The following is a 60,000-nucleotide window of genomic DNA, read 5'->3' on the forward strand; positions in this document are numbered from 1 at the left end:
CTAATTATCCATGGCCATGTAGCTTGACAGCTTGTCATTTTTGCCTCCCTTGAAATAGCATGGGTGAGGAAGGAAACTGAACACAATGGCCGGCCAATGGGAGGCTTATCAGACACATTCAAGGACCAATGGGAAATTTCCCCTGCTACTTCAAAACTATGGAAGCGAATCTGTACCATAATTCAAATTGAAATGGACTTACAGAAATGCTTTTTTCATTTTCAGAATATAGCTGCATGTTTTACTCATAAATAAAATGAGTGATAAATCATCCAAATTGCATTTTCATTTTCTTCTTCAAGACTGCTCATTTTGTGAAACGAGATTAAATTTCAAAAGATGCCCCAGCAAATAGGGACCAAAATTTGTCATATTTGAAAATTAAAATGCATTAGCAGAAATGCTTTTTCATTTCAAGGTCATAGCTGGATTATTTGACTCATATGTAACATTAGTAATAAATCATCCAAACTGCGTTTTCATTTTCTTCTTCAAGACTGCTCATTTTGTGAAACAACTAAAAAGGAAACAAGAGGACATTGCTTTTTCATTTTCATAAACAGCGGGGTAATCACCGCCATGTCAAGTTCTGTGGAAAGGGAAAAATCTGTATTATAGTCAAAATCTGATAACTCTACTTTGGACAGAGAAGCCACAGCGCATAGTGGAGTGCACAAGGTGATGATGAATCACCTCCTGTCTGAGATGCATTTTCAGGCTGCTGTGGCCTCAGGTCTTCTATCTCCTCCAGGGCCATTTCTGTCTTTTTGAGGGCCCTATGCAAAATGCTGTTTGGGGGCGCCTATTTTGTCAAACTACGATGGATAGATTCCTAACCCTTTTAGGTGATCCACAAAGATGCAGCAATCTATTTCATTTTAAGATGAAAACAGGCTAGAGTAGTGAAAACCTCTGTCAAATTAAAATCAAACATCTTTTGTAAAACATCCTGGTCCAGTGGTGGTGAAGATGGCTGTGCTGCTTCCTGGTCCAAAATATCTCAGAATTGCTCCTGCAAAGACAAAACTCCTCAGGTTACCAAGCAAAATAGATCCCAAAGCTGATATTCTTATTATGTAATTGAGTTATGTTACACTTATGCAGATATTCATAATCTTTTTCTATGAAACATTGCCACATACAGTACAGTGTCCCTTTAAGGCATGCACTCAATTTCAAAGTTGTCACTTTTAAGCAGTTTTCGACACCTTGTACTTTTTAGAGTTATAAAACAAACATAAACAACTGATGAGCACTATGTGATATATATTGAAGGAATATTTTTGTATATATTTCACAGGGTATTACAAAGTGGACTACTTGTGACTGATGATATGGTCTTAACCTATATTCTGTGGGCAGAACTAATGGTCATATATAGTATAGTTTACTTTAATTTGTGTTATTATGACTTGTTTGAATAAAACAACCCTTGAATCATTATATTGTCACAATAACTATCTTAATAAATGTAGTAAAGAAAGACGCAACTAACTTAGTAGAGTTAACAATAATCCACTCAGAGCAATAATCCACTGCCACGAACAACACACCCTCCCTCCCAAATGTAATGCCAATGCTAGATCTGTTGTAATTCACCAAAACGGGTGTTACTTCAGTCAGCCAGTCTCATGGCATTCACATGTGACATATACATTTTATTTTAGCCCTTTCCTAAAGCAAACACTTAAGCAAGATCCAAATTCGGCATTAAAGCTCCCCTTCCACCCACATCATGAAAACAAACCTTACCTTATCCTGTGAGTCCTTCATCTGGATTTTTCTTTTTCTTTTTTAGGTTTGTTTTAATGCCATGCCGTGAATGACCCGTACCAGTGGCTCAGCACAACTCACCTCGCCTCTCCTCTCTTAGTAGTACTGGTCATTATTGCAGCGCTGCGCGGTAGAGACCAGATCTCACCAATCAGCAGGCATACGTATCGCCTTGGCTCGCTTGAAACCTCAGCAGAGGTACAATGAAAGAAGTGCCAGGTACATTTCACATCTTTTCCAAAAGGTCACTCGATATCGAGGCCGGACTTGTATTTTGAGGGGGGCCCCTAGTGGTGCGGGGGCCCTATGCACCCCATAGCCCGTATATAGCAAGAAATGGCTCTGATCCCCTCACAGAGAGCCCGATCTCTCACCTTGCCCAGGACATGGCCCTCTCCTCAGCCTGGCTCTCTGGGAGGTTTTCCTGTTGAAGCTGGACAGCCTGTAGGAGCGCTGGTGACCCCAGTGCTTTTTTTCTGGGTGCTAGCAATTTGGAGGTAGCGAGGAGTTTTAGTGTCATCTCGAAGAGCATCCTCCTGTGTAGTCAAACATTTGACTACACAATTTCCTATACCAAGTACATGTATTAGATCCTGTATGGACTGAGATGATAAGTAATATAAACATTAAGCATTTTTTCTTTTTCTTTTTCTTTTTTCTTCCAGCTCTGAGTGCATGGCAGTCTTTGTTACTTCACTTCACTTCACCTCACTGCTAGTTCTTTTAAACTGCCAGTTCGTTATTGGTGGTCTTAACCCTGTCTCATGTAGCCTGCTTCTAGATTTCTAAATCGCTGCTCACATCTCCACATATTTCAGTGATTCATCAATCACTCAACCAAACAGAGCTTAGCAGGCGGGGTTAAGAATGTGGACACCGAATTCCTGTGACTAACTAGGAGCCTAAATATGTTCATAAAAAAGGCAGCAAGAAAAGACCAGTAAAAAAGCATGAATGTGATTGATGTATCTTTACAAGTTGTAGGTTAACTTGTAACAATTCCGATGAAATTTTCTGCTCCTTGGTGACCGGATGTGAGATTCCCCTTCAATGCAAAGGAAGAGGCAATGAAGCAAGTGGCGTGCACGTTGGCCTCCACCACATGTAGTCAGTTTCCTATAGTTATGATTGTTCTGAACACTAGGGCGCTGTTTGCCAACCCACCATAACTGTTAAAGATGGCCCATGTCATGCTCAAAGATGCAGAGTTCCTGAGTCGCTGTGGAACACTAGTGTCCAGGAAATGGTAAGCGTCTATGTAGGTGGCTGAATAAGAGCAGTCTACCCCCCTGCCCAACTCATAGGCACATGACCAGTGCCTAAGCTGCCATTAAGGAACTTGGTGAGCATGATATGTGGGGTAACGGAGCCGTAGACCGACATGGCCTCTTGAACCTTTAGCTAAACACGAAAACTTACATCAAAAACTCTCGTGTGGGCTCAGGCTCAGGCCGAAGGCAAAGCTCCAGTCAAGATAAACATGATTGTTGTCTACACTGCCTGTACATAAATCTGCTTGGGTCAACTGGGTTTCTGCTTGGGTTCGAGTGACGCACAATTTGGCATTGGTTTATAGACGACTTTGTTCACAGTTCCTGCTCTGTATTGCTTCTTCAATTCTGTTATACTGTCAAAGTATTGGCCATTATGAAGCACACTGATCATCTGCCAGGACAGAGGATTGGCGCTTACTAAGTGGATGAAGAAGCCCTCCTCATTTGTACTCAGTGCAATCCAGGTCTGCCTGTCTCCTGACATGACTCCTCTGGGTATGCTGTCATAGTAAGCAGGGTATGTGGATGCCTCGATACCAAAAGTTTCATGTAGCAACATACCGACTGGTTTAAGTACATGTTGCTAAAGCATTGTTATAGGACTGTGTTCGCCAAAATATACTGGAGGCACTGTCAGAGGGATGTCTCTTTTATATCTCTTAAAGGTGACATCCCGGTGGTAGGTTGGGTTGGTGAGAGGGCCCACAACATACTCCTTTATGATGTTCTGACTGCCATGAAAAACCACCGCAGTTGCCTCTCTTGCTGGTTTTGTTGTGTTGGCATCCAGATGAGCCAAAATGTGTTGTTTTTGGTGATTTTCCTGTTTTTTTTTTTTTTTGGCAGGGAGAGGTCAATCAGATACAGATAGTCTGCTGAAAGAGGTGCAGCTGGTTCAGATGAGATGCTCATCCCTGGTGTATTAGACATGTATTCACACACCTGTAGAGACTCTTCCATCGACAGGGTAAGCAAAGACATTACTGCATTGATAGTGCACCACAGGTTGGAGTGGCTTTTCCTGTTGAGCAAAGCACTGTGGAGTGCGTCTGGTGTTGAGCCTTATCAGGCCAAATTACCTATTAACGAGGCAACACGTGTGAGAAGCAGGAGGCATTTGAGGATCGTGCGAATAATCTGAGAGACCATTTCTCTGAAGATGGTCAACAGTTATTGTTGAAGATAAGACATTGTAGCTCTTTAAGTAGGCTGCCTAATGGGGTGAGGCCACCAACTGCAAAGACTGCTTTTACAACCTGAGAAGTGTTGCCTTGGATAAGGTCAATAATAAGAGTTGGCAGGGATGAAGTTGCCTCAAGTGAGTTCTTGTGTATTACAAGTCCTCTCATATTTTCTTAATGTTAAACCCATTAAATACCCAGGAACCTTAAAACCTAAAACACTGTTCTAAAACCTCCTAAAATCTTTTTGGTTTTCTGAAAAACTTAACAGAATTGTCATTGTTCACAGACACTTTATTTATGGGTGCTTTTCCATTAACAACTCGACAAAAAACTTCCTTAGAGCCTAGATGCTACTTTGTGTCAGTTCCAGTCATTCGGCTGCTCTGTTGTTATTTTCCCTGCCTAAACTCTTCGTGTCAATGTGTATATGCACAAAGCTGATCAAAAACCAGTTTACATTCTCAAAGGAATAAGGTTCCTCTAATCAATATACCGCATTTGCAGAAAACAGGGTTTTCATTTAAATATCAGAAATCAGATCACAAAACATAAAGTAAATTATCAGCATGACTTTTTCTGCAAAGATAAACAAGAGGACAAATACCACTAGTAGATTCTTTAAAAATAATGTTTTTATTATGTAAAATCTTAAAAAGAAAGCGACAACAGACACAAGTTAGAAGAATGACAGTTGGCAACTGCTGTATACCCTCCAATTCTCAAGGGTTCACTCCAATTTAAGGGTTCACTCTGTGCTCTCTGTGTTCATGGTCATTTGATAAGATGCACCTAAAGGCACAATATAAACTGAATTAGCAAGCACCTTAAAGTGGCTCTTGCCATTTTACCAATTCTAATATCTTGTGTGTTAGAATGTGGTTTTAATACATTTTAAGATTTTCAGTTGATGCAGTGCTGACACTGTGCATATTCCCACACAAATAGAGTGAAGTAGAGTAATAGTGTATTCTCACAAGCTTGTTTGGGGATGTTTGTGGGGTGAAGGGAGCTGAATATATCTATAATACAGACAGGAAAGATCTGCTACTGTGTGGCTGCTACTACTACTGTGTGACAGAAGGCCAGAAGCCCTGCAGACTTCTGGCCCTCTGTCAGAACTTCACAACATCCTGCTGATTAAAAGTAGCCTGGAATGTACAACACTGATTCCTCCACAAACAAACATGCTAGTAGCACAGCCAATGGGAAGCCTGCCCAAATAAATCAATGTCCTGCCAATTACACAATGGTGTTGGATTTTTTTTTCAGATGCTGTGATGCGTGCATCTGGCTGGCTCTGCTGACAGCGTTAGCAGCAATCAGGAATAGCTACTAAATGTTGCCATGTGAAAAAACATGCTAGGATAACCACGTGGATCACAGTTCACCAGAGCTCCAACACGTGAAGTGTGTGCTTTTGTGTCAACACGCTCAGTTGCGCTCAGTGTTGTTTTGTTAATCGGATAAGTTATAAATGATAGTCTAATAGGACTGAATTATACTAGACATGCATTAGAGACTCAGGGTGTAAGAATAATCTGCTGTTTGTACCTGTTCACAAGTACAGATTGGGTGGGGCTTACACAGGAAGTCTGTTTGTCTTAATTACACAAAAATAATGTATGAATAACATATCTAAGACATACACTGCAATTGTATCACCCATCAACCATATTTGCCTGACCACTAGTTTCCTCTGACATCAGGCCCATGTGGGAGGCTTAAATGTGGTACTGCTGTGTTCCAGTTTGGAAGTCGTATAAAATGTAGGGAGTCTGACTGCTTCTCGATTGATTGGCAACGGAAGAGACAACTGATCTAGAAAATCCAGAGGGCCACTGGTCCATATTTCAAGGTAAAAACAACCTTTAAATTTGCCTGGGTGTCCTTCTAGAATGTTACCCATCGTCTGTTCAGTTGCTAATCAATCAGAAAGAGATACAATGATAACTATTTCAAAGACACAGAGTCCATTGTCTCATATCAGCTAACATATAGACATGTGAGAGTTACTTTAAACTGGTTTCACACAGCTATGAGATTTTTCCTGGAAAAACGAGGAGGGCATCTGCTATAACACAACCAAAATAGGAAGAGACATTCAGATAACGGTGGAACAACTGGAATAACTGAGGGAAACTGCAGAAGAAAAATGAACCTGCTGATGGAGAAGGCAAAGAAGGTGAAGATGGAGAGAGATAAAAACTGAGGTAAAACAAGAGTGAACGGATGGGCATTCACTGGATTGAGAGCACTCCGGTGTTGTGTCAAAGTCTGGTTCCTGTTTGATGTGTGTTTCTTGTCACCGTGACTTGAGACGGTTCAAAACCGTTTTTTTTCACATCTAGATTAGTAAGTATCAAAACCTGGCTTCTTATCAACAAAACCGGCTGTTTATCTGCCCTTTCACAGCACTGACATCAAGGTTCCAATGTCAAATTGGAAATTCTTACAGCTGTTTCGTTGCTTTGGACAGTTGTCTGGATGCTAACAGTAATCATGTTGCTACAACACTTATCTACCACATGGAAACATTGGGAGGGAGGAGAGGTGAAAAGTTTACTATTTCCTCTTGAAGACAAAAGAATATGTGAGCTTATAAATCACAACCTGTGACTTGTACGTTGTACTTTAGAGGTTCCTTTAATGCTCTCCCTGTCTGTATGCAGTCTTTGCTGACTGAATGCTGCAGTCTTGTTATGTTAGCTTGTAACATAGGTAATGCAGTGGAGTGGCTGATCTTGTCTGTTCAAATGTGCTCATCGTGAGGCAAAAAGCAGGAGGGGCAGAAAAAAAAAAGTGGGAGGTTTCTAAGTGTTATAAACTACTAGTGTTGGCAAGACTAGCCTGCTAATAAACACAGCTTCATGAATATTACACATGATATTATAAAACACTGTTGTTATTCACCTCAACTGATGACCTGGCCCTTTGGCTGCTCCTTGAAGCAAAGACACAGTTCATACAATCAGTCTTACTGGAAAGAGGGGCCAATCACACCGTTTCTGGCTTGACACTGGAGAATGCTTGTATGTGTTGCATTCCAATCTATATGCAAGATTAAATGAATGCATTAGTTTACATTTGCTAGAACTAGATTTTGTGAAAAAGTGACAGACCTGACCTTCATGCATGCACTGAGGTCTGTTGAAATTAAAATTCAAACCTGTATTAAACCACCTTAAAGTCATTCCCTAACTGCCATTATTTCCCGCAGTACTGCCATGTTACAAACGCACCAGGCTTCAATGTCTGATTATGATGTGAACAAAATACAAAGATCATCACGTTTTGCTTGTAAGAGTTCATTCTGATTGAAAGCCAGACAGGTCAATTCCTGACCAGCAGTAAATCTGTCTTGCTTGAAGAAATTATGGCCTGTTCTTTTAGAAACTTGATGGGCCACCACAAACAGGTGTTTTCACTTATTCTGTTTTTATTAACTAATCAGACCTCTGCTCAGGCTGAGGTTGAAGTTATGCTGCAATCCAATGCAAGTCGGAAGTCGATGTTTCCGAGTCATTATTCCAGATTTCCAATCTAAATGCGTCCCAGTGCATCTGCTGACATGGATGCCTGTGGCAAACGGATGTTTTTATGGGAGGTTTGATAACTTCACAAGGGAGTAGAGCAGCTGATTTATCTGATTAGGGCACTTAATAGAGACAGGAGGAGTAGGCTTCTGCTACATGCTCACAAAGACCTTTATCAAGCACATTTCAACTATATTGAAATGAAAATTGCAACTACAAAGCTGTTACAGTACGTTTCACAACACAAACACTACATAAAGTAAAAGGTGATACATAATTGGTAATTGTTCACTGTGTGTGCAGCCATACTGCTCTGACGTCATTTGTGTTTTGGCCAGGAAGTCAGGCTTGGTGTCACATATGTGAACGTTTCATTGCACTTTTCAGTGTCGGAGATTGTTTTTATTCTGAGTTCCAACTACAATAGAATGCAGCATTGGGCTGAGTCAATCTGATGAGTATCCCCAGGTGTCAGTAATACAACAAGCACAGGACTTTCAATAAAAGGCTGGGGGAGAAACAATGAACTCTCATGTGAAGAGCAAGAATCCTCCGTTAGATATGGAGTAAGTCTAGATACATCAAATCCTCTGTATATCAGGCTAACAGCAACACTTCAGCTGAAGAACTACAGCTGTGGTCTGGGGGAGGGGGATAGCTGTCTGTATAATATCTGTGAAGTAGGTCCCTCGACAGTTTAAGACCAACTAGGGGAGAACTGAGTGGAGTTTTAAATTCCATATTCTTTTCCTGGAAAGCAGTGTGCTCAGAGAGCCTCAGAGGCAGGGGCAAAATGGGACAAAGGGAACTGTCCCTGGGTGGTTCAAGCAACACAGGCCAAAAAAAGAAAACCTTGAAAAACAAAACTCGAAAAAAAAAAAACCACATTCAAAACAGATGATAAATACTGGGAGAGTACAGCATCCACAAGACCACACCAGCAGATAACCGAGACAGGAAGAGAAACCAGCGGGAACCTTGGAGCTACAGTCCCAATGGAGCAGCAGATTAGAGCCAGGCCATATAGGTGCTCTTTGTAACAGCATGCAGTCGGGATACTTATGGGAAAAGGTCAGAGATCAGGTCCCAAAGAGCCGAAACTGAAGGTTACGTGCCAGAAACCATGTCAGTGACTCTAGATTAAGGCTGAAACCAGACAGAGGAGGATCCCACAACTCTGCACATCTGAGAGGGGAGTAACATAAATGTGTGTGTGTGTGTATGTGTGTGTGTGCGTGTGTGTGTGTTTGTTGGAGCTGTCAGTATAGAGCTTCAGAGTTGCTGCTTCTGGGTATCTTGATCTTCTCAATGTTTTTCAGGATCATGTCATGAAGAATCACCTGAAAGCAAAAAGCAGAAAGGTGAAGATCAGCATTGTGAACTACACTCATATCTGACTGAGGCACCGATCGGTTTTATTTACACTAAAGAGACATTAGACTGACAGAAGGGTTTTTTTGTGCATAGAGAGATTTATCATATTATAGTATATTCTATTTAATTGAATTCTTAAAAATAAAATATGCTCTAACAGGATGATTTTCTTCATTATAAAAATTAAACTCTTAAAATACATTCATTGTAAAAAGAGTCTGTATGCGCCAGTGAAAGGCACGGCACCACCTCTGCCTCATTTGAGGTGGTAAAAACCCACAACAGTGCAGATCAAATGTTTCAGTGTCATTTTACGCTGTCTGTATCCTCTCCAATCTATGTGTCGGTGTTTGAACTAGAGCATGGAAACTTCAACTTCAACTTCAGCAGGCACTAATTATTACAGAACATGATGCTGTTTGATTCAAAACAACGCTGGAAATAAACTGCACACACCTTATATTTCTGTAATTATTGTAAACAGAGCTGATGGACGTATTTATGGAAATGTATGAACTGTAGCAGAGAGTACAATAGGAATTGAATAGTTACCTTTTTTTCAGAAGATCTTTAGTTTCCAAGTTCTGACTTAGTTTGGATGAAATGTAATATTTTTGTGGGAACTAATTCTAAGCTCTATAATATTTTTTACATTGTTCTTGAAGTTTATCTCACAGTTTACATTCTTCTACAGCACAAGTACAAGCTAGCAAGGTAACCAAATACCAGCTTTCTCATGCCCTCAGCAGTCACTTTAAGTCTTGTTTAATATTTGCATGTTGCAAATGAGGCAGAGGTGGCACCGTTTAACATTTGCATGTTAAATAAATGTAAACTTGCCAAAAAAAATGACTTTAGGCATAGCATGCTTGAAAGGGGAATAGGTGATAGTAGTGACCAAAGAAAAAATGAGAGCAGGCTTTGAATTCAGGTTTGAGTAGCTTGACATAGCCTATAAACATTGGCATTTGACAAATAAGACTGCACTTATTTAGTTCAGAGGTTATGCCTTACTGAAACCAGTTGTTTCCTCAACATTTTGAGACATACACATTATTCTGGAACAGCCTTCTTGTAGAGGGCTTTGTACAGAGGAGTTCCAATAACGCCCTCTGAATCTCAACATCATGCTCTTAATCCTCTTGCAACTTTTACCATGTTCCACTGCAGCTTGTGTGGATGAGGGTTAAAAAGAATCAAATCAATACTCACATATTGATTCCTGAGCTCTGAAACTATGATCTTCAGACTGATGTACTCCTTCTCATCAATCTCTGACACGGTTCTTCTGTAGTCCTCCTGCATATTAGATTCAGCACATTGGCACACAAGAACACAACCAGAGTTGTTCTCTCAGAGAAGAGCTTGAAACACTACTCACCACATGAGGGTACTTGGCAATTTTAGAGACAAGCTTGGCTCTGGTGATATAATATCTGGAGATCTGGTCCAGGTAAGATGCTGCCTCTGACTCCACTGTCCTCAGCTCTGTTACAGTCTCTTCCTGTGGTGAAATGAAACGGATAACTGAATTACTGTTACACATGGACCACGGTATGTCTGGCACACATGTTCATTACCTGATCAATGTCAAGTAGGAAAAACACAGTATTTAAACACAAGCTTCTTGTTCTGTGGGTTTCATTTTACACATCGACTTTCTTAATCATTAATGTCTTCCCATAAACTCAACATTAAATCAGAACTTGAAGTTGTTCGTTGCCTTGTAAAAAGTGACAGTTTGTACCAGCCTGCCTGTTTCTGTGTCTAAAGTCTTACCCGTCTGCCACTATTTACACCGATTTCTTCACACTCCATTTATGATAAGGGACTACTACTATGACAGTAAACAATTTTCCAAGTACGTTAAACAGTAACCAATACACAGTATAGTCTACTCTGTAACATGTGGATAAAGTCCACAAACTCCCTCAATTTAGTATGTTAGGATGAAACTTTATAATCTTTGTGAAATGCTGCCGATGAAGAAGTCTTATCTGTTGGGTACATCGAGATCCATCCTTGTCTGAGTTAAAGACATTGTGTTTGTTTGTCCCAGTGATGTACATGTAGATTCGGATATAGGACAGGGAAGTGAGGTCTGATCAGTCAGTAGCATCTAAAAAGCATGAGAGTTTTGTTTCTAAGTATTACAAGTTGCAAATCCTGGATCTGAATCCTCATCATGTAATCAGGTAATAGTAGGATGTGGAACAATCATAATTAATTAACCAATTGTTAAACCTCAGCCTCTGGTGAATATTATGGGTGTGATTAAATCCATCAGTGTAACCTGGGAAACCTTCTGGACAACAATGAGATTTGAAAAACAAAAAAAAAACATTTACTCCACTGTTACCAGAGCCAGTGATGTGGAGCGTATCAGTGCTGCCCCCCAGTGTCAAACATAGTGACAACACAGAATTTATATATTTACTAAAATGTTTCAATATAGAGCAGGAGCAAATACTTCTGAGCGGAGCAGATGACAACAGAGTCTTGCGCTGACTTGAACTGCTCTCAAATAATCTGATAAAAATGGATCAATGCTGCAAATTTAATTGAGTTTGTTTGGACTGTTTAAATTACTATACTTAAAATTAGAAAGACTCAATTAGAATTCTTATAGGAGAACCATTTCATACAGTTCAGTTGATTTGAGTATTGAGGTATCTGGATGGCAACACATTCTGATTTGTGAGTTTACTTAGTTTAGATTGAATGATGACTAATTGTTTCTCCTCAAGTGAGTTAAGGAGTGCAAACAGAGTGAGGCTCACAGCTCCAGGGATCCTAGAGTACTTTTTCAACTGTGTGAGTGCTAAAGGTTAGCAGGCGGCAGGCCATCATAAAGTACTAAACCTGAGATTGGCCCACACGCCAAATGGTGGGAGATGTCTAAACGTTTATGTTCCCGTAGAAGGACAGAGGTGTCAGTTTGGGGACAAGAGAGATGACTAGTAGACTACTAGAGTTGACTGCAGCCAAGTTAGTTAGAGTGATGGGGGAGACAGGTCAACTCCTCTTTTAGTCTATTGGATAATGTACCAAAGTGACCAATTAGAAGAAGTGGGTGTGTACTGGAAAAGGGACTCTAAAACTTTTGCATAGGAAGGGGGGTTAGGGGTGGCACTTGGTAGAGCTCCTAAGATCGAAGACTGATAGGAGTTCTGATAGGGCAGAGGGCAAAGCATTTTGGCCTTGCTTTTGCCATAGATTTGAGAACATCAGAATGTGGCCGATTCTGATTCGGACGCTGGCATCTGTTTCAATAAAGATTGCTCTATCATTCCACCCAGCCTTGCCTCCGCAGAATTCTTTTATCAACATACTACACGCCGACACCTTTGATGAAGAAAGCCCAGAAACCACAGTATATTTTTTATAACAAGTACAACTTTCCTTATGAACATGGTTCTATGAATATTGAATGACATCCAAAGGACTTTATGAAATACCTACATTACTTCAAGTGCAAGTACAAACAACACTGCTGGTTGAATGTGATAACATGGATTAAAATTAAGGTTTGATATTAAGTAAAATCAAATGTGAGAAGCATCATTATGTGTACAACAATGCCTTTCACATTCCATTTGTACAATCTTCTATTGACCACCTCAACATTACTCTGAAATGTATGAACAGTGCCTTGCCAAATTATTCACCCCCTTGGCATTCATTCTATTTTGTTGCCTTACAACCCAATTTAAATGGAATTTGATTTCATGTAATGGACTTACACAAAATACTCGAAACTGTTTATGTTAATAAACAATAAACAACGTATTTTCAATCATTTTAAACAATAAAAAATTGAAAAGTGTTGCATGCATATGTATATGTATCTACCTCCATCTAGCATTGAAGCCCCATCCATTACTTTCAGAAGCCACATAATTAGTTTAATACAATAAACTTGTGGGCAATCTAAGTTTCACATGATCTCAGTATATACCCCTGTTCTGATCAGCCTCAGAGTCAACACCGGTGCAACACCACTTAGCAAGGGCCACCACCAAGATAGTGAAGACCAAGGAGCACTCCAAACAGGTTAGACACAAAGTTGTGGAGAAGTTAAGATCAGGGTTGGGTCATAAAAAAATATCCCAAACTTTGAACATCCTATGTAGTACCATTAAATCCATTATTAGAAAATGGAAAGATTATGCCACTTCAACAAACCTGCCAAGAGAGGACCGTCCACCAAAACTCATGGACCGGGCAAGGAGGGCATTAATCAGAGAAGCAACCAAGAGGCCAAAGATGACCCTGAAGGAGCTGGGCAGCTCTACTGCAGGGATTGGAGTATCTGGCCATAGGACCACTTTAAGCCGTACACTCCACAGAGCTGGGATTTATGGAAATGTGGTTAGAAAAAAAGCCATTTCTTAAAGAAAAAAGTAAGGCAGCATGTTTGGAGTTCACCAAAAGGTATTGTAGACTTCTCAAACACATGGAAGAAGGTACTCTGGTCAGATGAGATTAAAATTGAACTTTGAACCATCCCCACAGTAAAGCGTGGTGGTGGCAGCATCACACTGCGGGATGTTTTTCCTCAGCAGGGACTGGGAAACTGGTGAGAATTGAAGGAAAGATGGATGGTGCTAAATATAGACACACTCTTGAGGGAAACCTGTTTGAGTCTGCAATGGATTATTCAAACACTTCCTCTCTTCCTCTCTTGTAGTGCCATGGGTCATGACGGTATCCAAGTCTGCAGACAATGATGATGACAGTATTTCTGCCATGGGGAGTATGTGTTTCAGCAATAAAAACAAAACATCTCAAATGTGACATCATTTGGAGGAGTTACTGGCCACTACATCTTCATACATTGCTGTTGCTATAGCTGAAACTGTGAAGGCCAGTCAGGGTGCACAAGATGCTGATTTCTACAAAATGTTGCTTTAAGCACTAACCATTTACTCTAGACAATTGAAGCGACACACTACTTAGTAGAGTTTTAAGAGTTCAATTTATAATACCTAGACAAAAAAATATGCTTTAATAATTAGTGGGGTAAACTGCGTTTGCTGTGCTGACTACAGGACACTCTCTTTTAATGCACCATGTTTGCAGTGAGCTATTTTAGCCTCTCATCTATTTTTTGAACCTGTCAATGAAGTAAATAAAGACTGACCTGTATAGAGACTCCAAAGTTGTTTCCATCCTCTATTCTGGGGATCAGCAGCTGGACCCACATCTTTACCTGACAAAGTGTAGAGACAAATGGTGTGTGAGTGTGTGAGTACAGTTATTTTACCTGTTCAAATGTGAAAAGGAGTTAAAAAAGAGGTGTGTTGTGTGGACAACTGATGAATTAGCTTGCATGTGTCTATGCTTACCTGATTTCTTGTTCTCATTTGAATTACATTTCAGCCTTTTAACTGACTGGTTTAGCTGTATCACAGCTGTATTAACTGTATTAGCTGATGCAAACCCAACATTTCCCAATCTTGCTTCACAGTAAAAGCTTAGAACCACTGGTTCACACAGGAAGTGCAATGTGTCTATTTATCTTAATCCTTTCTTTAAGAAGTGTTTTAAGCCACAATTATGTTGTCTAGCTTTTGTTGCCTTTCCAGTTTTGTGTTGTGTATGCACACTGTTCATAAGATATAAATAAAGCACTGTTGATGAAGCTAGTAGAGCTTTATTAGCAGTGCTGTTTTTCAGTGAAAGCAAGACTAATCAATTGGATATGGACACATTCTACTCTATATGAAGGAATTCTTTAGACACAAATATATAGTGTGCTGTCAGATGAAGAGCAGGCAACAGACTCTTACTGTGGTTTCTGAGCAGCACTTCCAGGTCAAAATGAAGTGGACTACAGGTGTGAGAGACATCAGTGACTGTAGACTTATGTTATGTACACTCACCGGCCACTTTATTAGGCACACCTGTCCAACTGCTCGTTAAACGCAAATTCCTAATCAGCCAATCACATGGCAGCAACGCAATGCATTTAGGCATGTAGACATGGTCAAGACGATCTGCTGCAGTTCAAACTGAGCATCAGAATGGGGAAGAAAGGTGATTTAAGTGACTTTGAACGTGGCATGGTTGTTGGTACCAGACGGGCTGTTCTGAGTATTTCAGGAAGTGCTGATCTCCTGGGATTTTCACGCACAACCATCTCTAGGGTTTACAGAGAATGGTCCGTAAAAGAGAAAATATCCAGTGAGCGGTAGTTCTGTGGGCGAAAATGCCTTGTTGATGCCAGAGGTCAGAGGAAAATGGCCAGACTGGTTCGAGCTGATAGAAAGGCAACAGTAACTCAAATAACCACTCGTTACAACCAAGGTATGCAGAAGAGCATCTCTGAACGCACAACACATCGAAGGCAGATGGGCTACAGCAGCAGAAGACCACACCGGGTGCCACTCCTGTCAGCTAAGAACAGGAAAATGAGGCTACAATTCGCACAAGGCACACCGAAATTGGACAATAGAAGATTGGAAAAACGTTGCCTGGTCTGATGAGTCTCGATTTCTGCTGCGACATTCGGATGGTAGGGTCAGAATTTGGCATCAACAACATGAAAGCATGGATCCATCCTGCCTTGTGTCAACGGTTCAGGCTGGTGGTGGTGGTGTAATGGTGTGGGGGATATTTTCTTGGCACTCTTTGGGCCCCTTAGTACCAATTGAGCATCGTTGCAACGCCACAGCCTACCTGAGTATTGTTGCTGACCATGTCCATCCCTTTATGACCACAGTGTACCCATCTTCTGTTGGCTACTTCCAGCAGGATAACGTGCCATGTCATAAAGCTCGAATCATCTCAGACTGGTTTCTTGAACATGACAATGAGTTCACTGTACTCAAATGGCCTCCACAGTCACCAGATCTCAATCCAATAGAGCACCTTTGGGATGTGGTGGAACGGGAGATTCGCATCATGGATGTGCAGCCAACAAATCTGCAGCAACTGCGTGATGCTATCATGTCAATATGGACCAAACTCTCTGAGGAATGTTTCCAGTACCTTGTTGAATCTATGCCACGAAGGATTAAGGCAGTTCTGAAGGCAAAAGGGGGTCCAACCCGGTACTAGCAAAGTGTGCCTAATAAAGTGGCCGGTGAGTGTATAGTCTGAATTTACTTCTTCTCTTATTCCTCATGGTGAAGAAAAACGTTCAGATACAGGGGATTTCTACTTGGTATATTGTCAGTATACTATGAATTGATTAATAATGTCTGTGTGTGTCTGTGTGTGTGTGTGAGTGTGTGACACCTACTGTATTACACTTCTCAATCAGTGTCCTGATCTCTGGTTTGACTCGTTCAATCAGGTCCACCAGCTTGGCGTTACATTTCATCATCTCCCCTGGAACCAAACACAGGATTACAGTTACAAACACTTCCTCTGGTGCTGGTTTGAGTTCTGACACCGTGCTCCATGATTTGGAGCAAGATCCCCATCCAGCTCACTATTTGGTTTGGTTACACTGTCATTCAATCAAATTTGATTTTCTATACTAATGGAACAGTTTTAGCACGTCTTATGATACACAGTATACATAAATCTCAAAAATTATGCAATTAAGCTTAGTGGGCCAGACTTAAAAAATGAATGACTGAAATGTATTTGGAGTACAACTGTAGGATCTATTCTTTTTTTTTTTTAAAAAAAGCCAATGACATAAAAAGTTCTGAATTTATGGAAATGACCCAAATACAGAATTCAGTGTGTTCTCATTGGCCTGGAGTTGGACCATATGATTATATATACACAATGAAAAGGAAGGGCAATAGAGATTTACAGAACAAAGTTTATTAATTATCATCAAACTGTATATGTTTTGATATCTGACATTTTGTTTCTACCTTGCCAGTTCCCACCAGGGACATCATCTTCTAATTTCCTCTTCCTGTAGTTCTGCAGCACAAACAGAAGAAGAGTTATTTCATTTTTAGGCTCTATGCTAACATCACGGCTCTATGTTGGTCTGTCGATCAGTCAACCCACCAGTTTGGACTACACAAGTATTGAATATGTTATCATGAACTTTTGTTCATACATTCCTGTTGCCTAGAGGATAAATCCTAATAACTTAATGTTCACATTCACAGAACCACAGAAAACTGTCAGTGACTGTCTGTTCTGAAACCAGCGTTATCACCAACAATTGGACTGGTGTGCAGCAGCAGACTGTGGTGAACTGTGTGTCACACTTAGCTCAGAAGACTGTCCTGTAGCGATATTAGCACAAGTGTACATTCTGTGTGAGTTAAGTGAACTGCATGTTGGCACTCTTCAGGCAAAGGAAACCCTTTTTCTACGACTTAGAGGCATGCGAAGGAGGAAGAAGAAGAAGAAGAAGAAGAAGAAGAAGAAGAAGACGATAACAACAGGACTATCTCCATCAACTGAGCAACTCCATCCCCCTCATTGTGGCTGAAATAACTTAGTGTTAACACATTTCAATGTCAAGCCAATCCTTTATTCAGTTTGTGTCTCATTTCATTGTGACGAACATGCTGTCAACTGAACATCTCCTTTATATTCTGCTTTGAGGAAATCAGCTCCCCAATTTGGAGGCCCCCGTCCAAAAGCAACCAATTGGATCTTTTGTTTTACATAATCACTTACCTGCGCTGATAGAAGATACTTTAGACTTACTATATCAATGCCATCATGGCTGTTAGTGAAGAGAATCGGTTCTGGGACTTTGCACTTGATCTCTGAATGGATTTCTTTCAGGTCAGCCACGTTGAAAATGGGCTCCTGGATGTGGACCACATGAAAAAGGTTGAAAACTGACTTGTGTACAAACAATGATAGAGCCCTGAAAAAAAGTCATACATAATGGACACATTTCAAGTCCTTTCTGGGCATTGTTGTGCTTTTCTCACAGTCAGTAGAGGCATAACAGGTAGTGAGGGATAGACTGGGATTCATGGGCCATTGTTTGTGTCAATTATAAAAGACACAGCCACTAATCTACTTGGGCACCTCTACATATCTGAGACATATCTACTAGTAGGTGTTTCGCAGAGTAACTCACAAGTAGTCTATCAAAACTACTGCATGGTTGGGACTAGGTGCAATGCATCACAGTAAGATATGAAAGCTTTTGAGATGGCCTTCAACAGAAGGCTGACATAACTTTAGTTTCTGTTGAACATATATTTGTTTACAATATCGTTGCCACATCATTTTGCCATGTCAAATAAACAAAATGTAAAGGCATTTGGAGAAGGAAGGACACCCGCTATCCTTGCAAAATGGAAGTTGCAGTTAACGGTAGGGGTGCATGCAGGTTAAACTGAAAGAGGCGCTGAAGGGCCTTTTTAAGGTGCGTAAACTCTACCTAATCTGGGTAACACAGGCTTACCCCGGATGGGTAATACTGTGGGCCCACTAGCTCCAGCAGTATTAAACTGCACTTGTCATTACAGACAGTAATCACAGCTGCCGCCAATTCAACTAGGATATATTTGCTGGATCATAACATGCTTCAGTATGGGTCACTTACCTTAAGGAAGTAATCCAACTCCAGGAGTTTTTTAGGAAAAAAGCTGGCCACCAGGTGCTCTGCCTGCAGTAGCAAACAGGAGAGAACATTTTGTAGTAAAAGAGGCTGTGAACCTATGCTGACAATGCTAACATGAAGCATTAATTTAATCAGAGAGGAGAGAAAATTCAAGAGACAATGAGAGCAAGGAGAGAATGAGAGAGAGGAAATGTTGACAGTATCATGGCACACAAAACACTCACCTCACTGGTGATCTGCTCCCTAAATGTTTCCACCTGTCAACAGATTGTCGGACAGTTAGAACCCCTCTGATCTTCAGAAATATTTCACAAAGACTGGGTGTATTTTACAGACAAACTTAATTTCTCTCATTATAGTGGACACATTACAGAATGTTGATGCTGTTGCAAAACATATCTTTATGTAGACTTTTTTTTGCAATTTATTGGCTGAGATGTTTGCAGATGCTATTATATCTGTAATGAGCCAATACTGATTTATTAGGGCTGGGGAATACATCTATACACTATATTTGGAAACAGATTTTTGGATATTGTTGTAGGGGAATGTCGATCCTCCTGTCTGTTAGGCCGCACTCGGGGATCGACAATTTTTGTCTGCCATGACGGCGACGCGGCGGAGATCCAGCTCCTACGGTGAGTAGTTCAAAAACCTTCTTTTTAGTAAACTCTGTGTACACAAACAATGTTCTCAATGCACATGTTCATGTGTAGAGACCCTGGTGATACTACAAGCAAAGTTTCATGTTGTGTTGAGCCTTATTACTGTTTTAAAAATAACGATTTTGATGCTAGTGTGCCAGTGCCCCAGGCACTCCACTGAAAATTAGCTTGCCCGAAAACGAAACTATGGTAAATCTTAAAAGTGCCTCTTTAGTCGTAATTATGCATTTACACAAAGGTTTGACTCATATTCAATCACAAGTAAAGCCCTGGTTGCTTTCTGGCAAGAGTTTCACTTTAAGTATTGGCAAGAAAGGGTATATGGATTCTCATGACTTCATGCAAGAAAAAGCATGAATTCATTCATGTACTGCTTCATAAACTATCAATAATGTACATGTATTGTCAAAATAGTTGAGATCCATTTACTCCTGGCTAATATAAATACCAGTATGTACACACACACACACACACACACACACACACACACACACACACACACACACACACACACACACACACACACAGGCAGTGTCAGGAAAGTTGGGATACATTCACTCCTGCCAGACACAAATAGGGATCTAACCCTTTAAATGGAGAGCTGGTCGAGTACCTCCTGGACAGGGGTAAAGCTCAGAATCTAACAGTATTAACAGTATATCATGTCATGGGCAGCTGTTGCACAGGAGGTAGAGTTGCTGGTTTGATTCTCAGATCCCAGGCTGCAAGTCAAAGTATCCTTGAGCAAGACACTTAACTCCAAATTGCTCCTGACGATAAAGGTTGACATCTTGCATGGCAGCCTCTGCCATCACTGTAATAATATGTCTGTAAATAGGTGAATGAGACAAGTATTGTAAAGTGCTCTGAGCCGTCAGTAGACAAAGTCCATCTGTCTTTTCCCATGTCTGACATAGCGACAGGAGCAATACGTTAACTAAACACTAAAGATACCAATCCTATCAATGTCAAAGACAGACCAGGGCACCTCTTTATTTGAGGGGCCACAAATGTGATGTTGTCATGGAAAAGTAATCTTTTAGTTACCATGATTACATAGACACTAAGTTCTCAGCAGAATATCTGTGCACTGTTGTGACTGGTCAGTTTTATGGCTTGTCCCTTTAAGTGCAGACTTCTCTATGAAAAATAAGTGAACATGAGTAATAAGTCAGTGATGACAACTGAAACACCTTAGTTGTTGCTTTACTTTTGAATTGTTCCTGGGCACAAGTTACCATTAATACATGTACAGTACTGATACGTTCATAATGTACTCAATGAATTATCTCCTGCATGAGATTTAAATACCTCTACAGTATATTGTGTATCGTGATATAGCCTACAAAATATTGTGCTATTATTTTATGACCACATCGTTCAGCTCCAATATGTATCATTGGGCTCTAGTCTGAACGTCTCACAGTCATCAGATTAATTTAAGAATGACAATGAAAACAATGGTTAAAAAACTTTGCTGAAACTGAGAGAGTGAAGCACAGAGGAGAAAACTGCTGCACCTGAGACCACTTCAAAGACCAGGTCAAACAGGGGAAAAAACATTCTAGAGCAAAAATATATGAGTTAACCCTAAAGGCTGGAGTTGAAAATGTACAGGCGCGGAGTGATGGAAATGAACGACTGACAACATCTAACAGAGACCTCAGCAAGTCACATTAGTCACAGAACCCAGTGGAAAGTGTGCATGGAGAGCTGAGTGCCCTTACAGAGCAGCCCGCTGTGCCAGGCAGCTCTCACACACGTACCTTGGCCTTTAGCTCGCTGTTCACCTTCAGAAGAGATGACATGGCGTAGAAAAACTGTCAAAAACCACACAGGCGACGCTAAAGCTTTTTCACCGTTGTCCGATTCACAGCCTCGCAGCGAACGCACGTTTACAGCCGTTTCCTCAAACAGTGATGTAATCAGAAAGCGACGCCCAAGTACAATGCGTAGATCTTTTGACGTTTTTGTATAAACAAACAAACGAAACATTTCTTAGCAAAAATGTGATCACAAATCGTAGATATTCACACTTCGGTTGGATCAGATGCACATACTAGTCATTTCAGCACGACAGAGTGAATGTTTGCGAGGGGAAGAGCAGTGGTGTATGACCATAGACACATGTTTCTACACGGATGCATTTACGTGAAGTACAGTAACGCCCAGAAGTCTCGTTTTGGGTCTCGGTTTGTTTCGGCAGAGTTTTACTTTCGTGTTTGTTTCTCCGACTTTACGTTTTGTTATATGTATATAGTGGAGGAGTGCTCATATTGAAGTAACGCTGAAACTGACTGATAGTCGGTCTTTTAGTCCATGGCGTGTGAAGGAAACGGCATGTCAGGTGAGCTTGAAAACCACTTTTTCTACATTTAAATTCAAGTCAGATTGTTTTACTCCTGCATTTTTATTTCGCCGGCAGCTGCATCAACCGGGCAACATGGGGGAATCACTGAAAGCATTAAAGATAGCCAGAAGTACAATGTACGCTAATTTTGCTTTGATTCATCCACAGATGAGAGGATAGGAGAAGCCCTGATAAAACAGTAAGTTTCCATTTCACTTTACTGCTCTTTACGGGGATGTTTTCTCAATCGTTGAAAAACAAACCAGGAAGTTGCCTGGGATTATTATTTCAAAATTAAGACAGTTGTGTAACATAATCATCATCTACTGTTTTGCCAAAGATATGTTAAATAAATAAATAAATAAATAAAACAGTTACATAGTATTCTTGTAGAGGCCTAGGTGACATCCTCAAAATCTTGTGTTCAATCAACAGGTGAAATAAACTGAAATAAAAAAAAAAAAAAACAACATATTCAGTTTAAAATCTGTAAAGACATCTGACACATATATCTAAACAAGATGTGAATAATTGCTCCTTTTCTTTTGTCCTCTATAATAGTGTGTTTTAGACTGTTACTCTGACAAACCGGCCTTATTTGCCCCTAAATCCTGGGCACTTCACCTACTGGGTAGTCGCTATATAAAAGTTGGTGTTGCAGTTTTGTAATAACACATGTAACATTTTCAAACCAAACTCTGCATCGCTAAGTTTCTTATTTAGAGCAAGTTTCAGTTTCGTTTCACAATAACTGTTGCCACCCTTTTACAGTAAATTGCACCCTTGCTAAAGTACATGTTGTACCTGTGTTGTGCAGTGACTCATGCACAGCAAGGAAGGCAATACATAGAAAAGGTAGATATGGGTGTGTCATCTTTTAGTTTTTATCCAGTGTTCTATCCACACACCTTTTTCCGCTCATTTGCACAGGAGCAAGGTGAAGCAGAACATACTTGCCTCCTGTGCGGGTTTCACGATCAGTTGATTAAAAACGATGCAGGTGTGGTTTTTCTTCAAATGGAGTTTCTGGCCACAGTGAAGAGTTAGCGAGTGAGGGTCAGTTTGGGAAAGGGCCTGTCTTTAATGTCCTGTTCTCATCCAGGGTCATACAGGAGGAACTGAGGGACGTGACCTCAGAAGATGTACCACCCCTCACGCCGCTGGCTGTGGAGTTAAAGACCGTGCAGGAGCAGAATATGGTGACTCAGCTGGGCAACATGATCCGTATCATCGGTGACAGGGTCAAAGATGACAAGGAGTTCCAAGAGTGAGTCTCTCAGCCACTTCAGAGCCTCAGAGCTCTTGTAAGAGTGCTGAACTTTCTGTGGTTGTATGCTGTATAAGCCCCTGAGATTCCTAACTTTTTTTTTCAAAACATAAACTGTCTCTGTTGCAGTGCAATTGATGGGGTGGCTTGTTGCCCTGGTTCCAAATGGGACAGATTTAAGGCTGTGGCAGACAAAGTATTTCACCATGGGATCACCTGGGAGAGGATCGCTGTGCTCTTCTATGTTGCCGGCAAGCTGGCTGTCAGGGTGGGTTGGCTGCTTTTTCTACCGATAACAAGGTTCAGAGGTGGCGTAAGACTTTCTTGTTGTCTGTTATTTTGACCGACAGTGTCGTAAGAATTCAGTCATAAACCATTATTACCGCTCATTTTAGTTTAAATTTAGTTTAAATTTTGTTAATGATAATTAGATATGGCCTATTTGATAGCATTTAATTATCAAAAACAACTCAATCACAAAACATGTCATATATAAAACAAACATACAGATAATGCATTTATATAAGCTTAAAGAGACACTTACTGTGCACTCAGCACAGCTATGGTTGTGTCTGTCTTCCAGGGCCACAACACTTCGACTCGCCATATTGAAAATAGCAATTTAATTGGTTCTACAAACTGTATGTTTCCTCTGATCATTACAATATATTCAGGAATGGCAGAAAAGACAGAAATTATGGTTTGCCTTAAAACAACTTGATTCCACATGTGAAATGAAGCACAGTTTATAATCTAAAAGTGCATGAGCCACCTATCCACCCTATCTCACCCCTTGTCTCTGGCTGACTGGTAAATGCACACTTATGTACAACTTAAATAAAGCTTAAATTACTACAGAGTTAATGTACTTATTTTGACAGAAAACTATGATCTTTTCTTAATCCAAAATGCGTCAGTCTCACAATGTTAACTATGTAATGTCACATGCATAAGCGCAATGGTTATTGTGTTATCATACCTCCTGACCCGTAGTGGTCACAACCGTGCTAAGCCTCCAATCGTAGCTCTTCAATGAGCTTTCAGCAGTGTTGTGAAAAGTACCTGAGAGTCTTAAATTAGTAAAGGTAAAGATATAGTGTTAAAATATTACTTTGATAATAGTTAGAGACACCCATAAGAATACTACGGGTCAACCAACTATCAGTCTGGAGAATTATCAGATCCAATATTTAGGATTATCAGATTCTGTGTTTTTTTTTTTTTTTTCAGAGTAATTGCAGATAAAGAGATATTAAATGTACAGTGTGTATTATTTGGAGTATTTGGCGGCATCTAGTAGTGAGGTTCTAGACTGAAACACTCCCTCGCTCACCCCTCCCTTTCTGAAGACGCTGGAGAAGCTCCAGAAGCTACGGTGGCCCTTAGGGACAAGGAGCTAATTTGGATCATACAAACAAATTATGGAGCTTTGTGAAAAATATTCACAGAATCTGTGAAGTTGGTGATGAGCAGACTTCTCCCACTCCAAGTCATTACTTTGACTGTCTTCAGCACACTCCCAGCCCTAAATATCTTGGTGATCACTCCATGTGTTGTGTCACTGCAACAGATGAGGAATCAATCTTGCTAACGTTACGTTACCACCTGCTCTCTGAGAGGCACAGACTGAGCCTACAGTGTACTAATATTTAATGTTATTTGAGCTGCATTTCTTTTCAGTGAAACTGCAAGTTTGTAAATTTGATGTTCCAAATTAAGAATTTGGCCGCAGCTTCACTTTGTATATGAATCTTGTGTTTTTGTTGTTTGTACATCTGTCCATCAGATGGTGGAGGCCCATCTCCCTCAGTCAGTGAGGGACATCCTGATGTGGACTGTGGATTTCTTCAGGAACAATCTGCTGGGCTGGATTCGCGAGCATGGAGGATGGGTATGTTACGCACTTTCCTCTCCATTGTTAGTTCTGTGGTCACAGGAATATTGTAAGAACACTGAGACCTCTGCTCATCTAGCCTCACTGTCAAGATTATACAATAGAGTAAATAAAGCCATTTTTATATGTCAATGGAGACAGAGCTGTAGGGGGAGTTGTTTAACCACCAGACTCAAGTGTTTGATTTGAAGAAATGCTCTCACTCCTACAGCATTTAAATACATTCCATCTGTTACATTGTTTTATGATAATTAAAAAATGTAGCCAAAAGTGATTGTAATTTCCCTTTTACAACTACTTTTCTTGATTATTGCTCAATGAAATGTTTGTCAGATAATACAACTTTAGAAACTCTCAGAAAGATAGTTCCACATGTCTAGATAGGAGTTAGACCCTGAACATTACCTCTATAAGGAAACAATAATCTTTGCCGTGTTTATCTAAACACACATACATTCCATTCGAGTACCTGAGACTTGGATTTAGTATCCCCTCCTGATGACTGCTATGTGAGGAGAATGGGATATTAAGTTCCTGGAGTCTGAACGTGTTTGTAGGAGTTTGAAGGACTGAACTAGGGGTGTGCAACAAAGCCCAATAATTGGAAATTTATATTTTTGGTTGTATGGGCCATTAGAAGCAGGTATTAGCTAGTAGCATCAGCTGATCCTGACTTATTGGTCAAACTAATAAGCTTTGTCTGCTTCAACTTGCTGTGATGTGTATTGCCATTGAAAATTACGCTATGATGTCAGCTTAGAGAGGAAGACAGAGGAAAAAATAGAGAGAAGAGAAGGTAATTGCTTTTGCTGATGGTAATTACTATTAATGAAGAAAATAAACAACCTTCCAAAACATAGAGAAGGCCTTCTGCACTGTTCACTCTCCTGCACTGTATATTATATATCTGATCGACATCAGTCACGCGACAGTGAGAAAAAATTGCAAGAAAAGGCCACAATCGTTTTTAACACTTTTTAAGCTCATTAATACATGGCAAATTTATAGTTTATTAAACACTTATTTGTCTGTTAATAATCAATAAAATGCTTTAAAAACAATTTATTAAGCAATTGTAAAGGTTTATAAACAGCAGTTTCAAATAATTATAATGACCATCCAAATGTTTATAGATTAACTACACAGAATTATTAATTATTTAGTGTAAATAATCATCAGTTGCAACTTTATGATAAACTGAAGTTTAATGAATGGTTGAAGCATGTCATTCTTTGTTAAGTAAAGAAACTATCAAATAATTTTTAATTCACTATGAATTTACCCTTTATTATAAAGTAGCCCTTTTTAGATTGAAAAGGTGGCACATTTGCTCCAAGGTAAGGGCGGCAATGTGTCGTCCTGTCTTTGTAAAATGGAGGCGTAATATTCCTCCTTTTCCAAAAGCTACCTCTGGGGTAGGCGTAAACATGTGACGTGACGGGAAGCTCGAAGTTGGGCTGTGAACAGTGACAACGAAAAAACTCCCCGGCTGTGGGTCGCACAACAGTGCAGGTCATCAACACCTCCGCCCATCTCACGCGAGGCAGAAATAAGTGTACCCTCCGAGGCGGCAAATCGGCAATTTCCCCAGTTTGCCGGCCTCTGTCTAAAACCGTGGACCAAGCTGCCACAAGGACAGCCAAACTGACGGCTTGCTGCCCTGTATAAAAACGGCAAGTGTTACCTCATCAGGGTGTTTGATCCTATTGATACTGTAGGGTCTTACTGGCCTAAAATGTTGGAGCCAATTGAAAAAAGAAAAACTGCCTAAATCCATGCATACATAAATTAAAGAAACACACAACACTCGAGGATAATTGGTTAAGGTTCAGTTTAGTAAAGCAAAATACCTGGTTTGTGTTAAAATAGACACTTGTGCAACGTTAAAAGCGTGTTTTTAAAGGATAACATCTCCTAGGTGTGTATGCTTCCGATCTTTTTACGCAGTCGCAAAGCTATAACTCTACAACCGGATTTATCTGTTGCAATGGTGGCCCTCAAACCACATAAATTATGGTGTTCCAGGAACAATACCAAAACAGAGATATCAGGAGACATCCAGCAGCAGCAGGATAATCTATCAATTAACAGCCAGCTGCAGGGAAAAGCAGCAGCAATCACATGACTAGAGCTGTCTCTCTACAGATCAACAGTTTCTCTGACCTGGCGGTGGCGTCCATGCAGAACGTCTCATCGCTGAGCTCTCACCCCTACGGCCTCGTCATCATCTTCGTTGCTGGCCTGGCAATGGGAAGCTTCATCACCTGGAGACTGACCAGACAGCTCTGAGGCGCATGCACACACACACACACACACACACACACACACACACACACACACACACACACACACACACACACACACACACACACACACACACACACACACACACACACACACACACACACACACACACACACACACACACACACACACTCTCTCTCACTCTATACCTGGGCCTGTCTATACCATTAGTGATTAGCAAGGTGGTATTTGACCTGACTGTAAAATGTTTACCAGAGGGTTTGTTATTCAGGGTTATTATGTGATGACATCATGTCTGGCAAAGTGCATGGGCATGCTTTCATGTCCTGATCCCATGTTGAGGTCAAATTGACTCTCACACATACTCTCTGCTCCTCTACCCTCTCTGTTGATGTACTGTATCATGGTAAAATGTCAAACTCTTTTAGATATATTTCATCCTTCAATTACTAGACAGAAATTCTAACAATGGCAGTGTTAAACCATAAACAGATGGTCCACACCTGTACTCTGGGTGTGACCACACTGATGTAGGTGTGTTCTAAATGTTCCAGCTCCAGCATTCAGCTCCAGTGCATCTCCATACAGGGCCATATCCCAATGCCCTTATTTGATCCCTTCGATATCCCTGCACTATTTTTTGCAGAAATCACTGCGGAGGCTTGAATAGGGAAATGCCAAACCCCTTCTCACAGGAGAAACTTGATAGCGTGCTATGTAAGAGAAAGGTCAGGGTCATGTGACTGACCTTAGTGGTGCATAGTTCAGCACTGGTTTAACATCTATATACATTGAAAGTGTTTGTCTGACTAACAAAAACCTGTTGGTGGTCATGGGAAAGGTTTACCTTCAGAAGTCAGGTGACATGATGTAAAGCGGGACTGATAAGCAGTCATCCAGCACAATGGTCATCGTAATTTTCAGCATTTTGTTTTCATTATTTTCTGTTTCAGTCACAGTTTGATTAGGTTTAGACCATAGCACTCCTTGATTAGGTTTAGATCATGGTGTGGGTTAAAATAATAAGTCAATGTTGACTTTTTGTTTCACACAGGGCAGGAACAGTGTTGATAACAAAATAAATCAGCCCTGTTCTAAGTTACAACTAGGTAAACTTTAGGTTAAAGATTACATATGAAACCAGTCAGGTTAAGGTTTAACAGTTTATCCAAAAAGTGATAAGAAGGATAAAATGTGTGCTAATAAGGAACACAACTCTCTGCCACACACTGTGTGATGCAGGACTTAATGTGCTGAGTCCATCACTAGATTAGTTATTGTATCATTGCTGGCTTCCTCTTGTATTGTTTGAAGAAGCATACGACAACTACTCATGGAAAAAGTGGAGAATATATACAGGACAGGGAAAGACATGACCCATTGCCTCTGTTCAGTGAGGGAGAATAAACATATGAAAGAATACTTGTATGCGTAGGTCTGAGTTATAAGGATAGTGATAGCACACATGGTAGATTAGCTTGCTCACCGTAGTGCTGATTCAGACCTTGCAGAAGCTGGCAGTCTGTCAAGAATCTCTGCTTCTCACAGCTCAGAAGTTTTATATCAACTTACCCCCTTTATCGTAAATCTTGTGGTGATTAGACATCACTACGGATCAAGTCAGTTTGTTTTTTTTGAAGTACATTATTACAATCCCTCCATTCAGAGAATGAAAAAAAAACCTTAAAGGTGGAAAATGTCAGGAAGAGCAACAGAGGTACGATCCTTCTCTAATACACCATGTGTACAGAATAGATGAACAACAGTACGGACAATCATCATGACAAAAATGTACACAGTAAACTTATATCAAGAAAATGCATACAGAAATCTTGTTAGCAGGACAAAGATGCACAGTATGAACTAGGCTTAATTGACTCCATTGAGACTGAGACTGAAGGATGATGGTAATGGGCATAAAGCCTAATGATCAAAGAATACGAAACCAACAGAGTTAAGAATGAGTGTAAGGTTTGGATTTAAAGATCTCCCCAGAACAAACTGTCTAATGCCCCCACAGCACTTTATACCAGCACACATAACAGAAGGAACTGGGGTGTCACATGACATGGGTTTATTTCCTCTTTAGGCTTTCATCTAGTTAAAAGAGCTATGTGACCTGATGGCCTGACAAAAAAAGGGGGGAGTTTCTTTATCTGTCATTCCTACTGTATACTCTATCATGAATATGTAATAGTCAGGGAGAGCAGTCTTACAGTATTTTGATGTGAGAGAGATTTACATTTTTTCCACTAATTAAGAATGATGAGAAATTCTCATAATACCCTGAATTATTGAATATCAAACTCACAAATTGAATATAAATGAATGAGGCAAATGGATACATAGAGATTTCTTTATTGTTTCCCATTGTACAGAAAGTTTTTGTTGGGAAAGGACAACAGAGCAATATGAACAAAAAATAATAACTCAGGGACAGCGTGACAACCAAAGCATTTAACAGGGATGCACCAATATACCAGCAGAACATCGGAATTGGCCAGTATTCACTGACTGACTGATTGGCAAATAAAGTCCTATGGAACAGGACGAGTGTTATCAGGGGATCTTGTGCAATTTAGAAATAACCACCCCACATTTGTGTTTTGTGTGGCTACTTCATACAAGTTAAGCAAAGTCTGATGTCATGGCTCCGTAGAACATCAACTTTCAGAAGTGAATCCTCTGTTCACAAGCAGCCACATTATTAATCTAGTTTAAAGTTGTTTCACCCTCTTTGTGTGTGTGTCACAAGAATGAAAACAATGCTTTGTGACTACTAGAACATCACTTTAGAACATCAATCCAGCTGATCTGACGGCATACTGTGATCAAATTTCTTGCTTGATCAGATGTCTGACAACAGGATACAACCCAAAATCACCAAAATGCTGATTCACAACGGACTAATATAATAAGACATCTGTGTCTGGCAAGATACAGTGGGTCATTAGAGAAGAAGATTTGTAGTCCAGGACATTCCTCCAGCACTACACAACTTGATCATAATGCTTTTTTGTCACACATTTAACCCTTTATCAAAAAACCTTAGCGTTTTTGCAATATGGATTTGCACTTGGCCATATTGCACTTACTGTTATATGTAGAGTAATTGCACAGTCCCAGTCCCCGGGTAATACTAGTCCAGTACGAATAGGGCTCAAGATGTCGTGGCTGATGTGTATCTAATGTCATATCAGTTTGGTGCTCACACATTCACGAGTTATTGGTTTGAGACATCCTCGCCATCACCAGGTTTTTGAAGCAGTTGCTTTAAAAAAAGAAAAAGGAAAATCTATACCACATAAAAGAAGGCGATTTTAATGTGTGTTTCTTGAATTTAATGATTGAATTTGTGCACTTTCATAGACAGTATAGTGAAGGGCTGACTGACTGACTGAGTTCAGCTATTTTTTGTAAGAATGTGTATTTGTTTCCTTTGCCTGGATGAACCATGAAAACAAAACTAAAGCATACACCAATAAAACCTCTGTACTGCCATCGGCTATTTGCCAGATTTTGAAATTGGGTTGATACCAATACAATGATTGAAATAACAATTGGTGCATCTCTTGTATTTAAGCTTGTTGTGGTGGTTAATATTCCCCCAAGTTCCTTATCTTCAGCACTGTGCTTGTTTCATCATATGACTCTGCAGAGTTTCAGGTTGGGGTAATAATAAGCTCTCACAGTCTGCTGATGTCACTCTGATCACATTGTGCTTCATTGTTGAATATCACTATCAGCAGTACATATAGCATATCATGTTCATTTGTAAAAAACAAACAAAAAAAAAAAGTCATGATTGTAAGATGTCTCATGTGCCTTTTCATTGTACCACATTCATTATAGTCTTTTGAAAATAATGAATTGATTAACAATTGCAGAGGTTCACACTCTATTCACACAAATAAATGATGTGAAAGGTTATTTTGTCTGATTGAAGAATTTTTACCCTTTTTATGTCACTATGCAATACATGCTGTGGATGGAGAGAGAGAATAATAAAGCCATCTTTTGTAAGTCTGACTTTGAGCAGTCATTGCCTCTACCTCGGTGAGTATGAATGATTGGTTTTCTCAAAAAGTGGAGACAGAAATGAAAAAAATCAATGCATTCAAGCACTGCTGCATTAAAATGTGAATGGGCTGGAAGTATCGATACAGTAGCAGATTAATGTATTGTCTATGCGAACATTGTTTTTTTGGGGGGAGGGGTTATTATATTATTATCACCAGCCTAACTGCTGGTGTTAGTGTTTACACCACTAGCACTGGAGCTTTGGACCAAGACAGGCTGCAGCTAGCTGTTAAGCATGCTAACTTAAGTAGATATCTCTGCAACACAATACGCAGAATGTCTTCAACTATAATTATTACATATAGCTCCTTTTAAGATAGGCACTATTATTTGAAATTACTGGGACTCGTTTATTTCTCAGTCTGTTGCCTTCTGCTCCCAGTGTGTGTATGTATCTCATTGGATTTATTAATGATAAACGTCTAAATTGCACCAGGTTCAATGCTGCACTCAGCAACAAGCCTGTCAAGTGTGAAGTAGATTGGATGAACAGTTCTGAAGATGTGCAGAGACACACACAGTAGCCAGGTCAGTGACTGAACCTGTGACTGCACCTTGACACACTGTCCACTCTGTAGTCTACAGCTGTAGCCATATTTGCATACTGCATACTGTCAGAGTTCAGCCTTTCTCTGTGGATAAATGGTATACTTACTGAAGAAACTCTAGCCATGATCTTCGGTTTGCATGGTAATAATGTCAGCTGAGGCTAATGGAAATGCAATTAATTAGAAAAGATAGGCTAGTTACAACAGCTCAATATGCAACAAGTATAGGAAAAAGAATCAGACAAATACACAAGCGTGAAATAGAAAAGAAGAACAAGGGACTGTTCAGGTAGTGCTTGAATTAAACAGTCTGATGGCTGTGGGGATGAATTATGCAGCTATTTCATAGTAAAACACAAATATTTTACTTTTTTTTGGTCTGATGATAGTACTACATAAAAAAAATCTGTTTCATGGCAATCCAACAGTTTCCAAGGCTTTTAACACACACATATGTACGCCGCTTAATCCTCTGCAGGGTCGCGGGGTGAGTTTTTTCAGTCTGAATCAAAGTGGCAAGCTGACGAAACAACACTGCACAGCATATAGCCATGCTGCTAGCCTGGCTAATATATACTCATGTCTACTATTATCACCTACAGAACAAGCTCACAGTCTGACATGTAGTGACCCTGTAACATCAAGTAGGTGGAGGCCTCTGGAAAAGAAGCCAGAAGTAATTGCAGTTTACAGTCTTTTCTGTCACTCTCTTACTTTTCTTTAATTCCTCTGTCTGTGTTTTCCTTTTAAAAACCCTCCTTCTTGCAGAGTGCATCAGATCAGCCTTGTTAAACGCTCTTTGAACTGAAATAAACTTCAGTCCTCCTTCCTGTCATTTTCCTACATTCCCTGTGCTAAGAATAAGCTCTATCAAGTTCATGTGTGATTTGGCTTAACATAATTATACCCCTACACTGCTACCTCTCTCTTTATCTGTCTCTCTCTCCCGCTCTCACTCGCTCCCTGGTGTCTCCTGTGCTCCTATAAATGGTAGACAATTAGCAGGGAAGGGTAGGTTTATTAATTAGCCAGTAACAAGGGATGAGCAAAAGAGGGATTGATTGATGGATGGAAGGATGATGAAGGAAAGGTGTTGAGCTTGTAGAAAGTGTGACTGTACGTGTACTGCTGTGAAGGTGTTTGTGTTGTAATACAGAAACATCACATGGAACTTGGACAGGAGTGCTGTAGACAGCAGGCAGCTGAAAGCTGAAATGTCATATTTTGCCCAGAGGGTTTTGGAGACAGTGGCAATCAACGTATTCAGTTATTCACATAGGCAGATGTGTTGTAATTTTGCATAATATGAGCTGGATTGTGTTTGTAATTCAAGCCTTCCTGGGTGTTATTTCTCTTGTGACAGGGATGTGATCTGTACTAGCCAACAGATTTTCCTACCTAAATGACTGAATGGGGTGATCACCAGTGACTCCCAAAACAACATATATCACTTTTCCCCAAACAACATAAAATGCAGTCTGTTTCTGTGGAGTGTTTTCCGTTTTAAAACTAGTCTCCAGCTATTTCAGTTGCTTAGGAGAACACTGCAACACTGTTGATGTGAAGCTTCAGAAATATTTTGTGGACTGTAAAACTTCACCTGACTTTTCATTTTTGAGTTAACTTATCCCTACATGACATAACTTCATTATATTAGTAAACTGAAATAACACACTGTTGACTTTTGGTTTCATACTGGACACGATCATTGTTCTTGATACTACTTCGCCTGCCTTCCTCCTTTGCTGCCGTAAGAATAATTATAGCAGCAAGAGGTTGCCACATAAGAACAAACTACAGTATTTATTAATAAGCTGCTTTCACTGTCAACCTATGCAGTCACTTTTCAGATGAGGATGGGCTGGTACATGCACTCCAATACAGATCCTTTTCCTTTTAATGCAGTACATTTTCCTGTCCAGATGCCAAGGTAAATCTGCTTGAAAAGTAATAATTTCAATATAAGTATACAAGAAAGGAGTCACATTCATTCATCCAACAGTTAATAGGTTTTTAATTGAATTTTTAGTTTAGCCGTGGAAACTAGAATTGGATATGTCTGTTCATGTGTGCATGTGATTCCAGTAGTCCCTCTCTATATCCCTCTCTCTGTCTATCCATGTCCATTCATTATTTATCCTTCAGCAGTGTCCTGCCTGCCTCCCTGCTCATTTATTATGGCTGTGCATTAGAAAAACACCGGTGGGGCCATCCTGTGCAACGTGCAGGTCTCAGGTGATGTAACATGCCCTCTGGCAGCGATCTTGGAAAAGCATGGTTCTTGAAAACATCAGCTGTGTACAGCTGGCTGCATATCTTGACTCTCAACATGAAATCAACATACTGCATTTCAGTACTGGAAGGGAAAATAATATGATGATGAATAACAGCTATTGTGTGGTTTTGATTGGTGTCATTATTACAATATCTGATAGTATCTGATTTGATTTTTCTGATATTAAATGTTTAGTTGTTGTGTTCCTTTATGTGAAACTTTTTATGTTGCTGTCTTGGCCAGGACTTATGGATAATAATGCAGGACTTAATACATTCTGAATGTTAATGGGAATATTCCAGGTGAAAATAAAAAAAAAATCAAGTTAAGATACCTGAAACATTTTCATTGGACAACTTAAGAACTTATCAAACATCAAAGTCTTTTGCTTTAAGAGGAAAATGTAATTGTATTGTATTGTAATACTTAAAAACAGTGTTGTTGTTAGCATGCTAACCAGCGAGCCCCAGCTCATCCTATCCCAAGTTCACTACTTAGTCTACACTCACCGGCCACTTTATTAGGCACACCTTGCTAGTACCGGGTTGGACCCCCTTTTGCCTTCAGAACTGCCTTAATCCTTCGTGGCATAGATTCAACAAGGTACTGGAAACATTCCTCAGAGAGTTTGGTCCATATTGACATGATAGCATCACGCAGTTGCTGCAGATTTGTCGGCTGCACATCCATGATGCGAATCTCCCGTTCCACCACATCCCAAAGGTGCTCTATTGGATTGAGATCTGGTGACTGTGGAGGCCATTTGAGTACAGTGAACTCATTGTCATGTTCAAGAAACCAGTCTGAGATGATTCGAGCTTTATGACATGGCACATTATCCTGCTGGAAGTAGCCATCAGAAGATGGGTACACTGTGGTCATAAAGGGATGGACATGGTCAGCAACAATACTCAGGTAGGCTGTGGCGTTGCAACGATGCTCAATTGGTACTAAGGGGCCCAAAGAGTGCCAAGAAAATATCCCCCACACCATTACACCACCACCATCAACCTGAACCGTTGATACAAGGCAGGATGGATCCATGCTTTCATGTTGTTGATGCCAAATTCTGACCCTACCATCCGAATGTCGCAGCAGAAATCGAGACTCATCAGACCAGGCAACGGTTTTCCAATCTTCTATTGTCCAATTTCGGTGAGCCTTGTGCGAATTGTAGCCTCAGTTTCCTGTTCTTAGCTGACAGGAGTGGCACCCGGTGTGGTCTTCTGCTGCTGTAGCCCATCTGCCTCAAGGTTCGACGTATTGTGCATTCAGAGATGCTCTTCTGCATACCTTGGTTGTAACGAGTGGTTATTTGAGTTACTGTTGCCTTTCTATCAGCTCGAACCAGTCTGGCCATTCTCCTCTGACCTCTGGCATCAACAAGGCATTTTCGCCCACAAAACTGCAGCTCACTGGATATTTTCTCTTTTTCGGACCATTCTCTGTAAACCCTAGAGATGGTTGTGCATGAAAATCCCAGGAGATCAGCAGTTCCTGAAATACTCAGACCAGCCCGTCTGGCACCAACAACCATGCCACGTTCAAAGTCACTTAAATCACCTTTCTTCCCCATTCTGATGCTCGGTTTGAACTGCAGCAGATCGTCTTGACCATGTCTACATGCCTAAATGCATTGAGTTGCTGCCATGTGATTGGCTGATTAGGAATTTGCGTTTAACGAGCAGTTGGACAGGTGTGCCTAATAAAGTGGCCGGTGAGTGTATTTTGGCTCTTTTTTCTTACTAAACAGAAACATGCAGCTGAAGTCTAAACATCGGGATTCAAGTTTTGCTCTTTTACAAATGAAGTTGAGCTTAATTGCCTTGTTAACTTGTTAATAAACACACTTTATTTCAAACTGGACAAAAAACAATATAAAACAGTCATGGTTTGTATTTCTAAAATAAACTGTGGTTTGGATGAAATACCTGAAAGTATTAGAGCTCTCACGCTGTTTTCACCAACAGCTGATGTGACCCACTCTCTCCTCTGCTGCTTCACCTCATCTGTCAACTATCTGTCCTGATCTGTGGCACTCTTAAGGTTTTAGAAGTGTTAATTAATGGTATGGTATTAATGGTTTATTGGTATTCACACAATTAAACTGCTAACCTATAGATCTTTGTGAATGAATGACATGCTGTATCAATCTCTCTGACCTAGAAGATAATCATTCTATTGCCGTGGAATATGCCAGTTCTGATTAAGTGAGATCATGGGAGCTAGGTTAAAGGCAGTTATCGGTTATGCTGCCCATATAGTTGTTCGCCGACCTTTAAATTCTAACCATTTTTCACAAATTACACCTGAAAGATTTCATTATACATAGTCTCACTATAATATAATTGCTGTTTCAATTGTTTTTGAATCATATTTTAGTTAACTTTTTATATTTCGTTTCGTTTATATTTTTGCTATAAAAACAAAATGTTTATGGCTGGAGTGCTGCTTTGGTCGCTTTGTAATTTTTATCAAAATGTAATGCTGAATAGTTCAATGACTATTAATAATCATATGTTCTATTTATGTACAACAGGCACTGCTATCTAGTTATCAGTTAATTAGCCATTTAATCTACTAGCTAACCACACTATTTGAGGGGGGCAGAAAGAGCAACTCTGATTAGGTTATTATTAATTAATAAATACACATGATAACGACTAATTAGTATGTTTCACTTTCATTAATTGAAGGTGCACAAAAAGGGTAACTCATGATTAAGTGATTAGTAATTGATGATGTGCACTAGTGTGTACTAGTCAGTGGTTGGTTCATAGTAAATCAGGAATAAGTCTGTTGATACACAGATATATTTATGAACAAATTATTAATAAAGAATCTCCCAATGTGTTCTCTATGTTTCCTTGAATTGCAGTTATTCAGGAGTTACTCATTAACAATTCCTTAATTATCAACTCATCCCTGAATCATTTCTCACTCACTCCTCAGTAACTACTCACAGTTTTGTGTACTTTAAATTGTTACCTGAAATTGTGAACCTTTACATGTCTGATTACTAAAGAAAACTGCAAAGCCTCTGAAGGCAGCCATGTGTGTTGTCTTTGTACCAGCTGGGAACAAACAGCCTCCAACAGGATCAGCTAGAACTGTAATGTCTCTTTATGTCAAATAAAGAATAGCCTCTTTGAACAGTGAAAATACAATTGCCAAGCAAATCTGACTGAACTTCATATCTTAAAGTTATCAAACTTATTTTCTTACATTCAGTGAATGTTACAGATCAGTTTTTCAAGTTGAATAAGAAAAATGTCTTGCTATTAAAACATATCACTTTATCTTACAATAAATACTTTTATATAACCAGCGAAAAGGCCCCAGTCACAGCCTAATAAGAGAAACATCATGTGACATCAGTTTGAAAATGACATCTTCTTTCAGGGCTCTCCATATTTCCTCTTCTCTTTATGTGATAAACTTGGGGCACATCCTAAATTGTCCTCTTAAATTTCACGTTTGGGAAACAAGAAGAAACCCAAGGGGAGAGGAGGCAACATATCAGGGGAGCAGTGAGGAAACAAAGAGGTCAGAGGGGGCACACTGGCAGAGAGAGGTAGAGGGAGAGGAAAGGATGGAGCGAGGAGGAGGGAGGAGACTGCAGTGTTTCGGTCTCCAGCAGTTCTCCCTTTGGGCCCCTAGATGTCTCCATGTACCACACTGCAGTACAACATATCCTACAATAGATGCAGACACTGCACTGCACAGAGTGTGTGTATGTGTGTGTACGCGAGGGCAAGAGAGACATTCAGGTACAGACTCTCTCTCCTTCTCTAGCAACAATGCAGTTTTATGCCCTTCATCTTCTCTCTGTCATAGGTCATTTTTTTCTCTCTGGCGTTGTTAAAGGAAAGGTTCAAATTTGCTTGGAGATACAGTTATTTGTTTTTTCTCTTAGAGTGAGATGAGAAGATGGATATGTCTCATGTCTCATTTGTAATAAGTACAGAGCTGGAGGCAGGACATTATTAGCCATGCTTACCATAGAGAATAGAAGCATGTTGGAACTGCGAGCTTGGCCTGGCTGACCACAACTGTGAGGGACTGCAGCATCCGGACAATCTAATGGGAGTACACACTTCATATTCAAAAACGCTAACTATTGCAAGAGTGTCATGATTAGACATTGTCACTCTCAACTTTGCAATAAGTGTTTATACCTAAATGTTGTTTGGCACATTTTAAATTTTCCATAGAAAAGACAAGAGAGTAGTACTTGTCAATGTGTACAATTTGTCAGACATAATGTAGGTTCAAACTACACATAAAACTCTTCACCTCATAAAGAGGTGTGCTGAAAAACTGTATGCTGAGGTAAACATGTATGTATGTTGTGATCCTCCCCTCTCACTGAAGTTACATAGAGCAGAAACAAGAGACAGAGACACCATTCACCCTGTTACACCACACTGTACCATCAACATGATTTTGAATCTGTTATTTTAAGGTAAAAAAAAAAAAAGTAACATTATCTAAAATAAGCACTTGAAGACTTCATAATCATGTGTCAAGACTGAAGGTACATGAGTTGCTTCTTATAGTCTTGCTCTTGCCTGGGGCTAGATGACCTCCAAAGGCTGTTTATAAGGTCAAAGATTATTTTCTAACTCCCTTTTCGGCCCTCCTTAGACCCAGGGACTGAAGGACTGAGACAATCAACTTTTTATGTCCCCACAGTTGGCAGCCATGGCTACATGTCCGAGGAAAGAGTCAGCAACCTCAGCAGTTGATGGTCCATGCAAAATTGTGTTGTATTGCAGAGTAGACCTAGACCTAGCATTATGAGCATGATTAGGAAAAAAAAAGAAAAAAAAAAAAGATCAGACTGTTATTATTACTTTTAAAATTCCAGTGTGGCTAGTGGATTGCTATTTGCTGCGGCATAGGTATGTGTTTCCTGTAGAAACAGGCAGTTAGGGAGGGACATGTCATGGAAACTGATTGTTATTCATAGTAGCCAATAGCACTGAAGATACATTACACCACCATTGAGCTAGTGGTCTACCTGCCAATGAACATGGCTGGACTAGGATAAAACAACAGTTTTGGGCACCTGGTGGCTTAGTCAGCAAAAAAGGATTACTAGCTCTATGGTTACAAACTAACCACCTAACGGCATCTACATCAGCAGCCATTAGTGGTTACTTTAACATCAAATAGTTATCTGTCCATCAGGAAACTCCATAAATGGAATTAATAAATGGAATTAATTAGTATTAATTAAGTCTGGAGGTTTTCACTGAGACACTGCTGGTCAGAAGTAGTTGTTACAACAAGTTGACAAGCCAGTCTGGTCGTGTCCTTTTTATACATCATGACAGCGTTATGAGATTAAAACATTATTATTGGATGACAAAATGTGTGTATGCGCTTCCAGGTGCAGCATTAGCCATCACTTTTTTAATCGTTATCTAGAAAAATGATTAAAAAAAAGAGAATCTACAAAAAATGATTTTTGTTTGCCATTTTCAGGCCTGATTCTGGCGTATAGGTGAAATCACATAACAAAAACTGTCCTCTCTCCCCTTTAACCCTGCTGTACCAATCTTTTTGTTTGCTGCACTACTCCCATCATCAACCCAAAACTATCTCTCTCTTTGTCTCTCTCTCTACTTACAATGTTAGTATGATCACTGACAGAGTAAGAAAATACAAAACAAGTGGTCTGTACATCACTACAATACGTATGTATATATACACTATACAAGACCAAATATAGACAATTCAACACAAGGTTTAATTCTTTAATTGACTATGTTTCTGTACATCACTGTATAATGATGTAGCTGTTCCCAAACCTCTACAAGAACAACTTGTCAGCAATCAGCAGATACTCCATTTCTGTCTGTAATCCTGTAGTGTGGCTCATTTGGTAGGCGAGGGTGAAGATAAACCAAAAGTTTAAAAAACAAAAAACAAAGTTCAAATTCTCCAGGAGTCTTGGTGTTTATTTCTCCAGAAGCTCCAGGCTCTGCCCACAGCTGTTTCCTCCAGAGGTCGCCCAGCAGCCACCTGCCGGTTAATGCTAACAGGGTCACATGTCAATCAAAAACATGGTAAAAAGACATGGTAGATAACATGGCTCCAATCTTTTGGTCAACCACACAGACAGCCATATTGCTCGATATTATCTGTTCGACACCTACCTTAAGAATTCTCCTATATGGTTGAGAGATTAACCTCAGTGACTAGAATTAGTTGATGTGAAGCGGAGCAGATAGCTGTCACTCAAATTGGCTACACCTCTAACTATGCATATCTCTAAGCCTGAAAGGTATCCCTAGCCAGTGTATCACCTGCAGTAGATGACAGTGAGCTCTCCCCCTTCGTGGAGAAGCAGCATATAGCACCAACAGGGAAGCAGAGCATTGAACTGCTAAATGGCGCTGACAGCAAGACGTATTTAAGCCCACCTAAATTAACATATATCTGATTGTAGGCGTAGGCTTTAATTTGAACCTTTTTTGTAATGTATTTTGCTGTCAGACAGCCCTGTGCTTTGGTGCAATGTACAGACCGGGTTTTGACACACAATATAAAGTACATTAGGTCAAGGTCTGCTGTATCTGTATTTGCAGATCCTTCTTTTTTAGTCCTTTGCAAGTCCGTCCATGTTATGGAAGTGTTTTGGAAGACATTGGAATATTATATATTTCAATGTTTCCCTCATACATTGGAGAATTACCCTGATCTTAATCCCTATTTCCTGAACCCTAACCCCTAAATTTTAACTGGACTTAACCCAAACCTGACCTTAAACCAAGTCTTCACCCTGAAATGTAATGATTTACACTAAGTGGACTTACAGTTTGTTCCCAAAAGGACGGCGGGCGACAACAATGCAAACAGATTTATGTCACACACAGGCACACACACTCCATGTGTATTAGTGCAATGTCAAAACAAACACATCTCTCTCCTGGGTGACTTTGTTTCAACCTGTCCATGTGTGTACTTTGTGTGTGTGTACTTTGTGTGCATGTGTCCGCTCCTCTATCACTCTCATACTGCAAAGAGGTCCGGAGCTCCTTAGTCAGCATGTTAAGTTAATTAACTGAGTGTGTGTATGGGTGTGTGTGTTTACATGTGCTAATGCATTGTGCATCTCTGTGAGGATTTGTGCATAGCTCTGTGTTTGTGAAAGTGGGTGTATGAGCGCACATGAGAGGCCTGCATGAAGGAGAACACATGTGTTTGTGTGTGACCGACCCCTCTGTCATTACAAAGAGAGAGGAGAAAGCAGGAGAGGATTTGTGCCACATGCAGGATTACAGGAACTGATAACATTACTCATAATGTGATACTGTAGTACATTTATATACAGAGTGACAAGTTACAATAAATCATTTCTAGCATGTTTATTGTTTAAAAAGTGTAGAGATACATTTGACAGTATCCTAGTGTATTTTATATAACTGTAAAATATTGTTAAATATTCATTCCTCCCATGTAAATTAACAGTTAAATCAGTCATTTAACAATTACAGTAGATAACTGTAACTTAACAGCATAAAACAGTATTAGAAATGAATTGCTGTAAATTTATGGTGGATTACAACAGCATCTTACTGTATTTTAAAATAATTGTAAAATACTGTTAAATATTCATGTTAACATGTAAATCAAAAGTTAATGTCAAAGAGTGGCGATGTGCTAACATTCCTTCTCAAGTCCCGTCATTATCCATCAGCATCTTACTGACGATTGCAGGCTTATGTTTCTATTTTGATGATAGCATTTCTTTACTGATCAAACTACTCATCTTTGAGTGACAATATGTAACCTCACTGGCTATTCCTGAACTTTACTCTGGAGAGCACCGCTCTGTTATATCATTCCAGCCAGAAAAGTCCATGTGGAGTTCGACAGAGCAGGTAAAGTAAAGTTATGCTATCTCCCAAAATTGTGTCCAGTGTTGTTTTGTCTGCATGATTATTGAGCTGTTGACACTTCAGATGTTTCATTAGGTCTGTTACATTAGTTCAGGTTGCTAAAGGCTAAGTGAAGCAAATTCTGTAGCTAGCTTTAGCTCAATTAGCTGTAGGTGTTGCTGACCTTAATAAAGTTTTTTTTTGTAGTATAATGTGTGTCATTATTTCACACTAGTTTTCCAGAGATAACTCCTCCTAAACTATAACTAATCACACTCTGTGCTTTCTGTCTCTCTGGCCTTTCTCCTCTTTGCACTTTTCGTCCTGTTTTTAATAATTTTCTCTCTCCCTTGAACAGTCTGTTGCTCTGGCCAATTTCTTTCCTTGAATTGTTATGTTTCTTTCTCTCCCTCCCTTAGTATTTCATATTTTTATATTTTACCAGAGATGTTGTGTTTCTGATTTTATTTATTTATCTATTTATTTATTAACAGGCACTCCTCATCAGTGATTGTGACAGCAGTGTTATGGAATGTTTATTCTCTTGTGTTCTATACCAGGGTTCTCAAATGTATTACTTGAAGAAGTTATTAGAATTAGAAGTTACTAAGTTAAATAAGTTATTAAGTGAAATTAGTTATCAGTTGAATAAGTTGATCTGCACTAAGCACTAGAGGGCAAGACATTAGTGTGTTTACTGTAGGACTTTTGGATGTTGACTGGCTGTTGAGAAGAATGTGGTAGCCTAGGGCTGGGTATTTGAGAAGCCCTGCATACTTTGTTTTGAAAATGGTGGGGATTTATACAAATGCAAAAATAAGAGATGTTTGAACACAATGGCATGTACTGTAAAATTACCATAACCCACAGTTCCCCTACTGTCATGTACTGTAATCCAAAATACGGTAATATACTGATAAATAAATTACAGTAGATGTGCTATAAAATTACCATAACACAGTTATCCTACCATTATGTACTGTAATCCAAAAAACTGTATTATACTGTTGGATAAATTACTGTAGATGTGCTGTAAAATAACTACAGCACCCACCATTATTCTACAGTCATATACTGTAATCCAAAAAAATGGTAATATACTGTTAAAATAAATAACAGTAGTTGCATTGTAAAATAACAGTAAAATACTGGCGTCCCTGCTGCCAGTATTTTACTGTTTATTTTTTACAGTGAAATTATTTGTAGTGTGCCATTTTTTAATGACTTGTTCTAAGGTATTGTGCTGCAAGTTGAAAAGCTATTGTTCCTGAAATGTATGTACACATAGTTGCAGGCTTACTTGAAGATGACCTTTTTGGCATCGTTACTCTATACATACACTTGCCTTACATAAAGACTAAATATATGTACATACATGTATATGAAAGATTGCCCCCTAAACCTGATAACTGGTTGGGCCACCCTTAACAGCAACTGCAATCAAATGTTTGCGATCACTTGCAATGAGTTTTTTACAGCCCTGTGGAGGAATTTTGGCCCACTCATCTTTGCAGTATTGTTGTAATTCAGCCACATTGGAAGGTTTTCGAGCATGAACCGCCTTTTTAAGGTAATGCCACAGCATCTCAATAGGATTCAGGTCAGGACTTTGACTAGGCCACTCAAAAGTCTTCCTTTTGTTTTTCTCCAGCCATTCAGAGGTGGACTTGCTGATGTGTTTTGGATCATTGTCCTGCTGCAGAATCCAAGTTCACTTCACTGGCCGGACATTCTCCTCCAGGATTTTTTTGGTAGACAGAAAGTCTTCCAGGTCCTGAAGCAGCAAAACAGCCTCAGGCCATCACACTATCACCACCATATTTTACTGTTAGTATGATGCTGTGTTACCTTTATGCCAGATGTAATAGGACACACATCGTCCAAAAAGTTCAAGTTTTGTCTCGTCAGTCCACAGAGTATTTTCCCAAAAGTCTTGGGGATCATCAAGATGTTTTCTGGCAAAACTGAGACAAGCTTTTATGTTCAGTTTGCTCAGCAGTGGTTTTTGTCTTGGAACTCTGCCATGCAGGACATTTTTGCCCAGTTTCTTTTTTTGGTGGAGTCATGAACACTGACCTTAACTGAGGCAAGTGAGGCCTGCAGTTCTTTGGATGTTGTTGTGGGGTCTTTTGTGACCTGTTGGATGGGTCGTTGCTGCACTCTTGGGGTATTTTTGGTTGGCCAGGCACTCCTGGGACGGTTTACCACTGTTCAGTGTTTTTGCCATTTGTGGTTAATGGCTCTCACTGTGGTTCGCTGGAGTCCCAACGCTTTAGAAATGGCTTTATAACCTTTTCCAGTCTGATAGATCTCAATCACTTTCTTTCTCATTTGTTCCTTAATTTCTTTGGATCTTGATCATGATGTCTAGCTTTTGAGGATCTTTTGGTCAACATCACTTTGTAGGCCTGGATGTGGCTAGAGAAACTGAACTCTGATAAACCACAGTTATCACAGTTACGTTTTAACAGGGGTGGCAAACACTTTTTCACACAGGGCCATGTAGGTTTGGATTTATCTCCCCCTTAATAATAAAAACCTTCATTTAAAAACTGCATTTTGTGTTTACTTGTGTTATCGTTGTCTTATATTTAAATTTGTTTGAAGATCTGAAACATTTAAGTGTGAAGAACATGCAAAAAAATAAGAAATCAGGAAGGGGGCCAACACTTTTTCATGCCACAGCATATATGATAAATGCTTTTTAATGATGATGTAAATGTAGGAGATTTTTTAAAGTTTTTTTTAAAGTTTTTTTTTTTTTGCCTTCATATGGCTTGTATTTATAGTACAGCTCAAAATATGACAGGAAACAGGACGAGAGACTGGGGAGTGACATGCAGCAAAGGGCTCCAAGCCAGGATTCAGACCCAGGGCTGCTACAGCGAGGACAAAGCCTCTGTACATGGGATGCTTAGTATACTCACTCAATATAAACTGTACTAATGGTAAAACACACATTTCTCCATATATGCACAAATAAAACAAATACCTCCATTCATAAATGATGTACCCTACTGTTCAGAAGCCCTTCAATATGGTCTGCTTTCACATAGCTTAACAAAAAAAGGCCATATGAAAGAGTTTGTTTCTCTCAAAAACAAGAAAATTCCCTTCAGCCAATGTTGCCCACAGTATTGCCGGGTCGTAAACCAAGTTATGCCCCATACTCCCCTTGATTTTTAATTATTTTCTCAACCTCAGATTGTTATTGAACTACAGTGATGCATTTGAAGCCTGTCTGTTTTGGGAACCCATTTGTTTTGGTCCCTTTGCAATGTACGCAGTGCTTGGATTGAAAAGGTTTAGTAATTTGTCAGTCTATACTATGTTTAGCTGCTATTGCAGTCCACCCCATACCTACTATTTTTACATTTTTAGAATAACTTTGCTGCAGCAACAAGCCTGTTGCTTCCAGCTGTGTCATTATAGTGCACCTGATGAGAACTTTCCGTATCTTACTCAAGGACACTTCAGCATGCAGCTCAGCTCAGCCCAGAGCTGGGATTTGAACCGGCGACCTTCCGATCACTAGCCAACCTGCTCTACCCTCTGAGCTACAGCCGCCCCTCTATAAAATTTGATTCAAATGTATATTTTGTTATGACCAATTTTGTACAAGGTGTGCTCTCATCGCTGGTGCTGTGCTCCAGTTGTCGAGGATTCACTCTGAACCACCTTCAGAGACTTCAGAGGCACTCCAATATTTAGGAGAAGATTTTTTAGTCATCATACACTTGCTATATTTCTTTCATTCTTAAATTTGCGAGCCACAATATGCATCTATGTGTTGCCATATGCCGTTCTTAACTGCGAAAAACAGCCAATAGCAGGCCCTCAGACTGGATGTGTGTCAGGCAGGGCTGCATTATATCAATCGTGAAAATTGTGCCTTGTTATGATATAGACAACTAATGATACACTTATAGAAACCACTTATTTTTAATTCTTACAATTGAGTCATTTATTTATACATACTGTTCCAGCAGGTACATTCAGTATTCCTCCCCTCAAAGCACATGAAATATGAAGTCACATGAAAAAAAAAAAAAATGTGTCGCTTCATGTTTTTCAGAAGGAGACATTGAAATCTGCTGAAACTGGCTCTCCTTCCCCTCAGTACAGGACTGATGAGGAGAGTGCTCAGGATTCTCTGTCAAGCCTCTTTGTCCCATCGGCTTTCAGCACCATGGACAGCACCAGCCCAGCATGTCTGCTGCACTGTGTTCCAAAATAAGAAAAAGGGTCCTGAACAAAGCTGTTAGGTCACAATTTATGTGGTAACAAAATGTGAAAAAACACAACAAATGAAATAAACTCATCTATCTATCTGTCTATCATAGGTGCAATGCTAGGCAGACTAGACAAATAAAACGTCAGGTAGTAAGTAGCATTGGCATGATTCATCCTGTAGGAAAAACTTCATTTAAAAATTAAAGGTAAAAAATGTTTTTGTGGGTAACAATTTTACAAATCTGTGAACTTCATGCTCAGTGGCTGGTAATTACAAATAAATGGATTTTAAATTTCTTATTACTCTTAAATTACCACAATAATCACCTCAACATATACTGAAAAGACACCCCAGCATGATTTCATAATAATATTCTGTTATTTTCCAACAAACAGATATTAAGAAATATTCTCGCATAAATTGTTGCAAACTGTCGTAGATGGCTCTTTAGATTTTGGGGTAAATTTATTTCATTATCTATACATTTGAATTAAATCAGTGCATCTTGTATCAACTTTTATACAGTATTTCAGTCTTGCATCGTATTTTTCTTTGCACACACACATGGATTTCTGTGAGGGGGAAAAGAGGCAGCGGAGAGGAAGAATGGGGGGCACTTCTGAAGGGAAAGGTGAGTGAAGGTGAGAAGACAGACAGAGTAGGAAAAAGAAAGAGGAGACTTTCTTTGAACTATAGCAGCAAAAAGACATTCACCGTACAGTGCAGTGTCCCTTCATGGCAACGAATAAAAATATATTACATAAATAAAGGGTGTATCCTTGTACATTTTTAGCAATTAAGAAACACTGGTGGGGCATTTTCAGTTCGTCAAAAATGGTTTCAATGAATTTTGGGAGCCCGAAGGTCATTGAACTAGGCAGAGGCTCCTTCAAAAGTCCAAAATATGATAAAACCTATGCTAAAAGTGAAACCTTTTCACAGACAATGTGAACCTAGGCCGTTGCAGACTTTGCTCATACCTACCGTTCACTATCATCATATATGCAAGGCTGCTGGGCTGTGAGGGGACACAGTTTGCTGTGAGAAATGAAACTGTGTAAAGTATAATAGTTTATAGTTTGCTGTGTTTCTGCTGGACAAGTAAGGACCCCTGCTTGATATATCTTCCATTCTATGTTTTAACCACAAGGCTATGGTGGCGGCTGTTACAGTAGTACTCAGAATAGTGTATATTGCCTGACAATGTTGCAGTCAAGCTGCACAGCTTGCTGGTAAATTTAGCTTGTTAGCTTGTAACTCCAGTGTTTAGTCTTTTGTTTAGTCTTGTGTGGTTATCAAAGTCTTTCAAGTGACCGGGCAGTTATAATGTTAGTTGCTGTTCAGTACGCTCTGAAGTGGTTGAATTGGTTTAGAGAAATAACGTTACTCATGTTTCAGAAAGGCAGCATGGCAAAAATTTTGTGCTAGATAATGATTATCTGGTAACTCTGTCTACCGCGATGTGAGGAATATTGTTTGTTACACTGAAAAAACTGTAACATGCAGTTGTTCATTCAAACTAATAACTGCCATTTAAAACAGGATAAAATTATTGATTTGATTGTGAAACTCATTCTTTTTGCATTTAGAGACAACAAGTTTTGATTTTTATACTGAACTAAATATACAATATACTTCATGACCTGCAGGTAATATTTTTAGTTTGAGTCGAACGGTTTCAGGTTAATTCATATCCTTGTTCTGAATTTAAATATGTCAAGTCAACAAAGATGATAAAATGTTGGTACCGTGAGTGAAGGGGTGTTTGCTGGGAGAGACTTCCCATCTGTTAAACCATCGTTGCATGTTTAAATTAGTGGCGGATCTCTAGCTATAGAAAGTAAAATTATATTCTGTGTATTCATTGTTATTGAACTACTGTAATTTTTTTTTATATATATAGTTCATAAGTTGGAACATACTGGTTATTTTTAATGAAAAGTTAAATATAATATGAAAAATGTAGTTTGGTTTTATGTAAACAAGTTAACTGGTGTCAATGTAATCATTAATTTATGTTAATTTAGTTAAAAGTGGATGCGTTAGGGTTGGTTGAATTTGAATTTATTAGTTTGGTTCAATAACCAGAATGTTAAGAAAATCATTTGGATGAAGGCAAATAATTAAGGTTGGGTCAAGTGCAGAATTATTGTTTACATCAACATAAAATAATCAGGTAATAAGAAGTAACTCAATTTAGATTATGTGAAGTCAAATATTTTAGATCTGATATCTGGACATCATTTTTTTAATTTGAGCAAGGTTATACTTTTTTCAATGTACTCGGCATCAGGCACTTGTCATTGTAATTTATTTGTATTGGTCAGAATAGAACAATCGGGGCTTACGTTGTTGTTGTTTTGAATGCACCATCTTGGTTATCTGGCGTCCTCTGTTACCATGGTTACAAGCTCATGCACAGCAGGCTACTCTGTGGGAGGGGCTTTGAAGGCAGGGCTGTGCAGCACAGAAGAAGAAGGAGGGACCTGGGAGCTGTATCATTCAAATCTTCTGGCTAAGTTTTTTCTCAAAATTCCAGACTGTAGTTTTAAATCAAGTTCATTTTGTCACTGATTCTTGCATAGTGTGCAGTTATGATGTGGTATAACATCTATGCATGTGATAGCATTGTACCATGACAGGAGCAAAGCTTACCTTGTCCACAATGTTGCATCAACATTGATCTGAAATGCAGCTGAATAATGATGTCGATTGTACTCTTTCCCATTAAAGACACAAGCCAGATGTTGCTGGGTGTGCGTTTTTGTGTTTTTCTTTTGTCCAGTGTGAAAGAAGTAAAACAAGCATGTTATATTTTGTTGTTTAACTTGTGATGAAGTCATTTCCATGGTCAAATAGTTGAAAGAGTGATGACCTATGTCCGTCCTCCCAATTCTTCCTTGACCTCGTTAAAATTTCCATTGAGGTCAAGGAAATGTCAATCCATTGATCGTAACACTTAAAGGGTCATGGGTGGCTAGAGCTAATCCCAGCTGACATTGGCATTGTGGGAGGAAACAGATAACTCAAAGAAACTAAACTCCGCACAGAAAGGCCCAGGCCCAGCCCCAGCTGGGACTCGAACCCAGGACCTTCTGGCTGTAAGGCAAGGAAAACTGTGAGGAGTTCAAGGAAAGGTATGAAGGAGAATACATAGGACAACCATGATCCTTAGAGAATCCAACACCAGGCTGCATCATTATGTGACAACAAATATCATTTATGTGTGTCTACCCTGGTGAAACTACAATAGATAGATTTCAGTGGCTTGACATAGTAGTGGAAAAGGAATATCACTAACCAACATTTAAAGCTGTTATAAGCTTAGCATATTAAAATATCTGTATATTCCAACAGTAATCACTGTCATGGAGTGTTTGGTCAGTATCCCATGTCCATGTTTTTCTCAACTGTAGCCATCCATTCAAGCACCTCTACTCAAACTCCCTTCTGTTCTGAGGATGGACCATTCAAAGCACTCATCGCAGATACCATGTTGTTTAATGCATGTTATGTAAACGTGGACATCCGAGTGGAAAATATTACTTCATTACCAAGACTGGAATTGAAAGTTAAAAAAGGAATATCAGTGCAAAGATAATAATAAAGGTGTGAGTTAGGGGTTAGAGCACCTGCTAAAATAAGGCTTTATGAAGACCATTACAGCAGTGTGATCCAGACACATAGAGAGAACAAGAGGGAGCTCCTGTGAATAAACAAGAGAGAAAGATCATGAGAATATAATTATTAAGAGTGGAGGTGATGTAAAACATATTTGATCATGAAGCCCAATGTTGCACATTTCAGTGGTTTATCAGTGAAGTGATACACTGCAGACTGGAGTCTCTGTTAACAGGGAAAAACAGATAGATGGATCCTGGTTTATGATTCGCTTACCCTGCCATGACACATCTGTAGCCTCACTGCACTGCATTAAACTATAATGAATTGGTCATGGGTCACATCTCTAGCTTGTGTCCCGGGGCTGTATCTCCCTCTCATCTCCTTGCACTTCTCGTGCATTAGTCCCGTGATGTTAACTTTATAGCTGGTGTGCCTGCTTTGACAAAAAGTATGTTGGTGGTTGACTTTGCTGTCTGCTGTGGACTGTGTTCTAAAGTAAATGTATGAAATAAATTGTTACCTTTATTTCATAGGATCTGACTATATATTTGTATCATTTATTTACTATTTGCAAATCTACTACTGTACCAAGGTACGAAGGCTCATTTAATTGACATTTTACACATCCTGGTTTAGTGAATAGTAAGACAGCCTATAGTTCCTTTGTTTTATACAAGAACAAAATATTATTTTTCATATTGGAGAAAGATGGGAACAGGGTGAACAGTCTGTGTCTGGGTGGGTGTTGTCTTTTAGTATCTTTGAGCTCAGTGCAGACGTCTCACTTCACAGATGTCACTGATGTTCTGTAGAAGGTGCCAGATGTACTGGTGGTTTTAATCACTCGTTTTAGAGCCGTCCTGTCCTGGACTGTGATGAACCATGTCAGTTTGTAATGTTTCCAGTCAGGTAGTGCTGGGCAGTATGACCAAAAATGTATATCATGGTATTTTTCAACGATTTCACGGGATATAACAGTATTTTTTTTTTCATGCATAATCAGATGTTCACAGCATTTTCTACTGGTTTAGAGAGGAATTACTGGCCCCTTTTAGATAGAAAAGGCGGCACATTTGCTGCAAGGTAAAGGCTGCACTCTGCCGCCCTGTCTATCTAAAAGGGAGGGTTAATATTCCCTCTTGTCCAAAATGTTGCCACTGGGGTAGGGTAAACATGTGATGTGACGAAGCGAACAATGACATACAACATATGCATCGGAAGAAATGTGGTGAGACTTGATAGATTTACTTAATTGTAGACCCCTGGCCCATATTCTCGCCTCCTCAGTCAAACACACACCGATGTTAAACCCATGCTATTAAAGGAAGTGTGCAGGGGATCAACTCCAGACAGCTAACAGGAAGCAGGTCGAATTTGTCTTCAAAATAAGAGCTTTACATTGCACCCCATTGGAGTTTAGAACTGGGTTCCTAGCAGGGGGCTTTTAATTTCAAAGTAGCGACTGTTCGTAGCTTGCTGCTACAACAACAAGCTGACAGCTACAGAGACCCAGGAGAGCTCAGCGGCTTACCAATTGCTCATCCTGACATCTGCGGATGAAGTCACGAACTGCAATGTCTATCCTAGCCATCTTCACCATAACGTAACACCAGAGCACTACGGTTTACCTTCACCACGCCTCGCAGTCGCACCATGCCTGTTTAGAAGCGCAACATTGAAAAGGGTCCGGTCTGAAACTGTGTTGCGCAGCACAGCGTAGCATTCCAAACATTGTGTAATGAAATACAACGGTACGGGGGTATATTAAAAATTCATATCATAATGAAAATATACACCAGTATTTGGTGTGAACCGGTATACCACCCAGTACTAGTCAGGGTGATTTATGTTGCTCCTCTGTAAAGGTTGAACCAGAATTTAGCTTTCATGAATTTGCTCAAGTTTCAACCATGTTGACTTTAAAAACCTAACCCGGCTAAGAATGTCTCATATTGCTTTTTCTTAAAAGACAGAGTTCTGTGTTATGTTCATGTTCATACTATGATCTTATTATAAGCTTGTGCACATTATAGCTGAAGAAACAACCCCACAGTTGTGTAAGGTGATGGTTCCTCTCCAGAAACCATCACCTTATCGCGGTGGAGAGGTTTGTGTGTCCCAATGAACCTGGGAGCTAGGTTGTCAGGAGCCTTGTGCTCCCGGTAGGGTCTCCCAAGGCAAATTGGTCTCAGGTGAGGGGCCAGACTAAGTATGATTCAAAATACCCCATGGAAAATAGAGATGTGACACGAGAGACCCTGCCCAGAGGAAGCCCGGGGCCTGGTGAGCGAGCGCCTGGTGGTCAGGTCTGCCACGGGGCCCGGCTGGACACAGCCCAAAAGAGCAATGTGGCACTTCTCCCTCCCCTTTCCAGTGGAGCCATCATCTGCAGGAGAAACCGCTGGGGTCGGGTGCACTGCTACATGGGTGGCAGTGGTGGTGACGGGCCTCGGTGACCCAGACCTGGGTTGCAGAGGCTGACTCTGGGGACTTGGAATGTCACCTCTCTTGGGGGGAAGGAGCCGGAGCTGGTGCGGGAGGTTGAGCCTTACCGATTGGATCTGGTGGGGCCTCGATACACAGCGTTGGCTCTGGATCCAAACTCCTGGATAGGGGCTGGACACTATTCTTCTTAGGAGTTGCCAAAGGCGTGAGGCGCCGGGTGGGTGTGGGGATACTCACAAGTCCCCGGCTGAGCGCCGCCGTGTTGGAGTTTACCCCAGTGGATGAGAGGGTCACCTCCCTATACCTAATGGCTGGGGGGAAAACTCTCACTGTTGTCAGTGCATATGCACCGAATGGCAGTGTGGAGTATGCAGCCTTCTTGGAGGTCCTGGCTGGGGCCCTACAATGGGCCCCAGTGGGGGACTCTGTGGTGTTACTGGGGACTTCAACGCGTGATTGGGAGGAACGGCCTCCCTGATCTGAACCCCAGTAGTGTTCTATTATTAGACTTCTGTGCTAGTCATGGTCTGTCTATAATGAACACTGTGTTTGAACACAAGGATGCTCATAAGTGTACGTGGTACCAGAGCAACCTAGGTCGAAGGTCAATGATCGATTTTGTGATCGTATCATCTGATCTTCGGCTGTGTGTTTTGGACACTCGGGTGAAGAGAGGGGCAGAGCTGTCAACTGATCACCACCTGGTGGTGAGTTGGTTTCGGTGGTAGGGGAAATCTCTGGATAGACCTGGTAAGCCCAAACGAGTAGTAAGCTGGGAACGTCTGGGGAGGCCCCTGTCCGAGAAGCCTTCAACTCCCACCTCCGAAGGAGCTTCTCTAGCATCTCTGTGGAGGCTGGGGATATCGAACCTGAATGGACGATGTTCAAAGCTTCTCTTGTTGAAGCTGCAGCTGTGTCCTGTGGCCATAGGGTCTTAGGTGCATCAAGGGGCGGCAACCCTCGAACACCATGGTGGACACTGGTGATCAGGGAAGCCGTCCGACTGAAGAAGGAGTCCTTCAGGGACATATTGTCCCGGGGCACTCCTGAGGCAGTTTCGGGGTACCGACGGACCTGAAGGGCAGCAGCCGCAGCTGTGGCAGAGGCAAAGCAGCGGGTGTGGGAGGAGTTTGGCGAGGCCATGGAGAAGGACTTTCGGGTGGCACCAAAGCGCTTTTGGAAAACCATCTGCCACCTCAGGAGGAGGAAATGGGGAACCATCCAAGCTGTGTACAGCAAGGATGGGACCTTGTTGACTTCACCTGAGGTAATAGGGCGGTGGAAGGAGTACTTTGGTGACCTCCTGAATCCCACTCAGCCACCCTCTGTAATGGAGACAGAGCTGGAGGATGATGGGGTATCATCGCCAATTTCCCTGGGTGAAGTCACTGTGGAAGTCAAACAACTCCACAGTGGCAAAGCCCCAGGGATCGATGAGATACCACCAGAAATGCTGAAGGCTCTGGGTGTTGAGGGGCTGTCTTGGTTGACATGCCTCTTCAACATTGCATGGGGGTTGGGGTCGGTGCTGAAAGAGTGGCAAATGGGTGTGGCGGTCCCTCTCTTTAAAAATTGGGACCAGAGGGTGTGTGCCAATTACAGAGGTATCACATTACTCAGCCAGCCTGGGAAAGTCTACTCCAAGGTGCTGGAAAGGAGGGTCCAGCCGATTGTCGAACCTCAGATTGAAGAGGAACAATGCGGATCCTGGCCGTGGAACAACGGACCAGCTCTTTACTCTGGCAGGGGTCTTGGAGGGGGCCTGAGAGTACAATCTCCCAGTCAACATGTATTTTGTGGATCTGGAGAAGGCATATGACCGGGTCCCCCGAGATGTTCTGTGGGAGGTACTGCGGGAGTATGGGGTGGGGGGGTCCCTTCTTAGGGCCATCCAATCCCTATATTCTCAAAGTGAGAGCTGTGTGCGTGTATTCGGAAGTAAGTTGGACTTGTTCCAAGTGGGTGTTGGCCACCGCCAGGGCTGTGCCATGTCCCCAGTCCTGTTTGTGATATACATGGACAGGATTTCAAGGCGCAGTCTTGGTGTGGAGGGGTAACAGGTCGGTGACCTGAAGATCACATCACTGCTTTTTGCAGATGATGTGGTCTTGATGGCATCATCAGCTGTAGATCTACAGCGCGCACTGGATCAGTTTGCAGCTGAGTGTAAAGTGGCAGGGATGAGGATCAGCACCTCTAAATCTGAGGCCATGGTTCTCAGTAGGAGACTGGTGGATTGCTTACTACGGGTGGGGAATGTGTCCTTGCCCCAAGTAAAGGAGTTCAAGTACCTCGGGGTTTTGGGCATCTAATGAGGATGCCAGAAGGGTGCCTTCCTAGAGAGGTGTTCCTGGCACATCCAACTGGGAGGAGACCTAGGGGTAGACCCAGGACCAGGTGGAGGGATTATATCTCTTCTCTGGCCTGGGAGCACCTGGGAATTCCCCAGGTAGATTTAGCCGCAAAAGCAAAAGTAAAAGTAAGCAAACTCCCATCCTTGTCATCCCTATGAGGCTGTCAGTTAACCAGCAGATAGTACAGCGAGTGATTGCATCTGGCACACAACCCTTCTTAAAACCGCAATGTCTAATGTTAACTCAATGTTAGATCTGAACAACTAATGGATGAACTGTCATGAGGTTCACACATTCATCGTTCCCAGATAACAAACCCTAGTAACTTTGATGATCCTCTGACCTTTTCTGTAGCATCATCATGAGGTCCAAATTTCCATTTGTCCATTGCTTTGTTTTTTAAAAAACTAATGACATTCTCTCCAGCAGCATTATTTAGCACACATTAGCAGTGAAAGGATTGTCTTAGGCTAGCTTCCAGATCACATACTGATGTACCATTCATTATAATTATGATCTCAAATTGAGTATGTAGTGCGATGGAACTGCATAGTATGTAAATTTTGTGTCTAATATAACACATTTATTCTATTCATTTTCCATTACCTCTCTATCAAATCAAGAAATCCCTGTGTGTATGTGTGTGTGTGTGTGTGTATGTGTGTGTGCCTCAAGCATCTCTGCAGATCAGGATCAGACTGGCCTGAGATTTTCAACATGGCTGCAGCGTGATTTAGGGGTGTGCAACGTTGGATTTGTTTGGACTACAATGTTGCCATTAATAATTTATTTCATAAATGATTTATGAATTCCGCTAGCATTGTCAACCATAGCCACCATAGCCACATGCGCACCAAAGCCAATCACTGCAGAGCCCACCCCCACGCCCCACCTCCTGAGTCGATGAAGGCACCGGTGCTTCCAAATCACGTGACCAATTTAAGATGACGCAGCAGCAAGACGCTGCCTCCTTGAGTCTTGTTTCCTGTGCTACTCCCTTTCCTATTGGTGGAAAAAGGCACCACACCAACCAATCACAAAATTATACGGCAAACCACGTGATTTGGTTGCTGAGGAACAGGGGGAAGTTGTGGGAGGGACAGCGGCGGAAGAGGGACAGCGGCAGAAGAGTGACAGCGACATTGACAATAGAGACAATGATAGTGATAGTGACTTTTGAGAGTTGAGAGATTTGTGACATTTAGCGTGTTTGGAGTGTATAGTTAGTGTGTTATGTAGTGTTTGGTGTAGTGTGTTTAGTGTGTAGTGGAGATGTTTTTTTGTTTAATGAGTCAAAACAGTGAGGAGACGGCTGAATGTTGAGCTGGCAGGAAGGAGCTGAGCGAGACCTGAGCCTGAGGCATTGCCTGCATTTAAATGTAAACAGTTACATATATAAATTTGTAAATTTCAAACACTTTTTCCTACTCAGATTTTATGTTTTTTGTGATTTTAGGTCCAGTGTGTTAATACAGTAAGTCAAAATGAAAAAAATAACTATACAGTCACACATGTAAGGTTGTGCTGAAAGTAATGATACAAAGCAAGGCAAGGTAAATAGTTTTTTATTGTGAATATAATGGCAAAATCAAAAACAGTAAAAAAAAAAGGGCCAATTATACCCTGGAATATTGAATTTCACAACAAACCTAAATATCCCTGATGTCCCACCTTCAAACACAGCCTCATCTGGCCATCCATGAAAAAGCTACTTAACCTCCCACTTTTCTATAGGAAGACATACTTCCTACGGGCAATGCAAAGTGCTGCTTTCTGACTTTATAAGATAATGTACATAACCAGAGACAAATCCTCCTCCTGGCTCTTTTCATGTGTGGTCGTTTACTCCATTAAGCAGAATCAACTAATCCTTTTCAGTTCAGTACTCCTACGGTAACTCTTAACTGTTAGTTAGTAGAAGTAGTAGTTATTGTACTTTATTTGATTTGCTAGGGGTGGGTTAGGGCTGTGACTGTATAACTGTGATATTACATTGTTATTGAAGGCACAGTATATGAATAGGTGCTGTGTTCAATTCCATGTAAATTGCTTTCATCCAGACCATGCATGGGTTTGGCTGCATGTGAGCAGTTTGGGCTATTCCACTGACTGACGCCACAGAACAGTGTGTGTGCGCGCGCGTGCTTGTGTATGCGCGTATCTGTGTTCCAGTGACGATGTATTGGACCTATACAGCAGAGTAAAGTGCTGCAGACTGCCACAGACCAACACAGCACATTGGCTCTCTGCTGTTGTAAGAGAGAGAGAGAGAGAGAGAGAGAGGGAGAGAGAGAGAGAGAGAGAGAGAGCGAGAGGGAGGACACTACAGAGATGATAAGGAGAGGTGGAGAGAGAAATGGAGAGAATATACTGTGTGAGAAAAGGAGAGAAAGAGAGAAAATGGGAGAGCACTAATGATCTGATGGTCTGCAGTGTTTTCTCCCCATTTTGTGGAGCTCAGCAAATATTCATTCTGCTTCTGGTCTCTCTCTCTCTCTCTCTCTCTCTCTCTCTCTCTCTCTCTCTTTATTCCCCAACCCCCTCTTGCTGCTGGTGGAGGGACTATCTTGGAAAGGAAAGGAGAGAGAGGGACTGGGCGGTGGGCGTGAAACACTCTATCATATCCCTCCTGCTCTGTTCTAATTGAGCCAAGTGTTTTAGTAGATTGAAAGACAGTGTGGAGGAAGGGAGTGATGCAGCAGAGAGAGAGAGAGGGGGGACAGATGAGTGCTTTGGTATGGGAGACTCACATTCATGTAGGACACTGGACCAAATCTTAAATAAAGTGCTGAGGTAGTGGCACTCAGGGTATTTCAGTTCTTCACATCTGTTACTTTAGATGGAGGTTTACTTGACTACATATATGCAATGGATATTTTTATCACCTACAACATTAAAAAGACTGCTGACACATAATTACATCAATAATTAAACCCACAGAAAGGAAACGTTTTTCAGAATGAGCAACATTAAGTACATTTTAACATTTTAATGTACTTAATGCTTAATGCACCAAGTCCATTACTTTGAATGTAAGTAATTATAGTCCTTCCTGAGTTCTAAGCAACGACTAACCAGTTTCAAACAAGTGACTTACTGGAAATAGGTTCCAACATGAAAAATTCAGAAAGTAGCCGACCAAGCTAATGTTAGGTACGTCACTCAGTCCAGTTAGCTACACAGCAGTTACTTTGCAAGGGCAGCTCAATTTCCGAGTTAATGTGAGCTCACAAATCTATCTTGCCAGGGTTCAGGCTATGGGCTTTTTGCTGAACATACAGGGTTGAACCAGTCGGCATCCTTTCAGGAATAGCTATGGGTGTGGTTTAGGTGTGATGGCTCTTCAAGAGGTTACTGTGGCTGCTGTTGCATTATTTATATCAAATCCGGAGAGTATCCACAAGATTCCTTGGAAGGTTACTGGTGATACAATTGTGGGTGATAATTCCATTGCACTGCGGAACTAGCAAAAGAAACATTATCATTCATCGGAGAGACTTTCAAGGCTTTGGAAGCATTAGCTACACAAGTACACTTTGATGAATGATACAATGTACCAGTTACTCTTAGAAAAAAGATTAGCGTCCTGTTGCCACAAAACAGCAGTTTTGGAAACTCTCGCTAAAATGCAGCCTAGGGTCTTTTTGTGAATGTACCCGAGTCAACTTTGTAGATTGACTATATTTTTGTTTTCGGGTCAGAATCATTTTCAACTGAGTGCTAGAGGCAAATACTATGTTAGAATCAAAATTGCGATTTTTAAAACACAAAGAAGAATTGCCAGTCGACAATCTCAGAATGTGACGTAACCTGGAGGACAGTTAAGGTGGACCGCTACTGTCTTCCGGCAACAACTTCTCTCACCATATCTCACGTGACTTTTGCGGCTTTTGATTTTAATATTGTTTCTTATATGAGGCTCCTTTTTCAACCTCAAGGTCAATATTTTTCTTTGCTAACGACAAAACAATGAATTATCCATGCATTTATATGGAATTAAGCTTTAGGAGCGTTCCACCTTAACTGTCCTACCTGTTAAGTCCTATTCAGAGATTCTCAACTGGCAAGATGGAAGTGAGTGGAAAAACAACTGCTAAGGTGAGCAAAGTTTCAGGTTGGTTCCAGCCTTCTTAGTGTTTTACAAATACCGATTTTGATGCTCACAGTAGTGCCCCTAGCACTCCATTGAAAATGATTTTGATATGAAAATGAAAATACAGTAAATCTTAAAGTAAAATGGCGCTTTCATCGTAATTATGCTTTTAAACGAACGTTTGAATTGGGTGTATTCACAAAAAGACCCTCGGTTGCATTTTGGTGAGAGTTTCACTTTAAGGGACAGGACAGTTGTTGTGCCCATAATTCATGCAAGGTATCATTGGGGCATGGAATAAGGTGGATTTGCTTCACTCCTCTGGTGGTAGCGCTCTCCTACTGTTGATCTAATTAGTTGAGGTTTGCCTGTTTCATACAGTTCCTGGTGGCTCCTTTCCAAATGGTTTGTTGTAATAAACTTCCTGGCATGTCAGGTAAACACTCAGCAGTTAGTGGTTGTAGATATTTAGGAACAACTAAGAGCCCTGTCACACCAGCCATTTACCAATGTCAGGGTCATCGATGACTGTCTGGGGCTTTCGTTCAAGTTGTTGCCGTGTGTCCCACATCATTGTCACTTGTCGGCCTTGGTCCATAGTTTTTTTTAACGACTCATCACTTTGAATCGCCCAACAGATGGACTCTGATTTGCTGTTCAAGTGCACAAGAAGACAAACGCTTTTACCCAGTCATTAAGGTTTGTCCTTATTTTTCACCTCCACCTCTTTGCCTTATCATTCACAACTTTTATCAGGTATGTTCTTTGAAGTGACTATATTAGCAAGAGTGGTGTGAAAATTTAATTTGCATCTGTCTCTCTTCTAGAACTCTAAGGATGCCATCATTCAGACTAAAGCTGAAATCATTAGACCTCAATTTTTGAGCAAACTGTCAAGGACTCAGGTTTCACCCCCTCAAATATGAGGACTTGCTGCTTTGTCATATTTGACTGTAGACTAGTTTTTGGACTGTGAGTCATACAAAAAGAGATATTTAGAACCTTCAGCTTGACAAAAATGTAAAAGGTATTACATCACTATCTTGTAATATGTTATAGACTAAGCAATTGAATGAGAGCATAATCAGTGGATTAATCAGTAATGAAAATAATCTTAACTGTCCAAATAGCAATATTCACATTGATTACTGCATTGTTGTTTTTATGGACAAAGGTAGAGATTCTGACAATTTTATTTATTTAGTTGTGTGACATCAAAATGTGAGCCAGTTATTCTTATGAACACTGATCCTCGAAGAGTAAAGAGTAGATCTTTCATTATTTTCCGGCCCCCACAAACTAGACCTCCAAAGGCCTCTATGCTTCAGACAAAAATCTTGATATAGTGTACAACATATGAAACAGTTTTTCATA

General features: G+C 40.5%; 2 protein-coding genes across 2 annotated transcripts; one reads left to right on the forward strand and one right to left on the reverse strand.

Annotated features, from left to right (window-relative positions):
- Nucleotides 1-4,843: 4,843 nt before the first annotated feature.
- Nucleotides 4,844-21,261, reverse strand: LOC119013665 (proteasome activator complex subunit 3-like). The gene is made up of 10 exons (XM_037088409.1): nt 21,075-21,261; nt 18,868-18,900; nt 18,626-18,688; nt 17,770-17,874; nt 16,974-17,025; nt 16,385-16,473; nt 14,282-14,350; nt 10,520-10,642; nt 10,351-10,437; nt 4,844-9,104 (listed from the first exon to the last, which is right to left on the reverse strand). Exons 1-10 carry the CDS (start codon nt 21,114-21,116, stop codon nt 9,024-9,026), a joined length of 744 nt encoding a protein of 247 aa, XP_036944304.1. The 5' UTR covers nt 21,117-21,261; the 3' UTR covers nt 4,844-9,023.
- Nucleotides 21,262-21,473: 212 nt separating this feature from the next.
- LOC119013666 (apoptosis regulator BAX-like) lies at nt 21,474-31,113 on the forward strand. The gene is made up of 6 exons (XM_037088410.1): nt 21,474-21,655; nt 21,827-21,857; nt 22,761-22,925; nt 23,055-23,193; nt 24,712-24,816; nt 26,965-31,113. The coding sequence occupies exons 1-6, from the start codon at nt 21,628-21,630 to the stop codon at nt 27,106-27,108; spliced, it is 612 nt and encodes a 203-aa protein (XP_036944305.1). The 5' UTR covers nt 21,474-21,627; the 3' UTR covers nt 27,109-31,113.
- Nucleotides 31,114-60,000: the final 28,887 nt, after the last annotated feature.

The sequence above is a fragment of the Acanthopagrus latus genome, chromosome 23 (assembly GCF_904848185.1).
Source record: "Acanthopagrus latus isolate v.2019 chromosome 23, fAcaLat1.1, whole genome shotgun sequence".
NCBI lineage: Eukaryota > Metazoa > Chordata > Actinopteri > Spariformes > Sparidae > Acanthopagrus > Acanthopagrus latus.

What these genes read in the sequence shown, in the direction of transcription:
- LOC119013665 (XM_037088409.1), bottom strand. Translation starts at nt 21,116, where the DNA reads ATGTCATCTCTTCTGAAGGTGAACAGCGAGCTAAAGGCCAAG. An exon ending in ACTTTGGAGTCTCTATACAG is followed by an intron (nt 10,643 to 14,281) that starts GTCAGTCTTTAT and finishes ATTTCACCACAG; the next exon opens with GAAGAGACTGTAACAGAGCT. An exon ending in CAGAGCTCAGGAATCAATAT is followed by an intron (nt 9,105 to 10,350) that starts GTGAGTATTGAT and finishes TTTTGCTTTCAG; the next exon opens with GTGATTCTTCATGACATGAT.
- LOC119013666 (XM_037088410.1), top strand. Translation starts at nt 21,628, where the DNA reads ATGGCGTGTGAAGGAAACGGCATGTCAG. An exon ending in CCGGCAAGCTGGCTGTCAGG is followed by an intron (nt 23,194 to 24,711) that starts GTGGGTTGGCTG and finishes TCTGTCCATCAG; the next exon opens with ATGGTGGAGGCCCATCTCCC. An exon ending in TTCGCGAGCATGGAGGATGG is followed by an intron (nt 24,817 to 26,964) that starts GTATGTTACGCA and finishes GTCTCTCTACAG; the next exon opens with ATCAACAGTTTCTCTGACCT.